Raw genomic sequence first — 60948 nt, forward strand, 5'->3', positions numbered from 1 at the left:
CTCGCAGTTGACTAGAACATGACGATGTGCTTGATGTTTTTCCATTGGAGTGAGTTCAAAATGCAAAACAGCCCCTAATGCCTTTCCAATAGCTGAGAACAAAGTTTCCCCTAAATTATGCGTAACATCAACGGGTTAATCATCAACTCACCTTGGTCGGTTGATTCTAGTTCCAATATTATCTAAATATCTAGAACAAAAAGTCAAAATTTCCTCAGGTAAATAGCCTTCCGCAATTGACCCTTCTGGTTGTGCCGTATTACGAACATATTGCTTCAAACGACCTAGATACCTTTTATATAAGTACAACATAATGCTCAGTATTTACACAATTAATTCAACTGATTGTATTAAAGGGATTTATTAGCAAGCTAACCTTTCTACTGGATATATCCACTGATAATGTACTGGTCCACCAAGATTTACTTCATCAACGAGATGCACCGTGAGGTGAACCATGACGGTGAAGAAGGATGGAGAGAAAATTATTTTCATCTGACACAGGATTTGCACAACATGATTTTGAAGGTCAGTAAGCTGTATATGATTTATGGCTTTCCCACAAAGTCCTCAAAAAAATAATGACAAATTTGCAATCGCATTGGACACCGAACTCAAAACTGCATTCTTCACCAAAATCAGAAGTAATTATTCCATCAGAATATGGTAGTCGTGACTTTTCAACCCAGACAACTTGCGTTGTCGCAAATCAACACAACGAGCAATATTGCTAGAGTAACCATCTAGAAAGACCACATTCTGCAGAGTCTTAAAAAATACACCCCTTTATGAATTTGACATCGTAAATATTGTAGAAGGATATTTACCACCTTTGCCTGGCCACAATTCAGGCCTTATGCTCATGTATTGTAAATATTTGTGAGCTTTAAGATTGTCTTTTGATTTTCTGCTATCATTTAAGATAGTGAATACCACATTGTCATAGACATTTTTTTCTACATGCATCACATCAAGGTTATGACGCAACATCTGATCCTTCCAGTATGGGAGGTCAAAGAAAACACTCTTTTTCCAATGCAAGTCATCTTCATCTCCATCCTGACCATTGCGTCTTTTTTTGGATGTCACAGTTGAAATCTTCCCAAATGAAATCTGCACATTAGACTGTTACCTCAATACATATGTTCCGAGTAACTTCTTCGGTGGATCTCTACCTTCGACTTACCCATCAAATCCATTCCGGTCTAGTCTGTATTTATGTCCCTAATTTAAAAGGTGATGATGGTCCATGAAACCATTTTTACTGTCTTTCAGACGATGAAGCTTAGCGTCCAAGTTACACGCAGGACAAGCTAACCCACTGTGCGTATTCCAACCAGATAGGTTTCCCAATCCTGGAAAATTGCTGATAGTCTACATTAGTGCCGCACACATCTTGAAAGTGTTTCCCTCTCTGGCATCATATATTTCAACGCCATCCTATAATTACTTTAACTCATCTACCAAAGGCAGCAAGTAAACATCTATGTTGTTACCTGGCATTTTTGGCCCAAGAATAAGCGTGGATAGAATGAAAGATGTCTGTTTCATGCAAAGCCAGGGCGGAAGATGATATGTAATAAGAATCACAGGCCATATGGAATAATTGTGCTCATATTCCCAAAAGGATTAAATCCATCACTCGCCAAGGCTAGAAGAACATTGCGTGGATCCTTCGAAAAGTTAGTATACTTTACATCAAACTTTTTCCATGCTTCAGCATCCCTTGGATGCCTAAGGAAACTATCATTATTACGCGCCTCTTTATGCCATAACATGTCATTTGATGTCTTGCTGCACATGAATAACCGTTGCAGTCGTGGTATGAGAAGAACGTAACGAAGAGTCTTTGCTACTATAGGTTTCTCATTTTTCTTCACAAGTATGTTGAGCCTAACAATAGAGCCCTTTTTAGTCTTCTGTTTTCATCTTGAACACCCACATCGCTTGCACCTGGTCAAGTTTTCATCATCACTTTGATACAGCATACAATCATTTGGACAAGCATCTATCTTGGTGTATTCAATACCCAACTTTCTTATTGACTTCCTGGCTTCCTACAATGTCTTTGGAAGTTTTGCTTGTTCGAATGCATCTCGCAGTAAGTCAAAAATCATGGTCATTACCTTGTCACTCACACCGCACATACACTTAATATGATAAAGCTTCACTAAGAACGATAATTTGGAGTACTTTGAGCATCTGGGATATAACTTCTGCTCTCCATCTGACAGTAGATCATTAAAATCCCGCGCCGCGCAACTTGGACCTTCATATAAGTACAGCAACACGTCTTCATCATCTTTGGCATGTTCTATTATTGTTGTGTTTTCACTCCCATGTTGCAGCGTGAAATTGAATACCTCGTTGACCATTTGGTGCTTATGATTCACTTGGGATATCGGATTTTCATCTACTCGTCCCAATCCAGATCTCTCTTCAACCGGCTTCTCACCATGACGCAGCCAAATGGTATATCCAAGGGAAATAGTCGTAACAACAGATGATCGTATGCATTCTCTCTTGTTTGCATAAGTTGAAACCCACATTTAGGACATAGACACTTTATCATGCCATCGGAGGATGTATTCGCAAATACAAAGTCTAAAAAATTGTTCAATCATTGCCTATATTCCATACTATTCTGTGACTTTGAAATCCAGCTTTTATCAATATCTAGTATAGTATCAAATATATCAAACTAATTAATAGTGACATACGAATTATGAGAAAATAATCTTGTAAAAATTTTCATCCATCAGAACGATCCCAATTTAGTTTATTGCTTTAATTAAGTTTAGCGAATTGCAGTCACTACAAAATTTACATAGGTTTGCACAATAAAAATATCTTTCCTTCACTTACTACTATTTTAATAAAAATAAATGTGACCAATAATATTTAAACAAAATACAACAACCAATTGTCTTATGAAAATTTTTTTATGTTTTTTACGTTGTTATTATTTAAAATTCTGTCGATGTACGTTAAATATTTAAATGTGTAACTAATGTTTTTATTAAATATTTTGTTAATTCTATTTGTTTTATGTAAATTATTTATTACGTGTCTTAATACTTAGTAGTATGTATTTTTATTTTAGCTAGGTTAAGTATTATTGATTAATAATTAAATTAAACTCCAATATATTTTAAATATTCAACTATTCATGTACCTTAATTAAAATATTTTATATCACCTGGTAGAGAAATTAATGGTAATTATTTAGGGACGACATAATAAAATTCTTAGAACAATGGACAGTCATAAAAGATTTTTATTTTTAATTTACATGTTTTAGTTGTTTGGAAAAGTGTATATAATAAATGTTAGATATAGATATTATTTGGACTCGTATTAATTGGCTTTGTTTTAACTTAATAAAATTATTAAGTATTTGTCAATTAAGGTAATTTTATTAGGACTAATTTATTTTAAATTTTTGTTAATATTTTTTGCTGTACTTTTTGATTTCCTCATATTTATATTGCATTTTATTTTAATACAGCTGAACTTAATTTTCATTTTAATTAATTAATTATTCGGTCATATTAGCTTTTTTTAAGGATTTTTTTCTAAAATAAAATTAAAAAAATAATTATTTTTCAAAACTCCATTTTTTAACTTTAATTTCTCAAATGCGATTTTTTTTACTTAGAGCAAGTACACCGCACCGGCGGCAAACTCTATAATTTTTATAGAGTTCGACTAACCCCTGGCAAAATTCACTTCAAATTCTAAAAAAATTGCTAACTCAAATTCTTAAACTTCACAATGGACAATGACAACTATTATCATCGTCTCCATAGTATATAGGAATACACAAGACTACACAGGAATAAGTCATATTTTTATTGGAAAAATAATGATTTTTTATTATAATAGAAAAAATCCTTGTTAAATATGAATTATTTCCGTGTATCTGTATATTCGGTCCTATTATCTTTTCTTTTATATCATCTTCCAACATAGTTTAACCCACTCTCACCCACCAATGTCCCACTATGTGCATCCTAGAATTATTTTCCATTCATTTAATTCTGGACACAATACAGCTTAGGAATATAGTCTTGTAAGTTTTGCTATTATTTGTGTTAATTGTTAACACATCTAACTAGTAGAAGAACAAAAATGCTATTTGTACACCAAAATCAGCCATTAAAATCAGTCACTACTCATGTATTTGTATATAAATACATGTGTAGTTTAATTTATTTTCAATGTGTATTTATATTTCAACATGTATTTTATACTAATGGCTGACTTTGGTAGCTGATTTTAGTGTACACGTAGCATTATTCGTAGAAGAATTAGTAGAATAATTATTAAGGAATTTTTTCAATTTTTTTACGGAATTAATTATTATTTATTTAGCATTTTATGGGAAAATTTTGGATCTGAATTTTTAATTTCTTGTTATAAAAAAAATAATAAATTTATCTTTTTTATATATAAAAACACACATCTTTTAAAATCAACGTATTATTAAAACCATTCTATTCATATTTCAAATTATAGTAATTAAATTCAAAACATAATGTTTTTATTTTTATTTTGAAAAAAACTATAATTTTAAATCAATAAATATTATTTTAAAATGAGCCACTACCCAATTTAGAATACAATATCCAAAATGATATCATTTGGATTTTTTAATTATTATTTTATTATCTGAAATTATATATTTTTTAATTCTATACTATTTTTAAATATAATTTAATATATGATAAATAACATAAAATAATTATTATTCATCTCTATCATTATTTATAACATCTATTCCGATTAATTTGTTCGATAAAGATTTAATTATACTACATAACTTAAAATGATTAATTTAGTAATAGTTCCTTCTATTAATACTTCTATATTAATACTTATAATATAAAAGGATTAATCGTAGAAATTAGTCGTATAAATAGAATAAATAAATAGAATAGTATTGAATAGTATTCAATTTGAGAAGAGAATCTTTATAGAGGATTTCGAATAGATTCAAAATTTAATAGATTAATAAAATCTATAAATCTGAATATATTACTCCTATTGAATATTCAAATTCATTTTTCTATTACTATCTTTTTTATTTTGTGATTTTATTCTATAAATTTAATTATATTAAATTTATAAATTTTGAAAGTTGAATTTAATTTCTATTTTTAGATTTGTTTTTAAGTTTTACAATATACCATAACAATATACCCTCCCTATATATAAATATAATATTATATAAATATTAAGTATAGAAGATTTTTCCAATAGAAAAAAAGTTTGACCCCTCCCTCTCTATAATGTCTTAGTTTTCTTTATTTTTATTTGGGGGCTTATATATTCCATTTTTTTAATGTACCTCACAATTCAAAAGAATTCGTGGGGAGAGGTCATTTCAGTTCATTTTTCGATCTATAACAAATAGCTTCAAGAGATGATAGAATTAAGAATACCCACTAAAAAAACTAATACAATCCATAATGGGGTACTGGAAAATACAACATTTTTGTTACTTGACCAACCATCAGGAGAAGCAAATACAACCGGTACACTAATCAATAAAATTGATGAAGTAGCAATTAATGCAAAAACAGCCAATTGGAAAGCTATAGTCATGTTTCTAATCCTCCAATTTACCAACAAAAGAAAACTATACCATTTGATCCCAATTCCTCGATTCCGTTATAAAAAAAATTGTAATAAAAAAAATATATTTTGGAGTTTTATCATGAATCTATTGATTTTATATGACGTATTACCTACCCCTTTCTTTTTAGGCATGGATCGAATGTTTGTTTTTATTTCAGAAAAAGACATGCTGGATCATGCATCTTCTATAATATTTAGAAGAATTAAAAGTAACCAATTGATTCACACTGGATATCTATGCGATCGATCATCGATCGATACTAACTATATTAATTTATATAGTTATGTTCTATTCAGTAGAATAAAGATAAAATAGAAATTGGCTTTTTGGTTGGAGAGATAGCTGAGTGGTTGATAGCCCCGGTCTTGAAAACCGGTATAGTTCACAACACGAACTATCGAGGGTTCGAATCCCTCTCTTTCCTTTTGTTTTTTCTCAACGAAAGTATTCTTTTTCTTTTATTGGTTTTGGTTGGTTCGATTTTTTCGGGCTCGGCGATACTACCACTTAGCCGTGCCCGAAAAAAAAAGATTCAGAATTTCGATATAATTAGATTAGATAGAAATGGATTAAAACGAGAAGTAAAATACTTTTTATTTTGGATTTTAATCTGACCCGCTCGACTCAACCCTATATGTATGGTAAAATCAACGTGATTCCTACTTCAAGCATTAGATCTCATATCTCAATTAAGAGGAGTCATGGAAAGAACAGGTTCAAAATCGCGATTAATTCCTTTTTCAAATCCTGCGGCAGCTGCGCGAGCTCTTCCCGCGTGCCATAAATGACCTACGAATAGGAAGAATCCTAGAACAAAATGAGAAGTAGCTAACCAACTTCTAGGAGAGACGTAATTGACTGCATTGATCTCGGTAACTACGCCACCCACGGAATTTAAAGAACCTAAAGGAGCATGAGTCATATATTCCGCGGAACGACGTTCTTGCCAAGGCTGTATGTCTTTTTTAAGTCTACTCAAGTCCAAACCATTGGGACCTCTTAGAGGTTCTAACCAGGGAGCACGTAGATCCCAAAAATGCATAGTTTCTCCCCCAAAAATTACTTCTCCAGTCGGGGAACGCATTAAATATTTACCTAAACCGGTAGGTCCCTGAGCAGATCCTACATTAGCCCCAAGACGTTGGTCTCTAACTAGAAAAGTAAATGCTTGAGCTTGAGAAGCTTCTGGACCAGTGGGCCCGTAAAATTCACTCGGATAAGCGGTATTATTAAACCAGACAAAGCAACAAGCAATAAAGCCAAAAACAGATAAAGCACCTAAACTATAAGACAAATAAGCTTCTCCGGACCATACAAGTGCACGCCGAGCCCACGCAAAAGGTTTGGTTAAAATATGCCAAATTCCACCAAGTATACAAATCGAACCCAACCATACATGCCCCCCAATTATATCTTCCAAATCGTCCACACTAACAATCCATCCCTCTCCTCCAAAAGGTGATTTTAGTAAATAACCAAATATAATACTTGGATTAAGGGTCAAGTTGGTAATTTTTCTTACATCTCCCCTTTCCGGAGCCTAGGTATCATATATACCCCCAAAATAAAGAGCCTTGAATACTAGAAGAAAAGCACCTATGCCTAACAAGATTAAGTGAATACCTAAAATTGTAGTCATTTTATTTCTATCTTTCCATACATAACCGAAGAATGGAAAAGATTCTTCAAGAGTCTCAGGTCCCAGAAGTGCATGATAAATACCACCAAAGCCCAATACTGCAGAGAAAATTAAGTGAAGTACTCCGGACACAAAGTATGGAAAGGTGTCTATAACCTCCCCCCCGGACCTACCCCCAACCTAGAGTTGCTAGATGGAGAAGTAAAATTAAGCCTTGCTCATACATGGGCTTCTCGGGTACAAAATGAGCCACTTCAAATAGGTTCATTGCTCCGGCCCAGAATACTATTAATCCGGCATGGGCTACATGAGCTCCCAGTAGTTTGCCGGATAAATTGATAAGTCGGGCATTTCTGGCCCACCAAGCGAAACCGGTAGTTTCTTGGTCACGACCTGTTAAAGTTAAAGTTCCATTAAAGAGCGTTTCCACGTGGTAGAACCTCCTCAGGGAATATAAGGTTTTCATGAGGCTGATCTTGAGCCGTCATCCACGCGCGAATACCTTCGTTTAAAAGAATATTTTTGGTGTAGAAAGTCTCAAATTCAGGATCTTCTGCTGCACGTATTTCTTGAGAAACGAAGTCATAGGCACGTAGGTTCAAGGCCAGGCCGACTACTCCAAGAGCACTCATCCATAAACCAGTTACAGGTACAAATAACATAAAGAAATGTAACCAACGTTTATTGGAAAAAGCAACCCCAAAGATTTGGGACCAAAAGCGGTTAGCGGTGACCATTGAATAAGTTTCTTCAGCTTGGGTTGGGTTAAAAGCACGGAATGTATTTGCGCCATCACCATCTTCAAATAAAGTATTTTCCACGGTAACACCATGAATAGCGCATAGTAGTGCAGCGCCCAATACACCAGCAACTCCCATCATATGAAATGGGTTTAATGTCCAATTATGAAACCTTTGGAAAAATAGGATGAATCGAAATATAGCTGCTACACCAAAACTGGGTGCAAAGAACCAACCAGACTGACCCAGTGGATAAATCAGGAATACGGAAACAAAAACAGCAATTGGACTAGAAAATGTGATTGCATTATAAGGACACAATTAAACAGATCGAGCAAGTTCAAATTGACGTAACATGAAACCTATTAATGCGAAAGCGCCGTGGAGAGCAACAAAAGTCCACAGACCACCTAATTGACACCAACGGGTAAAATCTCCTTGTGCTTCAGGACCCCATAGTAACAACAAAGAGTGTGCTAAACTATTAGCAGGAGTAGAGACTGCAGCGGTTAAGAAGTTACAGCCTTCCAAATAGGAACTTGCCAATCTATGAGTATACCATGAAGTTACAAAGGTTGTACCTGTGAACCAATCCCCCAAAGCAAAATAGGCGCAAGAAAAGAGCAATAGACCGGACCAACCCACAAAAACGAAACGGTCCCTCCGTAACCAGTCATCCATAATATCAAATAAATTATTTTCATCTTTGGTACCGCTTAAAGAAATGGCAATATAATAAAAATATGGCCTACAACAAAAAAATACACCTACTAATAAAATAACAAGAAAAAAAACCCAAAACCCCATTGCGTCCCCCCTTCCCCCAAAATCCCTTCCTTTCGTGAATTTTTTCAAATTTGGCACGTAAACCACAAAACCTCCATTTTCCAGTGTTGAAAAACCAACCCCCCAGCCCGATTTCTTCAACGGTGTCACGGCTATGGTTCGTAGTTGTCGTCTGTCTGAGGCTTCGAGCTGGTCGGCGTAGTCTAGTCTTGGTCTCATTGCTCGCCGTCGTCTCACCATTTGCCGCCGTCTCGCCCGATCATTGCTGTCTCACCACTCTCCGTCGTCTCGCCCGGTCGCTGTCATATTGTCGCTCACCACCGTATCTCCGCTCGCCGTTGTCATGCTTTCCATTGAAGGTTAGTGGCATTATAGTTTCTGGGTTTTGTGTTGTTTGATGGTTTCTTTTCATGCACTATTTATTGAATTGAGTCTGTTCTGAATGTGAACCCATTCAAATGATTGATTTTGGAAAGCTGTTAATGAAATTATTTTTGAAGATGGAAAATTTACTATGCGGTTGATGTGTTTTAATTTCTATGCTTCTTTTGAAATATTTATGAAAATTGATTTGACCATTTGTGAGTCTGCTGTTGTGAACATATTTTGATTTTAGAAATACGGTACTTATATGATGCTGTTTTCAGTAATGATTCTTTAAACATTTTTCTTAGCTAATTTGGTTGCCCTAATTTACAGTAAAGTTATATATGTGTGTTCCATACTCTCATAATTCATTCAGTTGGTAATGTTTTATGCTAAATTTATTATAATGGACTTTAGGTTTTGGTCATTTTACCTAGTTGAAGTCTTACAAGTTGAAGAAAAAAACTACTATAGTAGACTATAACAGGTTTTGATAATTAACTTTTGACAATAATTTAATTTAATATTATTTTAAATTTTATTAATTTTTAGATGAAATTTTTTATACAAAATTAAGATATTCAATAATTATTGGTGTAAATAATGTACAAATTAACTTTTGGTACAAATTACCTACATAATGTACATGACAAAAAAGCACATATAATCTTATGTTACATCTTAGATGCAATTCTATTGCTACGAATAATGCAGTTGAAAATAACTAAATCGTTAAGAACTAATCATGAATCTTGGAAAATCTAAAAACATAATAGCCAAACTGAAAATAAACACATCAAAAAAAGTAGCCAAATGAATCTGCTTGTTATCTTAATCTTTAAGCCACGATAATATGCATCATGTAAGATCCCAAATTTTTGAAAATTAATTTAATAAAATAAAATTTAATTTAGTTATTATTATTATTATTATTATTATTATTATTATTAAAGTTTAAAAAAAAAAAAAGAAAAGGAAAAGAAAGTGGCCGAAGGCCATTATCCTACATATATGTCATTACACATATATTCAGTATGTATATACATATTAAAGCAAGAAAGAAAGCAAGCTAAGGTGGCTTATATACATATATGACACATGTTTCTTTTATCTATAACCATGACACCTAACATTTTTTTTATACTTATCATCACCACCTAATCTTCATTTTTCTTACCGGAAACCGAACCAAACGTGAAAGAAAAGAAAGCAAGAGTGACCGAGAGTGAAGGGGAGAAACCGTGGAACCTCCATGTCTCTAACTCTAATTTCTTGTGATTTATAATTTTAATAAAAAATCTAATTCGATAAAAGTATTTGTATCCTTCACCTGCCTCTACACGTTAGCATTACTTTTGTCCGGTAGAAGTTGACGGTGACGTAGTTCTCCTGTCCCTTGAGTTCGGCCAACTGGAGTTCTAGGAGGTACAGATGATTTCTGACGCTTTTCTCTTTAGCAGCTCGGTCAGAAAATTTTTTCGGAGCTTTCGTTGATTTCGATCTCATACGGAAGTAGGAGATTTATTTTTAAAGATAAACGTTTTTAATTTAGAATGCCTACAAAATTAATTGAATAATTGCAAATATATCTATATATATATATATATATATATTAATAATAGTAATATTTTTGAGTATGGATTATTGCTGTGAATGTGACTTTTTTCTGATTATTAAGAATTTTTTGATTTGAGAATTGTTGAGGAATAGGGAACCCGTAAGGGTGGTTTAGACCGAATTTTAGAGAAAATGCCGTCGAAATTTTATAAAAACTGAGGTTTTATTTGAAAAGTTATTTTAAAAGATTTGGTTTTGGAAAATTAAATTATTTAAAATATATTTAGTTAAGAAAAGATTTACTCTATTTTAAAGTTTGATTTATTAAGAAAAATATAATGTTTTAAATCCAATCTTTTAAGGAGAGATTTTGTTTTAAGTAAAGATTTGAGCTCGGTTTATTAAGAAAAGAAATTTCTGCCATAGGAGAACAGAGAACAAGGATTTAAAGAATATATTAATTAATGAAGTGTCTGCCACAGGAGAGCAGATGTGACATTGTTTGGGCCTTAGTGCCAAATGTAAAGTGGGGACGCCCACACACTGAGAACTGTTTTCCAGATGTACGCTTATTGATTTGGAAAGTCACACTGATGCGGCCTAGCCGTACGACTTATAAGCACACTGATGCATCTGGAAAGCCATATCTGGGACTTGTGCCCGGGTAATGTCGGGAGCGGGTAGGCAACCGACACATGAGCTCATGGCCTGTGTTAGGGATAGACATGCATCATGTTGTTTGCACATTTGCATTTGATTGCGCTTGCTTGTCTTATTACTTTGTGATTGTATTGTTTGTCTTGTTGTGACTTGCTTGTACATTGAATTGAATCTCTTGCTTGAACTACTTGTTTGTGTGTGTATTAAAGTGATTACGAGTTGACATTTGACTGAGGATTAATATGTGGCTGAGAGACAAAAAGTGTGACTAATTTTATATTTAAGTTTTGTTTTGAGTTAAGAGATTTTAAAAGGAGGTAATTAATTATCTAAAGTAGAATCAAGAGTATTTTCAAAGGGTTTGATAAAAATATATTTTTATTGAGTAAAGTTAATTATTTGCATTTTATTCCATTACTTTTACGGCATTCCTATTCCCTACTGAGAACGTGTGGTTTGTTCTCACCCCAAATCTTCCACCCTTTCAGTGACACATGTTCGGAGATTCAGTAAGAAGTTGCAGACGATTAGTAGATTTACTTGTGAATCCTGTTATTTTTATAGAGTTCCCTCGCCCTTGTTGCTTCAGGGTTTTTATTTTTATCCAGAGGGATAGGTATTGTATGTGAGTTTACATTGAATCTAATTGTATAGCATCTATTATTATTAATAATTATGTGATTATTATTATTTGAAGATCTTTTGTTATGTGATTTTAATTACTAAAATCTATTTTTCTGTAATTTTCTTAAAAATGGAAACGCAATATCGACGTAAAGGCTCAATAGTAAATTTATAATAAAGGAAATTAGGTCTGTAACGCCTTACTTTTGGTACGATCATGACGTGCTAAAAGTTAGGGTGTTACATTATGGTATCAGAGCAGTTCGTTCCCGTTAGAGCCTTGGGAATGGACTGACTATGCTTTACTGCATACTCTAAGTGTCTGTCATGCAGTAGGACTTGTCCCACTGACAAGAGTTTGAATTTCAAATGCATGATTGTCTATTGATTAATTCTGTTAGTCAACTATTGCATCTCTCATGGTATTAGGTCTGGCCAACTTAATACTAATGATTCATGTATATGGAAACACTAATGGATTATCATAGACGAGATAGAAGTAATAGGTAACGTGAATCATGGGGTTTGAGAACGTTAGAAGTAAAGTTTTAGGAAAACGTATACTCCTTATTCGTGCTAAAGTAGTTTGAAGTCATCTTTTTCTTGATTGCTTGCAGAGAAATTTTTATTTCGAACTTCTTTCTTGAGATATGTTTTGAATAACTCCCGACTATATCTTATCATTTATAAGATATGATTTCCTTCACATGAACTGGACATGCCAAATCTTTTTCTTTCTTTTTTTGACGTTTTGAAAGTGAAGTTGATGCAAATCTTTTCTATCTTATATCAATTTTCGAGAACGAAAATTTTTATAAGTGGGATAGAATATAAGATCCCAAATTTTTGAAAATTAATTTAATAAAATAAAATTTAATTTAGTTATTATTATTATTATTATTAGTATTATTATTATTATTATTATTATTATTATTATTATTATTAAAGTTAAAAAAAAAAGAGAAAAGGAAAAGAAAGTGGCCGAAGGCCATTATCCTACATATATGCCATTACACATATATTCAGTATGTATATACATATTAAAGCAAGAAAGAAAGCAAGCTAAGGTGGCTTATATACATATATGACACATGTTTCTTTTATCTATAACCATGACACCTAACATTTTTTTTATACTTATCATCACCACCTAATCTTCATTTTCCTTACTGGAAACGAGCCAAACGTGAAAGAAAAGAAAGCAAGAGTGACCGAGAGTGAAGGGGAGAAACCGTGGAACCTCCATGTCTCTAAGTCCAATTTCTTGTGATTCATAATTTTAATAAAAAATCTAATCCGATAAAAGTGTTTGTATCCTTCACCTCTACACGTTGGCATTACTTTTGTCCGGTAGAAGTTGACGGTGACGTAGTTCTATGAGTATGTGGATTATTGGTTGCACGGGCCCATTGCCATTTGAGAGTGTTCAAAAAGGTGATATGTGAGACTCATTCGTTTTAGGCCGTGTTTCTCGCCATTCAACGACTTTCAAGTTCAAAGAATGAAGAAGATGATTTGATTAATAAAGTGTAAGAGCTTATTAGTAAAATTTGGGAGGTTCAATTAAACTTTATCTAGGATAGTCGATTCCATGGCTAGGAGAGGCACGTTCAGCAATGCATATTCAGAATGGTTACAAGCGTTGTAAGATTCTCTTCAGTTTGATGCGGTAGTTTAGTGGCTGGGTACCTCTGTTCCTCATATCCTTGCTTGTTTCTTTCTTTTTTCTTCCTTAAGTAAAAAAAAAAAGTTCTAGCTTCCTTCATATAGCTTCAGCTTGAATCCGCTTAGTTAATTTTAAAAATAAACTATAATTTATACACACGAGTATTCAGAATATCAATAAATCAACTCATAAAAAAATAAAACTAGTATTATATCTATAAAAAATAAATTTATATCAATAAAATTATTTAAACATTAAAAAAATTACTAAAGTCTGTTGCATTTTTTTTTGTTATTTTACAAACTTTTTCGTTTAATTTTTATAAAAAATAAAATAAAATAAAATAAAATTAGCCATCGGAACTTGCGTATAAATTTCTATCGGCTGAATTAAATTGGTGATTAAATGAATGATAAGATATCATGGGACAATATTTATATAATTAAATGAAAGGATGGGATTGATAAATTTCATTCTATTGATATATGGTCTTTAGTCTGGAGTAGAGAAATGTTAGAGAAATATTAAAATTTATATTTAAAATTATAAGTTAAAATATATTGTTAGATTATTAAATTAAAAAATTAAATTAATAATTAAAAATAATAATAACAAATAATAAATTTTTATATATGGTCTTCTAACATTTGTATATAGCATGGGACATGTGATACGATGAACATATAGACAATGTTAGCATTTGTAATGAATTTATATAGTCTGAAGCTTCACTAGCATACACACCATCATCATATTTTTCTTCCACGTAGAAGACGACATATTTGTGCTAAATAAGGTATATTAGGATGGCTACTCCTATAAAAATAATAATTATGATATACATATTTTTAAATGACTTTTAATCATCATCTTAAGTAAAGATATGATTAGTCACCATATTCTTATATACCTATAATAAATCTACACGTGGAATGGTGCATCTGTCCATATTCTCATCACATAACCCGATACACTAGCTAGATAATAATAAAAAAAAAAAATAATAATTAATAGAAATAAGATACTGCTATTTTTATTTTTTTTAGAGTAAATTATTAAAGATAAATAAGTTTAAATGATACAAACCACAAATAAATTTTTGAAAATTTTAAAACTGCCATAAATATAAATAGATATTAAATAATATATTTTCTTCAAAAAGGTTTTGAGATTAGATTTTTTATACAATTTTTTTGTGAATATTATTAAAAAATAAAATATTTTTATCTTTAAAATTTAATAATTTTATGTCAAGTAGTTTTTTTTATAAAAATGATTATAACTGACAAATTTTTTTTAAAAACAAATTTTTTCTCCAATTTTTTGTATACATTTTTGAAATAGTTATTTAAATATCTTCAAAAAAAATTCTAATTAAATAGATAAATTATTTATTAAATACAAAAATTTTTGTCAATTATAAAAAATATAATATTTTTTTTGTTATTCTTATCATATTTTTAAATCATTATCAAGGATTTATATGACTTTTGTATCGTTTGGAGATAATTTTATCAAGATTATAATCTTTTTTTAGATATCATGTTAAAAATTTATTTTATTTTTTATAATATTATTATATATAATTTTTTTCAATATATATATATTTGCACGAATTTATAAAATAAAAGTAGCATACTGAAATTATTAAAAAATAAAAGTAACAATATTTATTTCCAATTAATATCATATTTCATGTTTAACTAATTTCTTGCTGATTGGTCTTGCTTTGCACATAGCCTCTAATGGAACTAGTTTTGCAAAGGTGAAACCTTTGTCCTCCCTCATATCAATTTCTTCATGATTGAGTCGTTCCCATTCAAAACATTGAACCAATAATCCCAAAGTCAAACCCATTATACGATTTGCCAAGCCATCTCCAGGGCAAGCTCTTCTTCCCAATCCAAATGCCATTAAGTTGTTTGCTTCCCCTTCTTTCTCAAATCTTTCAGGCTTAAAACACTCAACATCATCACCCCAAATTTTAGGATCTCTTCTCATAGCCCATGAATTAATTAACACTATAGTGTCACGTGGAATAGTGAATCCTCCAATATTCACCTCATCTGAAGAAAAATGAGGCAGTAACAATGGACTTGGAGAGTACAATCTAAGTGTCTCATGGATAATATTTTGAAGATAAGGAAGTTTTGGAATGTCTGATTCATCTACTAAACGATCTTTGCCTATGTGATTGTCAATTTCATCCTTTGCTTTCCTCAGTATCTCTGGGTGATTCAACAAAGCGGATAACGTCCACTCCATAGTTGGAACCGTTGTGTTTGTTCCAGCAAGCAACATATCCTAAGTTTAGTTTATTTAATTAGTAATGTCCAACACATTGGTTCAAATGAACAAATTAAATGCGATATAAAAAATGATAGAAATTAATATGCAGTTGTTTCATAGTTAAAAATTATTAAATGATAATTTAGTCAATTATGTTAAATTATCTAATAATATTTAATTATTAATTTTACATCAAAATAACTGCATATGAATTTTTAAGTAAAAAATAGTTGGAAATATTAGCCATGCAAATTTAATTTACTAAGTTATTCATGTGCACACCTGAATAAGGCCTTTGATAATATGATCCGTGTAGTAGTCAGGTTGCAATTTTTGAAGAAGCAAGAGATGTTGTATCATGGTATCGTTATTACCATGCTCCCCATTGCGATGTTCTTCAAGGAGTCCTTGCCAAAACATGTCAGCTTCTTCACCAACCCTCTTCAATCTCTTCACAAATCCATCAAAATCAAACCACCTAAGCAAAGGCAAGAAGTCGCTCTTGTTCGCATCCACCAACGACAGGATCTCTCTGATGATCTCTCTGAACCGTCCTGCTCCGTTGTCATCCCTGGCGTTGCAGTCGTCTTTTCCATATTCATTCCTCTTTCCGGAGACCATCCTCATCATATTATTGAGTGACATCTCCGTTATCCTGGGCCTCAGTTGCACCCTAGCGAACCCCATGGACGTGTCTGCCACCAGGTTTCTTATGAACCTGGTGACCTCGTCCCTTCGAGTTTCGAAGAAGGAGTTGAGACGGGGCGTCGAGAGGACGTCCATGGTGGCTATACGACGAAGGTTGCGCCAGTGGTCGTTGTTGGAAGAGAACACCAAGCTGGTATGGTTATAAAAGAGGTACTTTCCGGTGAGAAAACGAGGGCGGTTTGCCAAAACGGTGTCGTATTTGGTGAGGCATTGTTGGGCTAGGGTTGGACAGGACACAACGACGACAAGGCGAGAGCCGAACCAGAGAGAGAAAATGTGGCCGTAGGTTTGGGAAAGAGCGTGAAAAGTTCGGTGGAGACGGGGCTTCAAGTGGTGTAGGTTGCCTATTATGGGAAGTGTTGGTGGACATGGTGGAAGGTTCTTCTTATTACTGTGGCTTGTGTTTGTCTTGGTGAGAGTGATGATAATGATGAAGGCAACAATAATTGTGAAAAGGGAGTAATACAAAAAAGGTTCCATTAGAGAGGATAGGTAGAGGTATATATGAGTGCTTCAATGCTTTGCTCAAAGGCATATGCAAATAACAATATTTTGAGGTGCTTTTATAGTTGAGATTATTACTGTTTCTTTCTCAATTGTCATAAAATTATTCTGGCTTGTTTCCCAGCCTGCTGACGTGATGAAGAAATTACAAAAATAAAAAAAAATGAGAAAATATGTGGTGGATAGAGGATGTTGTATTTAGTAATGGTAAAAAGACCAGAACAAAAAACAATAATTAAATTTTATTTTATTTAATATTTATTAATTATAAAATTTTAATTATTTTTGACTAATTTATTATTTTTTTATTTCTCACGGTACTGAGCTCCATTTAAAAGTTTGTCGCTGGCTAATGAATTGCTGCATGCACAAGGCGGGATTCGAACCTCCGACACTTGCTTAAGCGGACTAGTAAGCTAATCACTAGACCAACCCAACTTGGTTTGACTAATTTATTTTATTACTAAATATTATCGTTTTTGTTTATATCTCTTTACTTTACCAAACACGCATAGTCCTTTTTGTAATTAAGTTGGACTACTAGTTGATTGGTCTAGAAATATTTATTAACCAAAACTACTTGTATTTCCAAAACTATATTTTCTCTCACTCTAACTTCCGCACTGTGACTAATCACTATATATCATTATCCTTCTTTCCATTCTTCTTTTTCTCGATTGTTCTTATTTCTTCTTCTTTTTATTGACATATATTTTTTCTTTTTGTTCTTATTTGTCTTTTTAATTAAAAAGGAGAAACTGAAAAAAAAAAAACATAACAAGGAAAAAATGACAAGGGGAAACTGAAAAAAAAAAAAATAGAACAAGGAAAAAAAATACAAGAAAAACAGAAAAAAAAATGTGAAAGTAAATATAGAGACTTGTAGAGTTGAAACAAAAATATGTGAAATTGAATACATAATAGTTACCTGTACAAAATAAATAAAAAACAAAGATTTTTAACTGAGGTACCAACAATTCACATTAGAAGTTATTAGGAGTCAAAACCCATAGTCAATTCCATTGACTCTCAAAACTATTTTTTAATAATATTTATATTATTTTTACTATATAAGTATATATAAATTTTTTTATTTTTATGATATAAAAAACAAGTTTGGTTTGTGCTAACATCAGTATTGGATGAATGACAGCACCTTGAAGTTTATTTGTGGTCACGTGGATAAACACATGAAGCGCATTCAAAAGCCGAACCGTTCTTTCCTTTTCATTGTCATCTTCTTAGAGATATGGATTATAGTATTAATTGTGATTATAGTGATTTGGTTATAAAAGTGGTAAAAGTAAGAGGGGAAAAAATAACATAACAATACATAAAAAAAGAAGTGTCAAGAACCCAATAGTTCAGAATCTTGAAGAGCAAGGAAACAAAATATGGCAGAGAAGAAGCAGAGAAGAATGAAGAGTGAATTATATTGTGATTAGATGTGAATGTAGAGTATGTACATAGAGAATGAGAGCTTAGCTTCTTATATCAAACTTCTCAATAGAACTTACTGCAATTAGTTAGTCTTTAACTAACTATCTGCATATTGCCAACTACTGTAATTCCATTTCTGTCGTATTTTAAAAAATTAAAATTTAATTTTAGTCAAAGAATAAAAATAAAATAAAATAAAATATTTGTAACAAAAATAACTTAAAACATTTTAAATATTAGAAATGAAACTATAATTTAACACAAATATTAAGAAATACAATAGTATTTTACTTAGAAAGTGATAAATCTAAAAAATTTTAATAGTAAAGACAAATTAAAATATATATAACATAACAATAATTTATTTATTATTATAAAATATGATTAAATTTTAAATAATTTAACTAATAAATTAAAATATTAAAATAATTATTTAAAAAATAGCATATAATTTAAAATTTAGTTCTTCTAAATTTTATATTTAAAAAAAATAATTTTTTATTATCAATATAATCAAATATCTTTTTTTATATATGTCACTAAACAAAAAATTCACCTTCTATATATAATTATAAATTAACTCTTTATAATATGTATAATCAAATATTATATACCAACTTTTAGTTTTGGCTGACATTATAGTCGACCTAAAAATACCCCTCTAAAAGACACGTTAGACCATAAAAAATATAATTTATTTGGATCGTTGTAAGTAAACTCGTCCGTAACTGTAGAAAAGAGCGTGGAGAGTTCGGTGGAGACTGGGCTTCAAGTGGTGCAGGTTGCCTATTATGGAAAGTGTCGATGGACATTGTGGGAGGTTCTTATGATTGAGGTTTGTGCTTTTCTTCATGAGAGTGATAATCATGGGAGGTTCTTTGACGTCGGGACGAGGCGTTGTCCTTCTAATGACAGTCAGAAGGGATGGCGACCTTTGACTGGACGCACCTTAAAATACTTATCCGTAAATCCATGGTAAGAGTCTTCGAAAAAGCCGAAAATCCTCCGACCCTGGACAGATCGGAAGGAAATGAACCCTTTCCTCGCTTTCCCTTCTTTAGAAAGATTCGTGAGGTTGAAGAGAAAACGTCGACGGACACCGGCAGCTCTAAATATTCACACACCATCTCGAAACAGCAGATGGAAGCCCAACTGTTCGGATGCAACTGCGACGGCGCCACGGAAATCCGGTTAAGGAGCGCCATTTGAAAAGAAGAGAAAGGAAGGCAAACCCCCAACTGGGTGAACATTGCCTTGTAGAACCAAATTCAGTCGGCAACTCGGGGGAGTGGAGGTTGAGTTCGTATAACCGTTCGTTGGGGGCGGAAACGAAAACATCATAGTTGGCCTCCTCGTTAGTCCCACCGCACAAGTATTCGACTTGACGGAACTCTGTAAGCTCCTCCTCACCCATCTGGTTTGGGGAGTCCTTCACGTCAGAGGTCACCCAAGCATACCGGTCGTAGCCCGCGGTTGAGGAGGAAGCTCATGAGACAATATGAGGCATACCTACAGTGGGCACCACTCGGTTAGTCTACGAGGTCGGGAGATCGAAAAAGGCTCAGAAATTACTTTTAGCCTATTCAACAACTGAAACCAAGTATGGCCGAAGCAAATCTTGAGTAAAGCCTAAAACTAACGTCCTAGAATGGTAACCCCCTAATGCACCTATCTAACACTAACGACAGCCAGCATGCAAGTCACATCAGGAGAGCAGCATGCATACAAGAGCATAGATAATGAAGATAAAACGAACATGAAACAGAAAGCAAGGGATGAATGCTTACCAGGATTGATTGTGATGATTCGAAAGGGAGTGAAAAGGAGTGGATGCACAAGGATGCATGAATCGCAATAGAAAATTCGAGACGAGAAGATGAAGGTAGGGAAGAGCTAGGCACTGAGGAGAAAATAGAATGCAAAACTAGGGGGGAGTTAGAAAACCAACTCAAGAAGCGCGAAATGCAAGGGCAAAAGAGTCTTTACTCGCAGGGTTTGAAACAGCCCATTATGAGCATTAAATGCCCAACGCAAAGAACGAGGCGACGAACGGTAATGCCTAGCAACGAACAGACACGCGCGCCAGAGGCACGTCCTCTCCACGAGCGGCCGATCTAGCGACAACAAACAAGAGAGGACATAAAACGCCACCAATGGCCCTCACAATCATTGCTGGCGCGTTGGGGCACTGTTACGGCCTGGCCCAAACATCATGCGGGCCGACTCGACCCATAGGCAACCCGACCCGAACGGTCGGGTGCGAGGCGCCCAACCACCAACCCGGACACGCGTCCTTGACAGCTCTCTACTACAACTGTATGGGGAAGCTTCGAAGAAGGTGTGTCTGCCCTTGCGGGGCCCACCTCTGACACGGTATATATGGGGAGGGTCCTACCGCTCCCCCAAGATACGTCACATACCATTCTTCCCACTTTTCGCCTGCACACCTGACTAACTAGAGCGTCGGAGTGTCTTTGCAGGTGACACCCCCTCTCCACACGAAGAGCTCAGGACGTCGGCTACTCCTCATCCAACCCAGCAACCCGGAACCAGGCGATACCCCACCTCACCAACCATAGTATCACCCCGAACCGTCCGGTACCCGGGCTACCGAACAATTAGTATGGGAATAATTGAATAATATTAAAAATAATAAATATGTAACTATAAATATTATATATATATATATATATATATATATATTAAATTAAATTAAATAATTTTATTTTATTATCTTCTTAATGTTATATTTAAATTAAATAACATTTTATATTTAAAACATACCAAAAGCTAATCCTTAAACAATAATACATTAACTAAAATTTGTTTGGTAACACGAAATAGAATCAAACTAGCAATGCAAAAGGAAAATAATTAACTAAAACCGGATGAGACTATTTGTGTGCAAGAAAATTGTATGACGAGCAACATCATCTATCTTTAACATTCTGCACTCTCCTTTGTTCACATTGTAAGCCACAACCACATTCCTAACACCAACATACACACTTAGCACCAAAACTTCTAAATCCAACCAAGTTAGAGGAACACAAAAATTTCCCCTTAATAATGAAATTTCACTAGAAAACCTTATACTCTTGATCAAAATCCATTCATTTATATGCAAATCATTGAGCTTCCAAACCTTTATTTCCACATCCTTACCACAATTCATACAACAAATTTCCTTCCCCATCTGCACAAGTGTCCAATATTGGCCATGACATTCTCCAGGAACCTTTAGATGATAAGCAGTTTCATGACAAAGATCAATGGCGAAAACGGATGGGTCCGTAATCCAAGACGAGTTAGTCCAGTAAACAACACCATTAACAGATAAAGATTGTACAAATGATAAATATGATGCAGGGTCACATTCTTTGGGTGCATTGTTACTGATTTTCCTCCAATGCATTTCTTTGCCTAATGTTAGAACATACCATTTATACATTCCAATTAATGAGTCTCTTCCAAGTCTAATAACTTTGATCTCACCAGTGGATGAAACTCTTGCAATGTTGCTGCAATGGCTACTAATCATGCATGTTGATTTGAGACTTGGGAGTTTCAATATCTGCATTGTTACAGGGTTTGCAACATAAAGATCCATAACAGAACCTGATGATTTGTTGAACAATAACACACCATCTGAACTGCCACTTATCCTTCCATGAAATTTGGTACCTAAATCTGTTTCTTCAAGTTTCAAGTCCCTTGCATTAACGGATTGCACCTTGTTAGCGTCTTGGATGAGGAATTCACACTCAGAGAGATGAGTGAGTAGGTGTGAGTTGATGAAACATTGTGATTCTGATATTTCACCCCATTTTCTGCTAACATTGCTTGCAGAATTGTGCAGAAACTGCGCCGGCAGCCGCAGAAGAATGCCGGCCACTACGTCGTTGGGAAGAGAATCAAGAGATGATGAATCCTCTCCACTTTCAGAACAAGAAGAAACTATTGCTGAGATTCTACTTTGAGCCATGTCCTCTCAAACAAATGTGCTTGAAGCCTTTAAAAGTACTAACAATTAATAATGAATACACTTAATTATAAATTCTCACCCTGAAAATAAACTCAAGAATTAAGATATAGCATCAACTAGTTCAAGTTTTCTTGATTTTCTGGCAAGAGTTCTAACTATATATATGTGTGTGTGTGTGTGTGTGTGTGTGTGTGTGTGTGTGTGATTTGCTACAATGCACAGAACATACACCAAAAACCATGGCTACAAGTAACTCGGAGAATCCTTTTGACTTTCCTACTTTTGTTCCTTTACCTTCTTTACTCACTGTTAAAGCAGTGAGAGTCTGACACAAGCTAAGAATGAGGGTACGTGTTCAAAGTATGCTTCTAAATATAATCAAACGTTGAACATGTTAATGTATTTTCCTCCAAGTCAAGTAATAATAATTTCTTTGCCCTTCTAGCACGTTCCTAGTTGTGACTGAAGGAGAGTTTTGGAATATATATTGAGTATGAAATCAAGCGTATTACTATTGATGAATACAGAATATATTCTGCAGCCACAGAAAGTCAAATCATCAATTGAATCTAAAACATGCTTTTATTTAATGATAAGCGAGATAATCAATATTACTGTTGTAATAATTATCTATTGAGAGTTCTTACACTTCTACTTACCAAATGCATATACAAATAGATGATGTATTTGTTGGATGACAAGGCTATAGCTAATTAGTTGTATTTTTAAAGGGAGCCATTTAAATAAAGATGTTAAAAATATTTTTTTAAAAAAATATTTTTTAAAAATTAAAATTTAACACATAAAATAAAATAAATTATATTATTTTTATTAAAATTAGACCGGACAAATTAATTTAGCAAAAAAATAATAAATTAAATTTTGAACCGGTATAAATTAATATTTTTTATAAAAAAATACTATAATATCTCTATTATAAAACACAACTAAAATATCCCATATATATATATATATTTGAAAACTTTAAATTCTAATCCTATAACGATAGAGAAGAAAAATGCTAGAATTTAGGATTCTCAAAATTAATATATATAATAAAAGTATTTTAGTCATTTTATATAATAGAGATATTGTAGTCATTTTTTATAAAAAATAATATTAATTTAGACAAATTCAAAATTTGATTAACTATTTTTCGATCAAATTAATTTGTCTGATCTAATTTTGACAAAAATAATATAATTTAAGTGATTATATATGTTAAATTTTAATTACTAAAAAATATCTTTAAAAAAAGATGTTTTCTGCGTCTTTATGAGAGCATTCCCCATCTTTAAATTAGTAGAGTTGTTACTTAAATTTGTTAGAGTCTAAAGTTTGTTAGAGGCTCCTAACTCATAGCATGAAGTTAGTTAGCAGAGTGCTAAATTAGTGTGGTTTAGTTTTTTCTAGAATTTATAAATATAGAACTAGTCATTTGCAAGTAAATAAGATTAACTGATTAACCATAATCACAATTCCATTTTTGAATCTCTCTCAAGTTCATTCTACACTTTCACTCTGTTCTCATTCCCTGATTCAAATTCTGTAATATTATTGCAGATTTTATCATAGTGCAGTGAGCGTGGATGTGCAAACGGTGACACCTTGGTGGATCTCCTCCATTGCAAGGTCGAGAGATCGTGGAATTGAAAATCTGCAATTCTGTCCAACTTTGACAAATTAGCAGAAAGTATGGTTGATTCAGAGGAAGGCCCATGTCAAAACGTGAAAACTCAAGTTTTCTCAGCCTCGGATCTTCAAAATTTGGCTCAATTGATGAACCAGCTAGCAACGATGCAAGGGCAGATCGCTCAATCTGCAAAACCAAGCACGAATTTTATGCAAGATCGTGCATCTCCATACTACCTTCATCCGAGTGAAAATTCAGGTATTTCACTCACTCCAAATCCTCTAACAACACTGAATTACCACTCATGGTCCCGATCGGTTTGGATATCACTAAAGACGAAGAACAAGCTTAGTTTCATAGACGGATCTTTACCAAAATCTGAAAAATCTGATTGCACATTTGAAGCTTGGGATAGATGCAACACTTTTGTTCTGTCTTGGTTGCATGCTTCCCTAAGTAGTGAGATTTTGCAAAGTGTGATGTGGTGTAATGTGGCATCAGAGTTGTGGAAAGATCTTAAGCACAGATTTTACGAAAGAGATTTGTTCAGAATAGTTGAGTTGGAAGAAGAAATGTACTCAGCAAGATAAGGAGATTTGTCAACCACTTCATTTTTTACAAAGATGAAAGGACAATGGGAAGAATTAGAAGAGTTTCAACCAATTCCATCATGCAATTGCACGGGATCATGCACATGTGGATTAGAGATTGTTAGAGGATACAGAAAGCAGTCGCAAGTGGTTAGGTTCTTAAGAGGCTTGAATGATGAGTTCGGAAATGTGAGATCACAAATAATCCTAATGAGACCCCTCCCTGATGTCAATACTGTTTTTTCGCTATTATTGCAACAAGAAAAACAAATGTCAAGTTCAGATCATGCAAAAAGCAAGCTATTAATAAATGCTGCAATTGACAATAACTTCAACACTAATAGAGGCAACATGAGCGTACGAGGAAGAGGGAGAGGGCGTGGAGGTAGAGGCCGTGGCTTCGGAGGAAGAAGAATGATCAAGAAGTGCTCTCATTGTGGTAAAATTGGCCACTTGGTTGACACATGTTATCACAAGCATGGTTTTCCTCCACACTACCAACAAGATTCAAGCTCAAGAACCATAAATCATGTCACTACTGATGATGAAATTGAGAAAATCAATAACTCTCCTTCAAGAAAGAATAGTAACAGCTTAAGTTCTTTATTTTCCAAAGAGCAAAAATAAGCTCTCATTGCTTTATTCCAGGATCATGAAGAGGATCTTGTTCATAACTCAACACTGGCAATTGAGGCACAAGTCCCATCCCTAGGTATATACCACATTCTTTCTTTTGCCAAACATAAATTGAAACCAAATAATTGGATTTTGGACAATGGTGCTACTGCACATGTCTCTTTTTCATTAAAATTCTTCAAAAATTATCATAAAATAAATTCAATTATGCTTCAATTACCAGATGGTTCAAAGGTTGTTTCCTCCATTTGCGGAACAATCTCTTTTCCAAATAATATAAACTTCACAAATGTCTTTTACGCTCCATCCTTTTCTTTCAACATAATTTCAATTTCCAAAGCCACAAAACACTTACCATATAGATTCTTGTTTGACGAGGTGCATTGTGAGATACAGGATCGGAAGAGCTTGAAGATGATTGGCATTGATGAAGCCAAGGCTGGATTGTATACACTGGAATTCAAAACTCACACCGATTTGGATTTGCATTCCTTCACCAATAAATCTGTACCTGCACTCACAACAACACTCACAACAGATTCTGCTTTTAGAATATTTGGCACAGTAGGTTAGGACACATCTCTTCTGAGAGATTAGACATAATAAAGAAAGCTTATGACTTTTCTATTTCTGATAATGCAAGCATTCCTTGTGCACCTTGTCATTTTGCAAAACAGAAACGTATTCCTTTTTCTATAAGCATTAATAAATCTGAAAATTATTTTGATTTGATGCATGTTGACATTTGGGGACCTTTAGCAATTCAATCTATCAAAGGTCACAAATATTTTTCACTATAGTAGATTTACTTGGGCTTATTTTATGAAAACCAAAGGAGAAACCTCTGATCTGCTTCGAAACTTTATCACAATGATTGAAACTCAATTTCAAAAGAAAGTAAAATGTATAAGATTAGATAATGGTAAGGAGTTTATCATGCATGATTTTTACAATTCAAAAGGTATTTTACATCAAACCACCTGTGTGAAATTTCCACAACAAAATGGTATAGTAGAGAGGAAGCACCAGGATATCTTAAACATGACAAGAGCTTTTCTATTTGAAAGTAATGTTCCTAAAAAATTTTGGCATTTAGTTGCTGCTCATGCCATTCATGTCATTAATAGAATTCCTAGCTCCTCTCTGAATTTAAAAAGCCCCTATCAAGTCATGTTTAATAAACTCCCTTGCATCAAACATTTTAAAATTTTTGGCTGTTTGGCATTTGCCTCAACTTTGGCTGCTCATAGAACTAAATTAGAAAAAAGAGCCAAACAAGCTGTATTTTTGGGTTTTAAGTCTGGCACTAAAAGATATCTTCTTATGGATTTGCAAACTAATGAATTTTTTTATCACGAAATGTCATTTTCTATGAAAGAAAATTTCCTTTTCACACTAAAGATGCCTCTAACTCCTCGTTTACTAACAATTCATCTACTAATAATACTCAAATTTCAAATAATCATGCTTTACTCTTTGATGACACATTCATATCAGCACATACTCCCATTATGGCTATTACAAATAAAACACTACCTAATGTTCCAGAATCTATTAGCACACCAAATCATGTTTCCCATACACCTCCCTCACAATCACATCTCATCACCCCATCCACACCTCATGATGCACACACTGATCATCCTCAAAATCTCGTTCCTCCCTCTTCTCATACATCCACTGTCTCACCAACTTTAGTTCCTAGGAGATCATGTAGGATTAGAAAACCACCAGCATATTTGTCTGATTTTTAATGTTTTCAAACCAGTACAGCAACTCAGAATGAATCCCAATCATCTTTCAAGGCAAGATATCCCACTCTCTCAATATATGTCCTATGATAATTTTTCACATACACACAAAATTCTTTCTTTAGCTATTGATTCTATCATTGAACCTCAAAGGTATGAACAAGCAATTCAACATGATTGTTGGAAAAAGGAAATTAGATCAGAACTCAATGCTCTTGAAGCAAATAAAACTTGGACTGTTACATCCTTATCTAAGGGAAAGAGAGCAGTGGGGTGCAAATGGATTTTTAAAACCAAACTCAAAGCAGATGGGACAGTGGAAAGACACAAAGCAAGGCTCGTTGCAAAAGGCTATACTCAAATTCCTGGATTTGATTTCTTTGACACATTCAGTCCTGTGGTAAAAATGTCTACTCTTCGAGTTTTGTTAGCACTTGCAGCGTCTAAGGGTTGGTTTCTCCACCAATTTGATGTCAACAAGCCTTCTTACATGGTGATCTCCCTAAGACAGTTTATATGAAGGTTCCTCCAGGTTTATCGGCTCTCCTCAACAGTGTTTGTAAGCTTGAAAGATCTCTTTATGGGCTCAAACAAGCTAGTCGTCAATGGAACCACAAATTATGCTCAGTTCTCAAAGCTTCAGGGTACATTCAATCCAAGGCAGATACATCTCTCTTTACCAAAGGCACCAGAGATGATTTCACTTGCATTCTCGTGTATGTGGATGATCTGATTTTATCTGGCAACAACATGAATGAAATCAATCGGATGAAAAAGGTGTTGGATGATGCATTCAACATCAAGGACATAGGTAAACTTAAGTACTTTCTGGGTTTTGAAATCGCACGGACAAAGAAGGAATTGTCATGAATCAGCGAAAATATGCTACTGATCTCCTCCATGAATTTGAAATGACAAATGCCAAGCTTGCAACTACGCCAATGAACTACACAACTCCACTGTCCAAATCTTCAGGCACCGCATTAACTGACTTGACTCCTTACCGCAGGCTTGTTGGAAGGCTGCTGTACCTCACAAATACAAGACCAGATATTTCATTCGCCGTCAACAAGTTGAGCCAGTACTTGGACTGTGCTACAACAGATCATTTCAAAGCAGCCCTGTACATCTTAAGATATATAAAGCGTGCACCAGCCAGTGGAATAAAGTTCTCTGCTGCCTCATCAGATTTGTCGCTCACAGGATACTCAGATTCAGACTGGGGGACATGTCCAGACACAAGGAGATCTGTCTCTGGATTCTGTTTCTTTTTGGGTTCATCTCTTGTATCATGGAAAAGTAGGAAACAAACTACAGTTGCTAGATCATCAGCAGAAGCGGAGTATAGAGCTATGGCTTTGGCAACATGTGAGGGAAGGTGGCTTAGCTACATACTTCGAGACTTTCATACCCCACTGAGCAAACTAATCACTCTTTACTGCGACAACCAGTCCGCAATGCATATAGCCGCCAATCCTGTATTTCACGAAAGAACGAAGCATATCAAAATAGACTGTCATACGGTGAGAGATAGAGTACAAGATGGTTCACTAAAGTTACTGCCAATCCCCAGTGGAGAGCAGATAGCAGACGTGCTCTTGGATTGGTTGATATATGCACTCCAAGCTTGAAGGAGGCTGTTGGATGATAAGGTTATGCAGTTCATATATATAGCTAATTAGTTGTATCTTTAAATTAGTAGAGTTGTTACTTAAGTTTGTTAGAGTCTAAAGTTTGTTAGAGGCTCCTAACTCATAGCATGAAGTTAGTTAGTAGAGTGCTAAATTAGTGTGGTTTAGTTTTTTATAGTATCTATAAATATAGAACTAGTCATTTACAAGTAAATAATCACAATTCAATTTTTGAATCTCTCTCAAGTTCATTCTGCACTTTTACTCTGTTCTCATTCCCTGATTCAAATTCTACAATATTATTACATATTTTATCAATATTACCTAAAAATAGTTACATTCTGCTATTCAGGCATAAATTTTTGGACAGTAACTAAAGCTCAGAATTAGGACCTGCTTAAGAATGTTAATTTTTGTTTTGGAAGCAATTCAAGATTTATAAAGAAAACAAATGCAATTAGAATGTTGCTTTGCTTCACATGTTGGTGCTTTAAGATGTACTTTAAGGAAAAAAGGAGGTTAGTGAGATTCTGATGAGGGCAAAATTTGGCATCTATATATATTAAAAGGTAAAGAATTAGCATAATCATATAATATAAGAGCATCAAGCCTTCAATAACCTAGAACCTTCATCATCAAGTAATGATAGTGGGGGTGTAAAAGGCAACATCTGACAATTCACATTTCAGCAAAATATATATTAAAGAAATGCAGTTGCATGCACTTAAATGACTTGGAAAGTGAAATTAAACGACTACAAAGATTTGTGTGCTCCACTTCTACCAATAGTCCATCAAATATAATATATTATTACTTGTTAGTTATTAATTTAGCACTGCTTTTTACGAAGTAACACGGAAATTTCTGAAAAATTAGGAAAAAATAAAAAATAAAAAACTAAGATTCTATACGTACGAAACATAAAACAATACATGAAGAAAGAAAATGTTCCTAATTTATATAACAAAAGATGAGAGATGAAGGGTAAAGAGAAATACTTTAATTTTTAGAGTGTCGTTAAAAAAGAAAAAGAAGAGCCAAGTTGTGTATATGAGGCATGTGATAGCCGAAAGTGATCACATGCATAAGTGGAATTATAAATTATTCTAATTGCATTTCACACTCACACACATATATTTAAAATTTTTATCCATATGCATAAGTGGAATTATATATTATTCGACATGGTAAAGACTAAAGAGAAATACTCTAGTTAAAGTAATTTTGTTATAAAAAATTATCAATAATTTATTATTTAATTAAAATACATCAATATAAAAATTATAATCTGCACCTAAAGCTCTTAATAATTTTTTTTCCTGAGAATAAAACGTATTGGTTAACAATATAGTAGCTAACTGTCATAACAAGACAACAAGCTAATTAAGCTGCTGACAATTGACTAAATACTTTTAATATTTTTAAAGGTGCTGCTAATATATACCGTAAAAATACGTAATAAGACTATTATTAATAAAAAATAAATATATTAAAAATTTAAATTATTTGTATTTTCAATAAAAAAATTTTAATTTATAATCTTAATACTTGCTTTAGAGAACACATTAAATTATCTAAATTAAACCCGACTTTTAACTAGTTACGTTGATAATATACGCTTTTATTTTGAGTTTTAATACATACAGATGTAAAATTGCCATTTATGGGTGATTGGCTCTGCTCTTAATTTAAAAATTATAGGCATTTTCATATATCTCTTATTTTTTTAGACTAAAATATTATTTTGATCTTTAATATTTAGATCAAATCTTAATTTGGTCTTTAATATTTTAAACGTCTCATTATTTCTGTCACAAAAAAATTTAAGTAGGTTTAATATTGTGCTATCATAAATTTGACACGAATAGTTAATGGAGTGACGTGTGATGTGGGTGTTAACAACTTTATCAGTTAAGCTGCTAAGGTATATCTTTTTCTATATGTTAAAAAAACATAATTAAAACCTTATTGTAAACACTTGTTTTTCTCTATCTTCTTTTTATACAAAATTCCAAACTTTACTGATCAATATTTATCAATGTTCCAGAATTAAAAAAAAAATTTATATTTGGTGATCGTTAATAGGTCGATTTTACTTATATATAGAAATTAAATGTTATTGGCTCTTCAAAATGTTAATTATCGGTTAAATTTAACATATGGGACAATATACATTAAACCTTTTTGAACTTTTTGGAACTAAAACAATATGTTTAAAATTTGTTAGGAATAAAATAAGACGTTTGAAATACTAAAATTGAAATTAAGACTTAATTTAAATATTATGGACCAAAATAATAGTTTATCTTTTTATTTTATTAATCTTCAATTTGTTAAATGAGTAAAATAAACAAGTTTAATAACTGGTCATATTGAATTATAATTTTTTTTTACTCAAATGGTATCCTTCAACCCGACAAGTTAAAGACTAATCCGTCGCAAATCTAAACTCCTGACACTTGCTTAAATAGACGAATAAACTGACCACTCGACCAACCCAACTTAGTTTATTGAATTATATAATAAGTTACAAATATTCATTTAGACATAATACTGTTGGCTTTATTATTTTTCTAGGAGACAATGCAAGAAGCCCACAGGGATAGAACAAACAAAGCCGAGAGCCCAAAATCCTGCAAAACTAAAGACAGGCCAACTTTCACCACATCGGGTCTTCTTGCATGTTAAAGAAACAAGAAATCTATATATATACCTGAAAAAGAAAAGCTAAAGAAATTATGATGCACGAATACCGACATAGATATGAGATACGATACAATACGGGATATGCTGACACGTGAATTTTAAAATTTTATATGACGCAGAGACACGTATACATATAAAAATATAAAATATTTTTTAGATAAATCGTAATGATATTTTGATATTTTATTGATATTAAAATATAAATTAAAATTTTTAATTATTTTTAATATCTTATTTTAATTATATCAAGTATTTAAAATATTTTTTATTTTAATAAATAATATATACTATATCTAAATTTATTTTAAAAATATATATTAAGAATAAGACTGAACACGCAGACACGTGATTGTATTTAGATGTGTTCAAACGTATCCGGAGAATAATTTTTTTTTATTAAAATACGGTTGGACACAACAAATACGCGTGTTAAACGAATATAGTATCAATAAATATCGTGTCCAAAATATATACAACACATAAATACAACAAGCGAGCGAAGTGTCCATCTTTGTCTCTTTCCATCTTGTTGATTCACAACTCACAAGGTACAGACTATATAGACTTTGATTGAATGGACATGATAAGGTTTAACATGCTGCACCTCGGTTTGAATTTTGGTAATAGTCAAGTAATGTGTATAAAATTTTTAAATATATGTGTGTGTAAAAGGTGTGTAAGTTTGCGATGTTTAAAATTAAGGACTCCAATTCATCTAAAAAAAAACTATAAAATGTGTTTAGAAAATTTAGAATAAAAATAATTTAAAATTATATTTTTTATTTTAGAACATAAAAAATATATAAATTTTAATTATTATTTTTTTAAAAATTTCGATTCTCATTTTCAAACAAAAAATAAATCAAATTAAAATAGATTTGATTTACAAATCCAATCTCATAAAATTTATATTTAAAATTAAAATATTCAAATTATTCTGGTCATAATTTGATCTTTTAAATATACTCATTTTTCTATCTCTTTTCTCCATTTTGGTTATTGTTATATAGCTTCTTTTTTTTATATGTGTTACGATGGGTAATCGGAGATTGATGGGCTGGACTTGAAGATTGGCCCAATCGTCTGAAGGAGGAGGTCCCCGACTAGGTTCGCGTTAGGGAGCCACCGTCCGAGTTGTATGTGTGAAGGAATGGGGGGTGGTACCTGCAAAGACACTCCGATGCTTAAGTCAGCAAGGGTCTAAGCAAGTTTAGAGAGTATTAAAATTTAGAGATACCTAAGGGGTGTTAGTGTATTTATAGTGGTAAACTAATAACCACCATTGGAGTAGTTTCACCTTTTTAGGTGGATAACCGTCTCTTTATCTTAGGGAAGAGGTTGAGATATGACTCCTCGAAGTGGGTTGAGAGATTTTAAGGGCAGTTACTTATTTGAATAAGGGTTGTCTGCCAGCTAATATGATATTCCAACTTCTTTGTGATGTAGTCTGTGTCGTATTCGACCTCTTCTGGGGAGGTCGGTTACACGGGGAGGCCAATCTATGGATTGGGCTTTTTTATCTTATTTGGACTTGGGCCTTAATAAAAGATGGGATTATTGGCAATGTGAATGGCTGACTGGTTGTCATAGAACAGAGTGATCGACTTTTGAAGCGGCAAACCAATGAAATCTATTAAGAAAGACAACCAATTAGCTTCACAAGTGGCAACAGCAAGAGACCTATATTCAGCTTCTGCAGAGGACTTGGCAACTGTAGTTTGCTTCTTACTCTTCCAGCTAACGAGAGAGTTCCCAAGCATGAACCAATAATCAGAAATAGAACGACGAGTATTGGCACAGGTAGCCCAGTCAGCATCGACAAATCCGGTGAGATGTAGATTAGAACTAGATGAGAAGAATAGACCAGTTGTAGGTCTGCCCTTTAAATATCAGAGTACGCGAAAAGAGATGTCGGGTCTAGTGTTTGTGAGGTAAAGGAGTCGGCCGATGAGCTGTCTGTAAATAGTGTTATCCATTAAAATGGTACCAGATTCCTTCGAGAGTTTCTGACTATAATAAAAAAGAGTGGAGAGAGACTTACAATCTAGATAACCAAAATCCTTGAGAAGGTCCATGACGTACTTCTGCTGATAAATGTGAATTCCAGAGTTAGAGCGTGCCACTTCCATTCCCAAGAAATACTTGAGATCACCAATATCCTTTATTTTGAATTTGTCATCCAAAATTTGCTTAATGGTATTGATTTCGCCAATGTCATTCCCAGTTAAAACCAAGTCATCAACATATACTAGAATGACAGTGAAGCTTTCAGATTGTTTCTTGATGAAGAGTGAATGATCATAAAAAAACTGCTTATAACCCGCATCCACAAGAGTCTGAGTGAGTTTAATGTTCCATTTTTTTCTTGCTTGCTTAATCCCATATGGAGACTTTTGTAATTTACAAACCAAACTTGGTTGTGACACAGCCAAACTGGATAGTATTTTCATATAAACTTCATTTTTCAAATCTCTGTGAAGGAAGGCAGTATTGATGTCCAGCTGTTTTAAATGTCATTTCTTTGCCACTGCTAATGCTAACATTACTCGTAGGGTAATCATTTTGACAATTAGACTAAAAGTATCACCATAATCTACTCATTGCACTTGAGTGAATCCTTTTGCAACTAACCTCGCTTTATGCCTTTCGATGGTGCCATCGGGATTGAATTTTACCCGAAAAACCCATTAGCAACCCACAACCTTTTTGTCTTTTGGGAGTTCAGTGAGACACCAAGTTCTGTTCTGATCTAGGATATAAAAAGTTAGAGTTGACAAAGTTGCTAGAGTGAGTTGTATGGGTTATCATACAACAGTAGTCCTTCAAATAAGCAGGCGATTTCTTGACTCTTTCAGATTTTCTAGTAATGTAGTCATGTGTGATGTCATAATTTTGTGATGTAGGTGCATTGATGGTGTGTGGTGTGGTAATGGGTGCAATGGTGTGTGAGAAAATTGGTGAGTGTATTGAACTTGAGAAATGTTCATTTGAATCTGTGAGTGTGGTAGGTGTGGGTGATTACAAATGATGTGTGGATGGTGTATCATATTGAAAAATATCAATACATTGTAGAGTACGCGTGGGTACTGCATGAATGTTAGTGCTAGTGGAATGTGAAAATAGAAAATGAGTTTCATAGAAAGTTATATTTCTAGATATGAAAATTTCCTTTGATTTTAAATCAATAAGTCGAAAACCCTTTGATCCTAATTTAAAACCGAGAAAAGTTATTTTTCTAACTCTTGGATCTAATTTTGTTCTTGAATTTGTTAATGTGGAGGCATATGCAAGAGAACCAAATACTCTTAAATATGAAAGGTCAGATAAATTACCATACAAAAGCTTATAAGAACTAGCATTATCTAGTTTGGTGGTGGACAGCCTATTAATTAGGTGAATAGCGTGAGCAACTGCGTATTGTCAAAAGAGTCCCGCTAGGGAGACAATGGCTTATTTGTACAATGTGTACAATGGACTATATGAGTTACAAAATGAACATCCCCATACTATCTAGAATAATCATCCGAGTACTAGGGATAATAAACATCTTCCCAAAAGTTTAAACTGATTTTCAGGTTCACCAAGTATTGAACTCTTGACCTTTCGGATCTAGAGCTCTAATACCATGTCATGATACCACTCATCCCAAAAGCTTCATCTGGTAGGAAAAAATAACACTAATGGTTATATCTCTAATACTCCCTAAACCTCCATTGTACAAATATTTCATTGGCTCCTCATACTTTCCCTTGTCAAAAACAATATGAAATTCCTGATTAGGATAACAGTACTCTAACAACGCCTAAAATGTGCTGGTGTTTTCGCTCTACAATTTCGTTTTGCTCTGGTGTTTCTACACAAGAGGTTTGGTGTAAAATAGGGGTGCACATGGGCCGGGTGAAGCCGGATTTGAGGTGACCCAGACCCGGCCCGAAATATAGACCGGGTCTATTTATTAGACCCAGACCCGGCCCTAGACCCGATGAAACCAACAGTCTTTCGGGCCACAATTAAACCGGGTGAAAACCGAGCCATAACCAACCCTTCTTCAAAATTAAAACATAATCACAATCAATACCAAAGCATCATCACAATCAATAGTCCAATACTAATATTGTCTAATAACACTAAATATTTAAGTCAATACAAATAACACAATAATATACATTAGTCTAAAGTCAATACAAATAACACAATAATATTTAAGTCAATACAAATAAGATGTTAAGGTTTACAATACATAAGAATAATCATCCTCTATCAATAGCCATTAATGTTGTCAACTTGTTCCTTGTGATGTGGATGCATTAGTGAAACCTACAAAACAAATAAAATGGCTTACATACAAGTAATGATCAAGCAATCAACCAAACAAACAAAAATGATCATACAATAAAGAAAAAAAAAAGATGCTTACATACAATTAATCATCAACCAAACAAACACTAGAAGGCAGAATAAGGATTATACAATATCCAATCTTTCTCTTCACCATATTACACTAACAATCCCTCTTTGTCCTGTAGGCAGGGGATGATGCAACTTGAAAGAGTCACAAATGGCCAAACAATGCCAAACATCTTAAACCAAGCTTTGCTTCATACTCTCAAAATATGAACATGTGAATGCGTGTGTGCAGCAGCTTCATTGCGCAAAATACCAAAATGGTTAGTGCTGGATTACCTTAAACCAAGCTTTGCTTCATACTCTCATTCAGCAATTTTACTTTCTTGGCTGTCTCTGGATCTTCTGGTGCAGGTGAACCTTCGCTCTGATAAATGTTATGGTCCAATGCACCTGTACAATATAGTTCAGCTCAACTTGTCATATAAGAACAACTGAACAAGATAATCAGTAACTAATCAGCTAAACAAATCATTTAACACACATCAACACCCACACCTAATCAGTAAAGAATCAGTAAATCCACACCTACTCAGTAAAGAATTAGTAAACCCAGAAATCAGTAGTAAACAGTGAATCAGAACAAAAAATAAGCTAAATACACATCAACAGCCACACCTAATCAGAGTTCTAATAATGAAAATCAACACCTACAACCAAAATTCACAAATTCTGTTTATCAAAAACCCTAATCCTTAATCAGAATATTAATGACATAATAAAATTAATTACTTACCTGAGCAGAAGACCTGAAAAGAAGACCGGAGAAGAGAGCAAAGCAGAGGGAGCAGGAGTAGCAGAGCAGAGCAGAGCAACGTCGCCGAGAAGCAGGGCAGCACCGTACGTCGTCACTGTCGGCCGTCGAACGAAGAGCTTCGGCGGTGACTGGGGTGAACACGGAGGGTTGTGAAGAGATGAGAAAGGGAGGAGTCGGCGACTTCGTGGTGTGTGCCGCGAGACTCGGAGTGGGCCGTGGGGAGAGAAGATGAGGTCAAGGTCACCGGATCGGCCTGCGCCGTGGGAGTGGCGACTGCCAGAGCCGGAGTGGGGCGTGGGGAGTGCCGGAGTGGGGACTTGGGGTGTGGGGGTGAGCCTCAATGGCTGAGGGGCGAGGGCTGAGGCGCTGAGCTGCTGAAGGAGGCACGAGGCAGTGAATGCGATGCGTGTTCTGTGTTGCCCTAGCCCCTAATTAGAAACCTCAAACCTGTACTGTAAGGCTGTAACGCGTTTGTGTGTGTGTAACGTATATATGGCCGGGCCACCGGGCCGGGTCCGGGTGACCCGAGCCATGGCCCGGTCCCGGCTTCACTTCCCTTTCTGATTTCATTTTTTTTCCCCGGGTCCACTTCGGGTCACTTCGGGTCCGGGTCTTCGCGGCCCAAATTCCTTCGGGACCGGGCCGGGCCTTCGGGCCGGTCCGGGTCTGTGCACCCCTTACTGTAAAATATCAGTTGATGCAAAAAAGAATTTTAGAGTAAATTCTGGCCCATTATTAGTCTTTATACACTTAACTTATTTTTTAAATTGTACTTTGACAAAATTCATAAAATTATAATCAATTGTGATGCCTCAAATTTGGTTTTCATAAAAAAAAGTCCAAGTAAATCTGCTCTTGTCCTTCATTGGAAGGGACAGAAATAGGACCCCAGATATCCATATGAACTAAGTCAAAACAGTCTTTTATTTCAGTGATACTAAGATCAAAAGATAATTTTTTTTGTTTTGCAAAATGACATGAGTCACAAGGAAGTTTTGAAACAATATAATCTATAAAGGGATAATATTCAGTAAAATCAATTTATGCATGGGTATGTGTCCTAATCTAAGATGCCAAATGTTGTTGTGCTCACTGTGTGAAGGTGTTGTGAGATGAATAGTAGTCATAGTTGCCGCCACTGAAGCTTGCTTTGTTGGAGGAGGGGGAAAGTGAGAGAATTATGGTTCTCTACTCATTGTATATAATCCTTCTATACACTCAACAATGCCAATCATCTTTGATGTGGATCGATCTTGTATCTCACAACATTTATCATTGATTAACAGTTGACAATGTAAGTTTGAGGTTAATTTTGACACAGAGATCAGTTTAAAATCAAAAGAAGGAATGTATAAAACATTTTTGAGAAAAAAAAATTTAGAGAATGTGATTGTGCCAATGATGGTGCTAACATTTTTTGTCCCATTTGACAATATCACATTGATTGAAGCAATATTTTAAAAGCTTGCAAAATCTTTTAAGTCAAAAGTCACATGATCTGTTGCACCAGAGTTAATGATCCATAGTACAGATTTTGGAGTGATAATACTCATAATTCTCGCATTAAAATATAATGCAATGAATTTACCTGAAGTGGAGGTCTGAATGGAATTAGTCAAAATTTGATTTGTATTATGAGGTTGTTGTTGCACACTCTTTGATCAACTCTAACAAGGAAAATCTTTGCTCTGGAGTAAACCCAGATCTTGATATTCTAGTGTTCTCTTGAAGACAATTGAGCTGGAATTGTTTGTCACTGAGTATATCATCATGCCCCTCAGTGATCAAGTGATTGATGATGTGGTGTTATGTTGCAGCCGTTGATAGAAATGAGAGGAGTATCCATGCTTCTTATAGCACACATCTTCTGTGTGGCCTTACTTGTTACAACGAGAGCATGCTAATATAACTCCACGACCTCTACTGCCTAAATTTTCTCTAAGGAAAAGAAAATAGGGGTTTGATTGATATTGAATCAGACTTGTAGTGTTCTTCAAAATTTGATATTGAAGATTTGTGAGTTAATGGAGGAGCTTGGTATTGCTCTTGTTATCAAAATCACCACTCGAGGATTTGTTTACCATGTTCGCCATTTTGAGAAATCAATGAATCACAGAGTAATAAAGATTTAGATCTTCTTCCTTCCAACTCGTTGATTGGAACAGTTATGTTCTCCAAGAAAGAATCTTGTGAAATAACCTCTCATCAAACTCTATTAAATGAGTTTGAAGGAAAAGGTAATAAAGGGGAAAAGAAAATGTCGAAAGAAAAATTAGGGAAAGAAAGAAATGGTAAAATTGGCGACAATTAGATCTTAATTCACAACTTTTTCAATTTGATTCACAGTTTTGTTGCTCTTCATATTCACCGCACCATGAAAAAAATTTCATACCTTAAACTGTTCAAGCTGTAATGTTGATGGTTTGATGAACCGCAAGAGATTAAGATAGGAAAAAAATAAATTATTCTCATTGTTAAAGAGAATAAAAAATCTCATTAAAAATATCTATTGAGTTATATATTATGTACTAAATACATATGTACTTCCACTAAAAAAAATTATAACAAATAAGCCTATATCTACTATTAATAAAAAAAATAATCTAAGTAACAAAAATTTATAACAAAAATAGAACAATGATAGAAGACAATTTTCGAAACCAAAAGGAAAACAAGAAAAAGATCTTACTCTATAGATATTCATTATTGTCATCCCTAGTCTTAAGCTTTTTATTATTTTTAAGCCAAACTATTCTTTCTAGGACCTCTCCTATAATATGGTCATCATAATAGAATTTACCCACTAAATTCGAGATGAATTGGTGTAGTTTCTCTACGCCTAAAATATCAGAAAATCGAACCATCGAAAAAAAAGAGCTTCATAATTTGTCTTTTTGCGTTCATTTAATGTGGGTGACACAAACATAAGCAATGGGCTTCTAAGTGCTAACAAGCATGTCAAGACGACTTTATATACAAATAATACTTGTGTCTCCTTCATTTATCTTAATATATACTTCTTTCACCGTTTCTTATACATATATATTGGCTTCTTTAATCAACTAATCTTAAACAATTATAAAAATTTGTGTTTGTATGACTATATATATCACCACTACATGTTTAACTTATTGCGTATGAAAGAGGAGTTTGGTTTGTTTTAAGGGGGAAGTTAAAAGGAAAAAAAAGCTTGCTTGACTATTGACTAAACTAACCATAGTTGTAAGAACCGGACCAGTGATCGAACCGATCAGGTTACTGATTTACTGGTTTATTGATTCAACCGATAAACCGTTAGTTGAACTGGTAAAATCGGTTTCACATGAATAAAAAATATAAAATAATAAAAAATTTAGTAAAGTGATAATTAGGTTCTTGAAATTTTTTACTTCGGATTAATTAGTCCTTGAAAAAAATAAAGTATCAATTTGGTCCTTCACGACAGTAAACCATGGATACGTTATGTCCTCTATCAATTTATTATGTGAAATTTAATAGTGATGCTTATATATCTCTACTAATTAATCCTAAGTCAAAATCTTCTGAAGACATACTACTTAACTTAATATTTTAAAAAATTTAAAATAAATATATTAACTAACATTTTAATAATAGTATAAATCCTAAAGAATTATATATTAAAAAAAAGGTGAGTATAAAACTAAAATTAAATTAAATAAATATAAAACAATTCAATTATATATATATTAACAAGCACATAAAGTATAAAAGTGACAAAGCAGCTTGATGGCATACCTTGTTGAGTGCAACAAGAGAGACATGAGTTCGAGTCCTGCAGCATGAATCTTTGAATATTGAGATCAATATTCAACTGGTGGAGCACCGAAGATCTGCGAGGGAAAGGAGCGCGCTGGACGGCTGGAGCACCGTAGACCTGTGAAATGCTGGGAGCACCATAGGACCCGCCGGTTCGCGCATTTGTATCGAACCGACATACCTTGTTGAGTGCAACAAGAGAGACATGAGTTCGAGTCCTGCAGCATGAATCTTTGAATATTGAAATCAATATTCAACTGGTGGAGCACCGAAGATCTGCGAGGGAAAGGAGCATAGGAGTAATGTTCGAGCCTACCATGAGGCGCTGGACGGCTGGAGCACCGTAGACCTGTGAAATGCTGGGAGTACCATAGGACCGGCCGGTTCGCGCATTTGTATCGAACTGGCCGGTTTTAGCCGGTTTCTGACGAATCGTCCGGTTCTTGCCGGTTTAATTGCGTATTCGGTCCAAACTATAAATCGAATCGGCCAGACCACCGATAACCGACCGGTCCGGTCCGATTCTTACAACTATGAAACTAACAACAAACAAATAATCGTCTACATAATAAGGATGAAAACGGGAAGAGATATTTAAATGAACAATTGAAAATTTGTTTTCTCAAATAATGAACAATTAGGATTTGTTTTCTGCTTATTTAGTTTTGATTTTTTTTTTTAGATGATTATATTAAGATTATTTTATTTTAATTTTTTTATTATATAAGAATATTTTTGTTATAATAGTAAAAAAGAATTATGTAGTCTTTTAATAAAAAACAATCAAAAGGATATATTTATTTTTTTGTAATTATTTATAAGAATATTTTAGCATATCTAATGATATAATTTAAAAAAATAAAAATAAATATTATCGAGATTATATAATTTATGCGAAATTTTTTTATTAGTCTAATTTTTTTATCGTATCAGTACGTATTAATTTTTTAATAATTTATTATCGTATCAAAGCAAGCACTTATATATTTTAGTTCCTAATACCAATTACAATTATTTTATTCAAAATAAATGAACCTTAATTGACCAATGCAAGGATAAAATATAGTGCCGTTGAAGACATTTTCAAAAGACATCTTATTTAATCTAAGAATAATGAATATAATTTTACGATAATACTAAAAAGATAAAAAAATAGTTTAAATTTGTATTTAATATTTACTAATTGTAACGATAATTAATAAATATTAAACAAGATAAATTTAAATTATTTTAACTGATTTTTTATTAGCTAATTAGATGATTATAATAATTTAAGTTAAATTAAAAGTTAATATTAACGGTAATAATTTAATCTATTTTATCTAATAATTATTAGACATATCAAAAGAGATTATTTATCTTTTATTTTAAAAAATATTGGATAGAATTCCCCATAATATTATTTCAAATGATCACAAATGCATACCTTTTTTTTTTTTCCAGTTTCTTCATGTTTGCAGTAGAGAAAAGAACAGCGTGGGTAGCTGGGAATCAATTCCCCTAACTCCTCTTTGTTAGCCGAAGAGAAGAAGCAACCATCAATACAGTTTTCCTGTATTTATATTGTTATGACTTCATGATTTTAACAATAAAGACTTATATTGTAAGGGAATTATTTAAAGGTGTTTATTACGGTGTTTAAAAGATATTGTTTAATTATTAAAATAAGTAAAATAATTAATTTTAAATTTAAAAATATAAAAATTGAAAAATTTTAAATATTTTAAAATTATTATAAAAAATAATTTAAAAAAAATTACACACTAAACAAAAGATACTATAAAATTAACTATATTTAAAATAAGAGCCAGTCAATAATCTGGACTATTATTCATTTTTTTCAACCTTTTAACCACTACATTTATTAATTCAAAGACTTATCTTTATTTTACTCGTGCGGGATCGTGAAGAGTCCAAGAGTCCATGCATGTGTGTTGTACTAATTTGATAAGTATATATGGATGACAGGATGAGAATGACGACATTTCAGCAAACATATTTTATTAGTGAGGAGTGGCAGCGCAAGTAAATTTTATAATTTATTATTATTATTAGTGTTTTTAATAGTATAAAATTATTTTTTTTATTGGTTAAATATTAGTTATATTTTAATAAAATTATTGGTCTCATAGATTTTTTTTATTAGCCAAATTATTACAGAAATTTTTTAATAAATTAATTAAATATTTTATTTTTGGATATAAATAATTTGTAACCTATATTTACGAATTTGTATTTATTTATTTATTTCATTTATAGTATAAATGAAATAAAATTGTGTATATCTTATTTACACGGTAAATGAAATAAGATATAATTTACGTTGTGCATATCACATTTGTAAACAAGATATATAGAATTTGAAAAATACAAATATCTCTCTGTAAACAAGATATATGCATTATTTTAAAAAAATTACAATTAAAATAATCTAATATTTTAGCGTAGGATTAAAATTATAATTAAAATAATCTAATAAAAATACATTTATGTAAACACTGTAAACAAAATATACATAATTTTATTTTGTTTACACAATAAATAAGATAAATAAAAAAACACAAATTCGTAAATAGACTACAAATTATCTATATCTTTTTTTTTTTAAAATAAAAGCTCAACACAACAAGTGGAGCACAAGATAATAACAAACAAACTAAGGACAACAGACTAAATTAAACTCAGATGACACTAATAGATACCTCCTGTCACCTTCGGCAATGCCATCAACAACAGAAGGGATCCACACCTAGCCGCTCCTTATAGTTCGTGAAAGACTGTTGAATAAGCTCTTCAACCCCTCTACCTTTATTCTGGAAGATCCTTGTATTTCTTTCTAACCAGATATTCCATATAATCGCACAGAAACAAACCATCCACCTCTTGCGCTCCTGTTTACGAATTGGGTGTTCAGTCCAACTTAGAAAATGTTCCTTTAGCGTCCCTGGGCACGACCATTGTCTTCCAACGAATGACAACCAAGCACACCAAACCTGCCAAGTAAAGACACAACCAAGAAACAGGTGGTGACCATATTCAACACTTTGATTACATAACACACATGTCACATCTTCCTGAGTAACCACTCCCAATCGACTCAGCCTCTCCTTTGTATTGACCCTTCCAATCAAAGCGAACCAAACAAACAATTCAACTCTTTGCGGGACTAGACCTTTCCAAACAGTCTTAGTAAAGTTGTAACTTGTTATATCTTCTGGAAGCATTTCCACCTGCAATTCCTGCACAAAGGAGTTAGTCGAAAATACACCTTGTTTATCAAATTTCCACACCACTCTATCCTCTCTGTCATATGCAAGTCTAACCAGTCTTAAAGTTTCATGCAACTGGTTGACTAGTTCCAATTTCCATTGGAAAAGCTCTCGCCTCCAATGGAAGTTCCACCTCCACTCTAACCCGTCCCAAAACCCACAATCCCCTATGACGGATCCTGTTTGGTTTGAAACTGAGAATAGCCTCGGAAATAAGTCCTTCAAGGCCCTCCACGCAGCCATACATCCTCCCAAAATCGAGTTCTTCTCCCATCACCAATCTCCATGGCCAATCCATTAATCATCTTCTGTCTAACTTATTGGTCCTTGAACTGTATTTGGCAGATATCCCTCCAAGGTCCCCCCGAGTAGGTAACACCTGAGAAGACAGCATCACATTGGGGCTCAGATTGTTACACGAACACACCACCTTCTTCCATAAGGGACAATCCTCCTTCGAAAACCGCCACCACCACTTAAAGAGAAGGGCTGTGTTGCGCACCATCACATCCCCAATCCCTAAACCACCATGTTTTTTGGGAGCCTGCACTACCTCCCACCTGACCATTGCCATACCATTCCTTCCATCCTCCTTACTCCAAAGAAACCTTTTCTGTAAGTAAATCAGCTTCTCTGCAACAGCCTTCGGCATTTTATACAAGCTCAAATAATAGATAGAGAGGCTGTTCAAAATAGATTTAATAAGCACCAGTTTACCGGCTCTATTGAGTACTTTGGCTTTCCAGAGGCTCAGCTTCTCCTCCACTTTTTCTATAATGGGCTTCCAAGTCTTCACCAACCTCGGGTTCGCTCCTAGGGGGATCCCCAAGTATTTCACCGGCAGAGAGGCAATCTTACAACCCAGCACTCTAGACATACTTTGCACCCACTGATAATCACAGTTAATAGGGATCAAGCTAGACTTATCAAAATTAATACTCAATCCCGACATGAGCTCAAAACAGCGAAGGATCCTCCTGTAATTCTTAATGGTCTCTTCCTCAGGGGGACAGAACAGGATAGTATCGTCTGCAAACTGAAGATGTGACAGCTCAACCTGATCTCTACCCACCAGTAATGGCGAGATACGCCCATTTCTCACTACTTTCCCAAACATCCTATGTAACACGTCAACAACAAGTACAAACAGAAATGGAGATAGTGGATCACCCTGTCGCAAACCCCGTTCCATCTTAAAAGGCTTAGATGGTGATCCGTTTATCAGCACTGACATGGAGCTTGTACTTACACACTCCATAATCCAACTCCTCCATCTCCATCCAAAGGCCATCTTTTGCATCACAAGGTCTACAAAGCTCCACTTTACTCTATCATATGCTTTCTGAAAGTCCAGCTTCATTATCACCGCTTCCTTCTTCCTCATTTTAACCCATTGAACAGTTTCGCATGCAATGAGAGCCCCATCATGAATCTTACGTCCCTGGACAAAAGCACTTTGAGTCTCACCTACTAGTCGTGGCATGATTGCTCGCATCCTCCTAACCAATATTTTCGAAATGACCTTATAGACACAGCCTACCATACTGATCGGTCTCAGATCTTTGATTTCGTTTGCCCCAGTAAACTTAGGGGCTAACGCCACCCAAGTGAGGTTAGCGTCCGCCGGTAACTTAGAAGACAGGAAGAAATCCAACACTGCCGCCGTAACTTCTGTGCCAATTTCAGACCAGCATCTCTTTATAAAGTTCATGTTGTACCCATCACTTCCAGGAGCTTTGGAAGATTCGCAATCCCATACTGCTTCTTTTACCTCCTCTGGAGTTGGTTGCACCTCCAAAGCCAAAGCATCCTCCTCATTAATCATTTCCACCAACTCATCCCTGAACCCCACCAAAGGAGACTCTTCCTGATGGTACAACTTCTTGTAAAAGTCTCTAATCGCAACCTTAATCCTCGCTTGGTTCCTTATCAACCTATCATTAATGAGTAGCACATCAATCCTGTTGTTTCTCCTTCTCGCAGAGGCTAAGTTGTGGAAGTACCTCGTGTTCTTATCAATGTCCTTCACATGTCTAGAACACGACATCTGCTTCCAATGAAGCTCCTTCCGTACATACCATTTCTCACAGCAGGTCACCAGCGCCTTTCTTCTTGCCTCCACTGTTCCATCATAAACCCCGTCACCCACCGCGTCATCAATCTTCTTGATCTCTTCCTCAAATTTCATGATTTTTCTGTCCATGCCTCCAAAATTATCTTTATGCCACCTTCCCAGAGGACCTGTCAAAGCCTTCAATTTATCTGTAAAAGGTGCCTCACCTAGTCCTCTCCATTCCTCATTAACCATTCTCAGGAAATCATCATGTGTAAACCACGAATCAAGGCTTCTGAATGGCCTCGGCCCATCTCTCTACCTCCTGTCTTCCACTATAATAGGACAATGGTCAGACAAGCCCCTAGGACCACCATGTAGTCGAGTCTCTGGAAACTTTTCCAGCCATTCCAGGCTAACTAGGACCCTATCAATCCGGCTGCATGATCGGCCTCTGAACCATGTAAAATTACGGTCATTAATCGGTAAGTCCACCACCCCCATATCCTGTATCCAATGCTTGAAGTCTTCAGCTGACAGAGGTAAGCTATCAGTGCCCCGTCTTTCTTCGACCTGTACAATCTCATTAAAATCTCCCATGAAGCAACAGGGAACCTGGCATAATCCTGCTATGTAACTCAACTCTTCCCAAACAGTAAGCTTCTCATTTCTATCATGCGCACCATATACCAAAATAAAAGCACACTGGAAATTATATTTCACTACCTCTCCTTCAAAACACAACCATCTCTCCCCTTTGTGGCTATTTCTTATTTTAAAAAAATCATCATCCCATATTAACAGCAACCCACCAGAAACACCATTAGATTCAACAAAGTCCCACCCCGCACAACTATTTCCCCAAATTTTTGCTATATCAAATTTAGTCACTAACTGTCTCTTGGTCTCCACCAGGCCTAGCATGTTTAACTTAAATTTTCTTTTTAGGTCCTTTATCATCCTCAACTTTTCATCACCCCTTAACCCCCTGATATTCCAAGAACTAAAAATTATTTTAATAAATTATTGCACACCTTTTTATAATATTTTATCTATATCTATAAATAAAATATTTAATTTATTTATTTGAAAAAAATTCCAATTATTACATTGTATCAGAAATTTCAACAAGTAGCACATTATATATACCATGTATATATTGTGACTCTTGTATTTTCCATAACAACTTGTTTTTATTTATAATATTAAAAAGAAAGCAAAGCATAGAGAAGAGAGATTCTTTAAAATGAAATAGCTGGAAATCAGAAAAATTACTCTTAAGAAGATTGCTAGGGGTCAGTAATTTTTGTGTTTTATAACTATCAATTAATCATTAATAATGTTTTTAATAGTATGAGATTAAATTCAATGGTATATAATCATTTAGTTTTTTTTAAATGATTAAATGTTAGCCAATTTTTTAAAAAATTGCTGGCCAAAACTTTCTCTAAAAAGATAGCCATGAATGAAATTCTTTCATTACTACTGTTAACTACCAGATCCACGATGATTCTTTCATTTAATTTACCATTTCAAGGGCCCTCCTGGAATGGTAATGTTTGATAGTGAATGAACTTGAAAATTTAGATATACCAGTTGTCTAAATTTGTCAGTAATATGATCAACTCAATCTAATTTAGACAGGATACGAGCATCCTAACAAGTTTTGCATTATCAAATTAGAATTGAAATATGAGCAATCTTATATGGTTACCAAATATTATTATTTTAAAAAAAATTTAAAAATTAAAATAATTCAGTTATAATTAGTCAAAAATTGTTTAATTCGACTTATTTATATAATTTTTTTATATTTTGATTTTTTATCTCACTCTTTTATTATTTATTTATCACATTATATTCATAACTATTAAGATATTACATATCATATATTAATAAAATTTTTTTATAAAATAATTTTCATATATACTATTGCATTAAAGACTAATCATAATAATATACTTTTTAAATGTCATTAATGTTAATTAATTTTTCTTTGTAACCACTAATTTTTTTTTTTTTTATTGTTTGACTGCACTTATGTAATATTGTAGAGATTGGAGTAACTAAATTTTAATTATTTTTTTTGTAATCACTAATTTATTGTTTCACTTACGTAATATTTGTTTTATGTTTTTCAAAGTGAAATAATAATTTATTCTGATTTTTTAACACAAATGTTTTAAAATTTTATCATAATTAGTTTTAAAAAAATATCAACTACTTAAGTTTATACACATAACATCCATAATTTCATATTAATAACATTCATAATTTCATACATATGATATCCATAATTAATAAAATTTTACAATTAATATTACCAAATTTTAAGCTATGTGTCTTATTGTATTTTTTTAAATTATTATCTCATATATGTATTAATGGGTTATAATTTAATTATTTTAATCTTTTTATTTAATATTCATATGTATGTTTAGTTATTGATTTTAATATAATTAGTTAATAATTACTTTTAAAAATCTATTTTTTAATTTTTGTTTATATTTTATTTTTTATTTTTTATTTTTTAATAGTCATGAGTTGTATAGTAGTTGTTAAAAAATTTTTAATTTAATATTTATAATTTTATGTGTATAATATCTATAATTTTAAACACATAATATTTATAATTAATGAATTGGTGTTAATTTATTATTTATTATTTTTATTTGTAGATTAAAAACTAATAATTTTAGATATTTTTAATAAATAAGACTAATCAAATATAAGATATTTTTATTTTTTTTAATGTATTGAGGTGATTTAAAATTTTTATTTGAGAAAAATTTATAGAATTATGAATATAATAATAATAAAAGAGTATTTTTTGAGATTTAATTCATATTAAATTTAAAACTGACTTTTAATGTAATTAAACGAGAGAAAATAATTATAAAAAAATTAATTATGTTAATTAAATTCAGAAAAAAATTTATACTCTCTTATAAATACAAATATTATTGATCATATATTTTTATTTATTATTTATAATATTTTAACTATCTAATATTATTCTATTATTTTTGACAAATATCTTACATGTAATAATTTATATTTATATTTTTTAAAATTTATACCGATAAAGTAATAATTTTTATTTGTTAAAAATAATGTATTCTGACATCCTTAAGATTAGGACCACAACTTTTATCGACCAAACAAATCTTGGGAATTCACAAAAAGGATAGATTCTCTAACAAGAGTAGCTGGTATGCTCTCCTTGCTAATCAACGATGATCACAATATATCAAATAAGCTGGTTGTCATAAATACCATTATAATATAGTTTCCTAGGAAGATATAATTAATAAAATATTGGCAAAATTTGAAAAGCATAGAGTGGGATAGATCACAGATATGAACATATATAGATAGATACAAGCAAACACAAATGCACGCAGATGTAGTCGTATGATTTTTGGACCAGTCACATGGTGGTAGAACTCGTGCGTTGATTTTTCTAAGCTGATGTATGTGGCACTTGAAAAACAGCCTCAGACTACAGTCTCCACTAGTCCACTCACTCTATAAATATACTACACTCAAATGCATAGCAAACTAAGCTCTCATATCATTCATTCATAAGAATCAAGAAGAACGAACCATGGAGATTATTGCCATGCTTGGTTACTCAGTTCTGTACGTAGCCATATTCTTCATATTCACCCTTCTCATTCAATCTAGAAGCTTCAAGAACCTCCCACCGGGTCCACCCTCTCTTCCCATAATAGGAAACCTCCACCACCTCAAGAAACCCCTCCACCGCCACTTCCGAGGCCTCTCCGAGAAATACGGCGACGTCTTCTCCCTCTGGTTTGGATCCCGTCTCGTCGTCGTCGTTTCCTCCCCAACCGTCGTCCAAGAGTGCTTCACCAAAAACGACGTCGTTTTAGCAAACCGCCCTCGCTTCCTCTCCGGAAAATACATCTTCTACAATTACACCACCGTGGGATCCAGCGAATACGGAGAGCACTGGCGCAACCTCCGCCGCATCACCTCCCTCGACGTCCTCTCCAACCACCGCCTCAACTCGTTCTCCCCGATCCGAAGGGACGAAACCACCAGACTCATCCGGAAACTCTCTGAGGACTCTACCGAGAACTTCGCCAAAGTGGAACTGTCGTCCAAGTTCTACGACATGACGTTTAACAACATCATGAGGATGATTTCTGGGAAGAGGTACTACGGCGAGGACTGTGATATGGCGGACGTGGAGGAGGCGAAGCAGTTCAGGCAGATGATTTCGGAGGTTCTGCAACTGTCCGGGGCTAACAACAAAACCGATTTCATTCCGCTGCTTGGGATGCTTGACGTCGACAACTTGAAGAAGAGGCTGGTGACCATTAGTGGTAGGACTGATAAGTTCTTGAACGGTCTTCTTCAGGAGCATCGCACCAAGAATCAGCACCAAAACACCATGATTGACCATCTTCTTAGCCTCCAAGACTCCCAGCCTGACTACTATACCGATCAAATCATCAAGGGCCTTGGCTTGGTACGTACGACGTAATAATAATTAGCTGACTACGAAAATTTAATTATAGTAAAACCGGTTAAATAATTTCATATATTTGACTGAACTAATCAGGCCATGCTTCTGGCTGGAACGGACTCCTCTGCTGTGACTCTGGAATGGAGTATGTGCAACTTGTTAAACCATCCGGAGGCGTTGAACAGAGTAAGAGAAGAATTGGACACTCACGTTGGTCAAGATCGCATAGTAGACGAATCCGACATTCCAAAATTTACTTACCTTAGAAATGTTATCAACGAGACGCTTCGTTTATACACACCAGCACCCTTGCTGCTACCCCACTCCTCTGCCGAAAAGTGTACTATAGGAGGCTACAATATCCCAAAAGACACCATAGTCCTCATCAACGGTTGGGCCATTCACCGGGACCCCAAGAACTGGGATGAAGCAACGAGCTTCAAGCCGGAAAGGTTCGAAAGAAAAGGGGAGTTGGAAAAGTTGATTGCGTTTGGGTTGGGGAGAAGGGCGTGCCCTGGTGAAGGGTTGGCTCTTAGGGCAATAAGCTTGACCATTGCTCTTTTGGTTCAGTGTTTTGATTGGAAGTGCGTTGGTGATGAAAAAATTGATATGACTGAGACCGATGGCTTCACTTTAACTAAGAAGGTTCCATTGGTGGCTTTGTGTAAAACACGACCAGTTATCAACCAGCTTATTAAGCCATAAATTTTATGCATAGAAAGTTTTCTTTTTCAATGCCCCTGTATACGACCTCGCACGTACCAGCTACCTATTTGTTCTCATATCTCAAATAAGTGAATGTATAAAGGGTCGTGGTCTAATTACAACCATATTATTAGATATACATTCAAATTAACAATTAAAATAAAATATACATTAAAATATAAAATATATATTAAAAATAAATTAAATTATATAAATATATAATTATTAATTTTGATATATAAATAATTTTTTTTAATTTAATTATATTATGTGTATATTAATAACTAATATAAAATATATATTAAATATAAAATATATATTAAAATAAATTAAATAATATATATTTATAAGTATAAATATATTTGAATTGTTTTGAGCCATTAATTTTAATATACAAATAATATTTTTATTTAAAAAATTTTGGACAAAAAGAATATTAAAGTTATCTTATTATTAGAATAATTAAATAATATTAGATATAATAAATATATAATTATAAATATTATATATATATAAAATTATAAATATTAAATTAAATAAAATAATTTTAAATTATTATCTTTCTAACATAATTGGATTGACTATGAATACTGTAATTGTGAATTAAGTTTTTCTTATAGTTAATTTAAGGAAAAATACGGTGAACTAACTTTTAAGTAGTTAATATTAGCTAATTTTAAGGTTTAAATTTAAAATTTAAAATTTAAAATTAAATGATTTATGATTTATGATTTAAAATTTAAAATAAATAATTTAATTTGAAAATAATTAAATAATATTGACTAGGACTGACAAAATGTATTGAATTTGTTGGACCAACCTGGCCTACTGAATTCACAAAAAAAAAAGGATTAGAGATAGGATTTAAAATCCGTCAAATAAAAAAATAACTGCTAAGTCCTCACCGCCAAACCCTCAGATTTTGGCGGCACGGCCTATCCAATTTTTTTTAATAAAAGAGTGATTATAATTAACATAGTTATTAAATTTGGCTCGACTCGGCCGGTTCGACCGAAATTTCGGTCATCTTATTACCTGGTTGAACCGAACCACTCATCGAACTGGCTATGCATGGGACCCGGTGAAATCCAATTTCACCCGACGGGTTTTCGTTAAAATCAGTAATCCGGCCGGTTAATTCAAACTCTAATGCTATTCCCCCCTCCCCATTGCTCTAAATCTGAGAATTGAAAAATCAGTCTGAATCCAGTAGTGGAAGTGTGGAATCCCCAGTCTCGTCTCTCTGCTCCTTCGTTGTTGGCACTCGGCAGTCGCTCACCCTCGCCTTCACCTCGTCACTATCGGTCTCTCACGGTCACGACCTCACGCCCTCACCCCGTCGCTCTCTCAGTTTCTCACCTCGTCGTCGTCGCGGTCCCGTGCTCCTGCTCTGCGTTCACTTCGTCGGCGACAGAAAGCTCATAGAAGACAGAAATCAAGTAGCATCTCTGGCTCTGCATCTGCTCCCTTGGGTCAGTCGGGTGGTGGTTGTCTTCTTAGTCGCGGTCTGGGAACCAGTTATCCAGGTGAGCTCCCTTCAAGTTTTTGACCCTGGTCTTTCACTAGAATTGTTGAATACTGAACATGGCGTTGCTGTTGACTGTTATTTGTAATTGAATTTTAGAGTTGTTGAAGATGAGTATATTTTAGTTAGTATTGTTATTGAATCTGGTGGTTATTACTATTGTATTTGATTTTTTAGAGTTATTATTAAATCTGGTGGTTATTACTTTAGTTAGAATTATTGTTGAACTTGAATCTGGTGGCTGCTGATGTTGCATTTAGTTTTTTTGGTGTTGTTGTTTGTTGCTGGTTGCTGTGTTTTAGAGTTGGTGTGTTTTAGAGTTACTGTTGTTTGTTACTGGTACTTTTTTTGAATTGCTGTTTGTTAACTTTGTTGAATCACAAAGTCAGTGAACTTTGGTGGAATGGTGGTGGTTGTTGTGTTGCTTAAAAATTGACTTAAGTAAATCTTTTATTGCTGAAATATTTTTGGTTTATTTTGCTATAATTTTAAAAATGTCTTCGTCTCAAACACCATCAGAAATACCACCATCTCAAGAACAAGTATCATCAGCAACTCCTACTCCTGATCTTACTACTAAAAGAGTTTATAATAATAGAAGAAAGACTGATCTTACTTGGGGTCATTGTAAACAAATTGTGAAAAAAACAAGAAAAATTACTATGATGTGCATATATTGTGACAAACCTATTAAGGGAGGTGGGATTAATCGATTTAAGTATCACTTGGTTGGAAAAGGAGGAGATGTTGAGAAGTGCAAAAAAGTTTCACCTGTTGTTGCTCATCAATTTAAGCAAAATATTGAAGAATTTATGAATAAGAAAAGAAAAAAGACTTGCATTTTAAGTTTTAAGATATTATTTTAATTTTATTTATATAATTTTATATTTTTTAATTATAACTGAATTAGCAGGATGAATCAGTGATTCACCGGTTGAACCAGTAACTCGGTGACCCAGTCATATGATCGGGTTGATTACCGATTCGATTCTGATAACTATGATAATTAATATTATAAAAATTAATAATTATAATTTTTAAATAAATTTTTATTTTTTATTTATTTTATTTATTTTATTTTATACGTTATATATGTGTTTAAATTATATGACTTATTTTTAAAGATAAAGATGATTTTATTGACGAATATTTTTGTGAATAATTTTATTATAGTTAAAAATTTATAAGATAGTAAAAAAATCGTATTATAATTTTATTATTTATTATTTGTATATAATTTTTAAACATATTTTTTAATTAATTTTAATAAATTTTATTAATATAAAAAAATTAAGAAAACTAATCCACTGACCCACCAACGGATTATATAAAGCGGGACTGAACAAGTTACCTACTTTGTCACTTTTAATTTTGACCAAAAAAAATTAATTTTCTCATATTAAAAAATTACAGAATAAATAATTGCTGTCCGGTTAATAAGTCACACTTTTCAATAATCAGATAATATGCATGATTATATATTAATTGATGAATGCAATTCAATGAAAAAAAAATAAAAAATGTTAGTGGGTCAATAAATTTTATTATTTTTAATTAATAAACAATTATTAATATTTAAAAATATTAAATAAAATATATTATTAAATTATTAAACTAAAAAAATTAAATTAATAACTAAAAATAATAATAATAAATAATAAATTCTGCTAGTTTTTTTAAGTATTTCTCAAAGAGAATCATATCCAATACGTTTTTAAAGGGTTTAGTACGATTTTAGTCTCTAACGTAGAGGCCGAAAATTTATTTTGTCTTAGGACTTTTTTTCGCTACAAAATAGTCTCTAATATTTCAGTTTATTTTAAAATCGTTTTTTTTTAAATTTTTTATTTTTATTACCAAATTACTCATAATAAACAAATTTAAAAAAATAAAAAAAAAAGAAAGAAAACGCATAGAGTAAAGGGGAAAGAAGGAAGGGATTACGTGAAGGGAGAAGGGTTGGGGGGAGGGGGTTGGGGAAGAAGAGGGGAAGGGTCCTCGCTGTGTTCTTTGCCGCTGTCGCTGTTCTTCGCTGCTGCCGCTCTTTGCCGTAGCTGTTCTTCGGGTGGCTCGTCAGATTCTGTTTCTGCTTCCATTCTGCTTTTGCTTCTATTATGTTGTTGATTTTTTATTATTGTTGTTTCTGGTTGCTTCTACTTCTGATTGATTATATTGTTTCATTGTTATGGTTGTTGTTATTGTTTTGTTTCTATTTCTGCTCCTACTTCTTCTGTTTCTACTTGATTCCATTGTTGATTCATTGTTGTTATTGTTATCCTGCTGTCGCTTCTGTTTGATTAGTTGTTGGTGATTCATTATTGTTGGTGCTTCTGCTAGTGCTTCTGCATGATTTTGGAGAAGAAGAGGAAGGAGCATTTTGATCCGAAAGATAATTTTAAAACAAATTAAAACTTTTAGGACCATATTTGTAGCAAAAGAAAAGATTAAGGACGAAATAAATTTTTAATTTCTACAATAAAAACCAAAATCATACTTAACCCCGTTTTTAAATAGCTAATCCCTTCATTGACTAAGTACAAATATAATATTATTATTCAGTATTCACTTATTTGTTACGTTGTCTTGCTCTTATAATATTTTATCAGTAACGTATTCTGACCCACTAGCTAGTTTCCCACAAAACTGGTCCGGATGGATTATGTCAAAGGCAACACGCACTGCACTACCGAATAAAACAAAGTAAATTATTATTTTCTAAGATAATAAAAATAGTTAGAGAAAGTATAAGGAGCCAATGGAATATTTATACAATATGTACAATGGAGGTTTATAGAATATTAGAGATATAATTATTAATGTTACCTTTTTCCATCAGCTGAAATTTTTGGGATGAGTGGTATCATGATATAGTATTAGAATGCTAGATTCGAAAGGTCAAGAGTTCAATTCTTGGTGAACCCCAAAATCAGTATGAAAATGTTCATTTTGTAACTCAATAAGCCATTGTACACATTGTGGGATCCAAATAGTTATTCTCTAAGTTTTCATTATAAATTCTCACTTCCTTTTCGTCATTGGCATTTTATTTTCCATCAAATGCAGCTTAATTTTGCTATTCCTGTTTTTCAAAAGGTCTGAAAAAGAGTACGAATTGAATATCTACAGTTGAGAAATGTGTCCCATTCATGATTATATGTACCTAAAAAAAATAACAAGAAAGATAAACGAAGGAGAATAATCAATAATCTAACAAAAAGTCTAAGTCTGCCACTTTATTTATAATATATTTGGGATATTAATTAATATATAATATCTATTTATTTTATATTTATTAGTTGGTAGAGTCTATATAATACTTAGAATAAATATTTTTTTCGGTCTTTAACCATTTATTTGATGGACTTCTCACTCTCTAAAAAATCTAAACATCCAAATCAGTCCCTATCTATTTTGATATATGTATGTTCCAGTCTTTAGTTAGAGACCAAAAAGAATATTTACTCAAAGTAGACAGGAACTGAAATATACATATATCAAAGTAGATAGAGATCGTGTTTAAATTTCTTAGGGAGTGAGAAGTCCATCAAACAAATAGTTAGGGACCGGAAATGATATTTACTCTAATACTTATGATTATGTTATAATTAATAATTATATAAATATTGTTAAAATTAAAATTTTATTTTTTATATTATGTTAACACTTTTTTATTTTAAAATATTGTTAAATAATAAAAAAATATTATTTTAAATTCAATAACACTTTAAGATACCATAATTACTATAACAGTTATAACATAAGCACCATCTGTTAGTTTGATATTAAGTTTATTTTGTTGATATGATTAAACTGTATTATTGACATATGAAAATAGACACTCTTAATTATAAATTCACGATAATAACATTCAAATATCAAATTTACTCTTGGTTATTACTTATTACGTTAATTCTAACTAGTCATGGTATTCTTCTTAGGCATTTTAAGATTGTAGTCCCAGCTCCGTTGAGACCAAATTTTGTTAGTATTTTATCGCTTATATATTTTTTTTAAGGTTGGATAACTGAAAAATAACAATAAAACAAACAAAAAATAAAGAACTACTTAAAAAATAAGACAATTTCGTTAAATGTTACGCTTAAATTCCTTTTAAAATAGCAAAAACTTCACTTGGTGAATATGAATTTTCATCGCCATTTTTATTATGATATATGCCACTTTATTTGTATCTTTGAAGATTAATGGGAAGTCAATACGCAATTTTTAAGATATAATGTCTCGAATTTTTGGCACAAAAAAATTAACAAAATCAGAATTATCCTAAAAATTATTGACAAGAATAAAGTAAGATATTCATACAATCTGTTTCACAAATAACATCTAGCAAATAACTCTTCTCCTTACAAAATATTACGACCAAAATAGCAAAAAACGAGATTTTACGTAAAATCGAAAAAGTAATTAAAAATCGTAGAGCGTAAAATCGTAAAGCGGAATATAAGATTTTACCAATTATATAAATTTATCAATATCAATTATAAGAATAATATAATATGATAAAATTAAGTAATTTAAATAAAAATAAAAATTTAAATTTGACAAAAGTATCATAACTAATAACATAATGATAAAATAAAGCTAAAGTAGCATAAAGATATAATAAAATGTAACATTTGTAAAGTTCAAATATAAAAATATAAACTAACCACAAGTCTGAAATTCAAAATAACAATATGTAACATCATAAATATAAAATAGATAACATAACATCATACTAAAAAATATAAAGACTAAAGCAATTTATTAACGTCATGATCATCATGTTTTCCAACATTTTAATTTTTATTAGGAGGAAAGTTGAGAAGCTCATTGAAATCATTATCATCAAGAAGAGGAATCTCCAAATCAATCAAAGGACCCCATCTTTACTTCTATCTTCTTGAGGGGTTAAGTTTACATCATTTTGTGTGTCAAATTCTTCCAAACTTTTCATCATATTATTTTCATCTTCCACAATTCATTCTTCATCCGAATCCAAGTCTTCAAGGCTATAGCCAGTAGTATTTCTTGATGGCTTCTTCCTTGCCAATAATATCAAAATTTACAAGTATTTATTTAATATATTAACATATGCTAATAAAAAAATAATAAAATTGAATAATTAACTAATTCTATAATTTAGAAAATAAATTTCTAAGCTAATATCAAATTAAAAGTTTACCATCTCAAAAGCACTCTAATTGCGCTCACATTCTGATGAACTACAAGTTAAACTCAAGACACGGATAGCAAATTTTTGAAGTTTTTTGGATGCTCATCCCCATAAGAATCCCACCATTGTGAGGGTGTTTTAGTTTTGAGAGCATTTTTGGCTACATCTCTACCAAAAAATTTAGCCTTACTCTTGAAATCCTCAAGTTGACTATCAATAATTGTAATGAGTGCAGGATCTCCCACAAGTATATCCAAACAATCATAAAGTCCTTTCTTAACATACTCAACCTTAAAATTAGGACTATAATAAATTTGTGGATTCAAATAATAGCCTGCAGCATGCAAAAACCTAAAGAGTTGCTTGTCCCATCTTGCATCAATAATATCTCACAAAGGTTTATAACTAAAGAAAAACATAAAAATAGTGAATTAGACAATTAGCTAATTAGTAAATAATTAAATGATAAAACTGAGAGAAAATGTTTACTGATTACTAGTTTTATTACCTTATTTCAACACTTTGAAAAGTATTTTTAATTTTTTCTTTAGCACGATCAATTTCAGAATACATATATCCCATAGCTGTCTTTTCCTCTAAATCCACTATACAAAGCACATGAAGAAAAGGATAAACACCTCTCAAGTAATGGATAATATTTCCCTAAAATGTTTTATCCAAAACAATATTTTCAATGTTTTTCCATCCCTTGTCTTTGAGCACTTGCTTTCCTTCCATTCATCCGAGATGAACATTCTAATTAGTGGATTCTTCTTCTCATTAAAACTACCCAAAATAAGGTAGAACGTAGCAAGTTGCATCATACCTGGTCTCACCAAATCTCTTCCTTTGGTGTGTTGTTGTAAAAGAGAAATTAGAAAAGTCCTAGAATATATGTAAGTAGTTAGCTTTCTTCCTTTGGCAATGGTGTTTTTGTGAAGATCTAGCTTCTTCTCAAAATCTTTAAGCATCAAATCAATGCAATGAGCGACAAAAGGAGTCGAATAAAGATTCTTTCTCTTTTCCATCAACATTTATCCTGCCTTTTTGTAGTTAGCTGCATTATCAGTTACAACTTGAACCACATTCTCTTCTTCCACTTTCTCTACAACTTCATCAATCATCTTGAATATCTTTTCAGCTGTTTTGCATATATCAGAAGCATTAATGGATTTTAAGAAAACAGTTCCCTTAGGACTATTCACAAGAAAGTTGAGAATAGTCCTCCTTCTTTTTCCAACCATTTGTCATAATAGTGCATCCAGTTTTCTTCCATTCAACTCTATGTTCTTCTAATGTTAGTTTGATTGACTCTACTTTCTTCTTCAATAATTTTCCTCTTAACTCATCATAAGAGGGTGGTTTGAATCCTAATCCATGGTGGGAAACTTTCTCAAACATGCTATGGTATTCTTCAGACCTTGCAACATTAAAGGGAATAGCATTATTGTAGATGAACGAAGCAATTTCATCACACGCCTCTTCCCTTAAGCCCTTCTTAAAAATTGAGTTGATTGTTGTTTGAGTGCTCACACCCATTTTCTTAAAGAGACTTTCTGGTGTCTCTGTTTCTTTTTCCTTTCTCTTCTCACCAACTAAAGCATCTCCTTCTTCTTCTACTCCTTCATCTTTACTTTGTATGTTTTCCTCAAATTTTCTTGTCTTTTTAACTAAATTTTTTTGCAAACCAACAACATTATCAAACATATCCTTTTTAACCTCATTAGAAACACCCATAAAAAGTTCAACATCTTTTTTTGTTCCTGCCAAATTATGTTTCAACTTATACACTCCTCCTGTCACCACCTTATCGCAATACTTGTATTTTATTTTTTTAGCATCTCCATCAACCGAAATTCCATGCTTCCAAGCTTTATCACTCCTATTTCCTTCAGTATTTTTAGCGATCTTCTTGGATGCACAACCACAATCAGTTTCAACTCTAGTATTATTTTCACCATTATTCGCATTTGAAACCGTATCAAATCTAAACAAATAGAAGTACATAATTAATTTCTAAACTATGGAATCTAAAATGAGAACACAGTAGCAATTGTGCCGTCTATATCAAATTCACTACACTAAGATAAATAAACTAATAAGCAAATATATAATTAATTATGTAAGCATTTAGGTTGTAGGTAGCAATTAAAAAATTTAATTAGCAAACCTTTAAGAACCAAAAAATTAAATAAAAAATAAAGTTCCTAAATCCCAATCCAATTATGTTTTGTTGGCATTTTCTACTTTTCTTATACCTGAGCACAGTATTATGTATGTATTATATTGGTAATCCTTATTTATATTGGAATCTTTGAGATACAAAAATAAGAATGAGAGACATTTTGGTAAGATGTAGCACTATTCACATTCATTAATCACTGTCATGTCTTTCTTAATCCTTAAACTATTAACAAAACAGAGGCATAACAAAAATAAAAAGCAAGCTGAAGTTGATGCATGCCAAAAAGAAATTTCCCTAAACTTTCTTAATAACAATCATTTGAATCACTATCAAGGATAACATTATGTACATCATCAAGATATTTTTGAGTAATCTCTATGCACTTCTCAAACAAGTCTTTATATAAATAAACGAAAATCAATACCTTCAAATAAAGCATCAATACCTTTATATAGATATTTTAGCTCTCAAAATTTATAAGCTGATATAATTAGGTGACTGTAGTAACTAACTACCACTTTTTAACAAAAAACAAGCAACTTCAACTAATTATTTTCCACTAAGATTACTAGGAACGTAGAACTATATATAATAAAAAAACATCACATCAAATTAATTAAGATTAACAAGAGAACTAGATGAAGTTAGTATTGTTGGTTGGGTTAGCTGCAACCTGATTTTTATATTAGAATTTAATCATGATGAATTGGATAATTGCAAAATAAGAAGGTTTTGGTGAAATGCACAATAAGATCATGATAAATTGGATTCTATTAGTTGCTAAATAAGGAGGTTTTGGTGAAATGCACAAATAGAATAGCATTATTCATTCATATTCATTAGTCAATATCATGTCTTAATCCTTAAACTATTAACTAAAATACAAGATAGAGCCTCCTTAATCCTTTTTACTATTAAGGAGGCAACACAAAACAGAAGCATAACAAAATGAAAAGAACAAGCTGAAATTGGTGCATGCAAAGCGAAATTTCCCTAAATTGTCTTAATAATAATAATAATCCAAATTATAAGTTTCTTCATCACTCTATCCAT

At 32.8% G+C, this 60948-nt stretch overlaps 6 protein-coding genes, 1 non-coding gene and 1 pseudogene across 9 annotated transcripts; 2 read left to right on the forward strand and 6 right to left on the reverse strand.

Moving 5' to 3' along the window:
• Window positions 1-5973: 5973 nt before the first annotated feature.
• Window positions 5974-6065, forward strand: TRNAS-UGA (transfer RNA serine (anticodon UGA)). The gene has a single exon. It is a non-coding gene; the product is annotated as a tRNA-Ser (tRNA).
• Window positions 6066-15295: 9230 nt separating this feature from the next.
• On the reverse strand, window positions 15296-17195 carry LOC107634031 (isoflavone 3'-hydroxylase). Its single transcript, XM_016337616.3, has 2 exons — window positions 16251-17195; window positions 15296-15983 (listed from the first exon to the last, which is right to left on the reverse strand). The coding sequence occupies exons 1-2, from the start codon at window positions 17154-17156 to the stop codon at window positions 15366-15368; spliced, it is 1524 nt and encodes a 507-aa protein (XP_016193102.2). The 5' UTR covers window positions 17157-17195; the 3' UTR covers window positions 15296-15365.
• Window positions 17196-21413: 4218 nt separating this feature from the next.
• On the reverse strand, window positions 21414-22714 carry LOC110270457 (F-box protein At5g49610-like). Its single transcript, XM_021119949.2, has one exon. The coding sequence runs from the start codon at window positions 22603-22605 to the stop codon at window positions 21499-21501; it is 1107 nt and encodes a 368-aa protein (XP_020975608.1). The 5' UTR covers window positions 22606-22714; the 3' UTR covers window positions 21414-21498.
• A 12923-nt stretch (window positions 22715-35637) lies between these two features.
• On the reverse strand, window positions 35638-42007 carry LOC148572706 (uncharacterized). Of its 3 annotated transcripts, none has more exons than XM_088509616.1 (4): window positions 41917-42007; window positions 40470-40708; window positions 36236-36349; window positions 35638-35869 (listed from the first exon to the last, which is right to left on the reverse strand). In XM_088509616.1, the coding sequence occupies exons 1-3, from the start codon at window positions 41940-41942 to the stop codon at window positions 36237-36239; spliced, it is 378 nt and encodes a 125-aa protein (XP_088365742.1). In that variant the 5' UTR covers window positions 41943-42007; the 3' UTR covers window positions 35638-35869; window position 36236. The 3 variants fall into 3 exon arrangements, with proteins under 3 accessions (XP_088365742.1, XP_088365740.1, XP_088365741.1); XM_088509614.1 differs by lacking the exon at window positions 41917-42007 and adding an exon at window positions 40807-41266; XM_088509615.1 differs by lacking the exons at window positions 35638-35869; window positions 41917-42007 and adding exons at window positions 35896-36072; window positions 40807-41270.
• A 1209-nt stretch (window positions 42008-43216) lies between these two features.
• LOC148572707 (uncharacterized) lies at window positions 43217-44057 on the reverse strand. Its single transcript, XM_088507708.1, has 3 exons — window positions 43836-44057; window positions 43484-43729; window positions 43217-43381 (listed from the first exon to the last, which is right to left on the reverse strand). Exons 1-3 carry the CDS (start codon window positions 44055-44057, stop codon window positions 43217-43219), a joined length of 633 nt encoding a protein of 210 aa, XP_088363834.1.
• A 2073-nt stretch (window positions 44058-46130) lies between these two features.
• LOC107634027 (uncharacterized) lies at window positions 46131-46736 on the reverse strand. The gene has a single exon (XM_016337611.1). The coding sequence runs from the start codon at window positions 46734-46736 to the stop codon at window positions 46131-46133; it is 606 nt and encodes a 201-aa protein (XP_016193097.1).
• A 2596-nt stretch (window positions 46737-49332) lies between these two features.
• LOC107632124 (isoflavone 2'-hydroxylase) lies at window positions 49333-51137 on the forward strand. Its single transcript, XM_016335784.3, has 2 exons — window positions 49333-50310; window positions 50404-51137. The coding sequence occupies exons 1-2, from the start codon at window positions 49420-49422 to the stop codon at window positions 51010-51012; spliced, it is 1500 nt and encodes a 499-aa protein (XP_016191270.1). The 5' UTR covers window positions 49333-49419; the 3' UTR covers window positions 51013-51137.
• Window positions 51138-58214: 7077 nt separating this feature from the next.
• LOC148572708 (uncharacterized) lies at window positions 58215-59447 on the reverse strand (annotated as a pseudogene).
• Between the last annotated feature and the right edge of the window lie 1501 nt (window positions 59448-60948).

Source organism: Arachis ipaensis, chromosome B3 (genome assembly GCF_059453495.1).
Source record: "Arachis ipaensis isolate K30076 ecotype BB chromosome B3, ASM5945349v1, whole genome shotgun sequence".
In the NCBI taxonomy this organism is placed as follows: domain Eukaryota; kingdom Viridiplantae; phylum Streptophyta; class Magnoliopsida; order Fabales; family Fabaceae; genus Arachis; species Arachis ipaensis.

Coding starts and splice junctions, on each gene's coding strand:
- LOC107634031 (XM_016337616.3), bottom strand. CDS start 17,156: ATGGAACCTTTTTTGTATTACTCCCTTTTCACAATTATTGTTGCCTTC. Junction 15,984..16,250: donor TTATCAAAGGCCTTATTCAG/GTGTGCACATGA, acceptor AACTAAACTTAG/GATATGTTGCTTGCTGGAAC.
- LOC110270457 (XM_021119949.2), bottom strand. CDS start 22,605: ATGGCTCAAAGTAGAATCTCAGCAATAGTTTCTTCTTGTTCTGAAAGT.
- LOC148572706 (XM_088509614.1), bottom strand. CDS start 40,883: ATGCGCGAACCGGCCGGTCCTATGGTACTCCCAGCATTTCACAGGTCT. Junction 40,709..40,806: donor CAGCCGTCCAGCGCCTCATG/GTAGGCTCGAAC, acceptor TTCATGCTGCAG/GACTCGAACTCATGTCTCTC. Junction 36,350..40,469: donor CTCTTGTTGCACTCAACAAG/GTATGCCATCAA, acceptor TATATTGTACAG/GTGCATTGGACCATAACATT.
- LOC148572707 (XM_088507708.1), bottom strand. CDS start 44,057: ATGGATTGGCCATGGAGATTGGTGATGGGAGAAGAACTCGATTTTGGG. Junction 43,730..43,835: donor AAATTGGAACTAGTCAACCA/GTTGCATGAAAC, acceptor TCCTTTGTGCAG/GAATTGCAGGTGGAAATGCT. Junction 43,382..43,483: donor GTTGTGTCTTTACTTGGCAG/GTTTGGTGTGCT, acceptor ATTCGTAAACAG/GAGCGCAAGAGGTGGATGGT.
- LOC107634027 (XM_016337611.1), bottom strand. CDS start 46,736: ATGCTAGGCCTGGTGGAGACCAAGAGACAGTTAGTGACTAAATTTGAT.
- LOC107632124 (XM_016335784.3), top strand. CDS start 49,420: ATGGAGATTATTGCCATGCTTGGTTACTCAGTTCTGTACGTAGCCATA. Junction 50,311..50,403: donor TCATCAAGGGCCTTGGCTTG/GTACGTACGACG, acceptor TGAACTAATCAG/GCCATGCTTCTGGCTGGAAC.